The sequence below is a fragment of the Barbus barbus genome, assembly GCF_936440315.1.
Source record: "Barbus barbus genome assembly, chromosome: 28".
NCBI lineage: Eukaryota > Metazoa > Chordata > Actinopteri > Cypriniformes > Cyprinidae > Barbus > Barbus barbus.
Window position 1 is genome coordinate 17,453,649 of NC_136756.1, and position 58,489 is coordinate 17,512,137.

Here is a 58,489-nt window from a genome sequence, read left to right on the forward strand (position 1 = left end):
GCTTAAAACCATTGATGTGATGTATATCTTGGATCAAATATAAAAAATTGCAATCTGAATCAAATGTGAATGCAACAATGTGTAGAACCACAAAAATTACCTCATTTAAAATGTTTTTCAAAAAATCCCTGAACCATTAAAAAATGAGCGCAACACCGGATCTGTTCAGAACCGCAGACTGTACTCATGTCCTGGGCTCAGTTGGTGTGCTGCTGACTGCTGAGATCCACTGCTTCAGTCTCACAGGTGCTGGTATCTGTGGATTTTGAAGTTAGAATTCAAAGTGAGTGGGGAAAAAAGAGTCACATGTATTTCTGTGGTCCAAAACCACAAGAACAATGTTCAGTGTTAAAGGACTTTAATAGCAAGTGCAATCTTGTTTTATTCATGCCTGCATCTACGTTGACACTAAACATAGCGTTGCACAAAATTATTAATAAGACGCCTGTCTGCACAAGACTAAAAAGACAGTCTATTCTATACAGCCTTTATGGATGTAGGTTGTGAGATGAAAAGAGAGAAGTGAAAGAGTAAGAGCGCTAATGGTCTGATTTGTAATCCCCAAAAATCCAGCCTGCGGATTACAGGGGTGCACACTTCACAGAGTGCGCCTGGGGGCCCTTAACACACATGCACACACACATTCAGGTAAGCGGTCAGCTACAAGGCCGTAGCTATTCTATGAGTTACCATGGGAATGGTAAGAGTAGGGGGTACGTTCCATCAAAAAGAGGGGTTTGTGTTTGTGACTCACTACCGCTGTTGATGTGTAATTGCCCCCCCCCCCCCACACACCACACCACACAACCCTGCTGTCCTTTCTGCTCACCCCGCTAACCCCTCCCCTGTGGCCACAGCAGCAGGTGGCCTCGGCCCGGTGAGCATCTGTCACGGCTGGGCCTGAAAGGGCAGGCGGCAATAATACATATTCACAAGAGAGAGAGACTGGCAGATAATCGCACACATACTGTGATTTGTCTATATATGCCTTTTTTTTAAGCATTGCTGCTTGTACCAACAATGCATGAAGTGAGGTTTAAATAATGCACACTCACTTTGTACAATCACTTTTGTACATACCAACAGAGACAAATCTCAAGCATTCTCTTTCTCTGACACCTACACACACTTTAATCTGTCTCTCAAAATACTACCGCCTCCTCAAGACACAAACAGAGCCCTTGAGATACGACTGAAGGCATATGGTGTCAATTGGGTGGAGTGCTCAGAGATTGTTACCCCGCCGAATCTGTGCCTGGTGAGCGCGAATTAATTAAAATTATGTGCACATAAACTGAACCTGAATATTCAATGTGGCTTCCACACCCAGAATCCATAAAAGCGAGGCAAGTTTAGGACACGCCCCCACCCTCGGACCCGTTCCCGGTGTTCCGGTCGTCTCGCCGCTGTTGCCCGGGAGCATAGTGATGTCATTAGCAATTTTAGAGGATTATGGGATTATGAACACTGTATGTTCGTTATCTGCCGCATGGTTATTGGATTTCGACATGGAGCTCTCGTAATTTAACTTCTGAATGACTCTTAGAGCAAACCGCGCTCTATAGCTCACTCGTTAACATGGAATATGCGAAAAATTGGAATTAGTCCATCCGCGCCCACACGCGCGCGCATACGTACCCTTCAAAACGTGTTATCATCGCATTACTGAGGCATCACTCCCATTTCATAAACAAACACAGCAGTCTGCTCTTCGCTGTCTATTCCGAGAAAATGGTGAATCATAGCAAAGAAATATAGCAAAGCACTTTGAGCACACAAACACAGCTGGATGATAAAGACTAGTTATCACGGTAATCATAAGAGTAATGTGATGAATTTAATTATAATGATAAAGTAAAACATGTTTCTATGTTTTTGTAAATGTAAAAAGGGAAGGCCATAATGGAATAAAAGGAAAATATGGAATAAAAATGTATTTTATATTTATAAAATAGTTTAAATTAGTATAATTCTGACTAAAATATTTAAATTGTTAAATACTTTGAGCAAAATTGTATAAAATTACATTTTACAAAATATTCAAGTATTAAATAAAAAAAATTAACAGTATTGCAAACCTAAAACAGAAGAAATCACAAAAGAAAACATTTAGGCATAAACTGCTTTGTCACTTCACCTTGACTCAGTGACTGGTGGCTAATATATATTGACTTGCTGAGTTTTCAAATACAGCAAAATCAAATTTAAATTGATCTTAAATAATAAAGGTGTCTGCGGCAGTTGTGATTCTTTCAGGTTGTAAATACTCTGACATAAACATTTTAAAGCTACATCTTTTTAAGCACTTTTTGCACACTATACCAGACTGCACTGTGTCACTTGGAGAATCTAATCCTTTATACTGGAAGCTTAAGGCAAAACAGCATGGAAGAAATAAATAGTTATTGATATAAACACACAGAGGATAAGAGAGTGGTTTATAAAGCTCGTTTTAAAAGATCTAGTAAACAAATGATGCCAAATGATGTGAGAGATTTGTGTCGCTGAATGCTGGAGTGAGAGGAGAGAGTGATTGTGTGTATGTGTGTGAGCTAATGCTGCTGAAAGGGGGAAGGTTGTTTATAGGCCAGCTGTGAGTTGTCTCTTAGTCAGCCAGTGACCCAAATCAGCAAATAAAAAAATAGAGAGAATGCAAAAAAACAAACAAAAAAAACAACAAAACAAAACATATAAAGGGAATGAGAGGAAAAGAGAAAAAGAGAAAAAGGCAGGGGAGTGAACAAGTTAATAGTGAGAAGGTAAGAGGGAAATAGAGAGATAGACAGGGAGGGGTGACATTTTAAAAAATGCCAGAAAAATAGTTATTATAATCCAGCTATAAATATTTTTCTGCTCTTTTATCACCTTCCCCGGCATTCAAAGACAGCGCAGACACAGCAGATTCTATATGTAGATATACTGTATACACTATATATGAAATTGCACCTCCCATGCCAAACTACTGCAGAGAATCAAAATGGAAAAATACAGATGACTAAAAAATATGATAAACATGAAATATTTACACATAAAAAAAGAGAAGCACAAATCTACATTTTGCCTAATTCAAATAAAATGTCAAAAACACATTAATATTCCAAAAATATATAATTCATTATTAAGATATTAATATCGATATCATCAGCACTACATAAAACCATCAATAAGAGTATACATATATTAAAACATCTGAAAACTGAAAGAGAGCCTCTTACGCCAGCTCTTAAAAAGGGTGTAATTTAATGAAAAAGAACTGGCTATGTGCCTTTATTACCCTGAAGATTATGTCTTATTATATTAATGAGAACAAATCTTACTGGATCCTATTACATCTAAAGAGGAGGAGCACATTAATTTGTTCCAGCATGGGATATAAATGCCTTTATAGAGCAGCCATGTTTTAAACACGCTTCAGTCATAAGCATCTGAGCTCATCTGAGTCTTCCCCGATATGAACTATAGGCTAATCGTGTTTGAGTGTGAATAGAATGTTTGGACTGAATTCAGATCGACTGGAAGCTGCTCTAGTTGTGCTTGGAGTGAAAGTGAACTGGGATTAAAGAGGATTAGCATCAGATAAGAGAGGTATCTTGCGGTCTTATTCAGGATTTAGACCTGCTTAGACTTCAATCCAGCTAGTTTCTCACCAAGCTGCTGGATCTGAAGCCTGACGGACCCATGCCTATATAAGACAGACACACAGACACAGACACACACACACACACAGAGAGAGAGAGAGAGAGAGAATTACTGCATGATAATACATTTTGGTTAATACAGCCGTGGTCAGAATTTTTGGCACCCTTGGTAAATATGATCAAAGGCAGCTGTGAAAATTAATCTGCATTGTTAATCCTTTTGATGTTTAATTAAAAGAATTCACAAACATCTAACCTTTCATTGGATAATAATAATTTAAAATGGGGGAAATATCTTGAAATAAATGTTTTTCTCTAATACACATTGGCCACAATTAACGGCACCCTTTTATTCAGTACTTTTTGAAACCTCCATTTGCCAGGTTAACAGCTCTAGATTTTCTCCTATAATGCCTGATGAGGTTAGAGAACACCTGACAAGAGATCAGAGACCAATCCTTCATCCAGAATCTCTCCAGACCCTTCAGATTCACAGCTCCGTGACAGTGCTTCTTCTCTTCAGTTCACCTCACTCATTTTCTACAGGGTTCAGGTCACATGACTGGAATGGCCATAGCAGAAGCTTGTGCTCAGTGACACATTTTTGCATTGTTTTTGAGGTTTGTGTTTGGATTATTGTACAGTTGGAAGATCCAAACATGGCCCATTATACAATTTCTAACAGTCAGTAACTTGTTGATTTTATATCTGTTGGTATTTGATAGAATCCATGATGCCGTGTGTCTAAACAAGATGTCCAGGAACTCCATCAGAAATATAGGCCCACAACATCAAAAATACAGCAGTATATTTCATTGTACACATGGGGTACTTTTTATCCCTGTGATCACCAAACCCATCTTGAGTGTTTGCAGCTAAAAAGCTAATTTTTTAGTTTCATCTGACTATAGAAGCCAGTCTCATTTGAAGTTCCAGTCATGTCTGATAACTGAATATGCTGGAGTTTGTTTTTGGATGAGCTAGGAGAATTTTTCTTGAAACCCTCCCAAACATCATGTAGTGATGTAGGTGCTGTTTGACCATTTTTTAAAAAGGTTTTCTGACTCCAAGACTCAACTATTTTCTGCAATTCTCCAGCTGTGATCCTTGAAGAGTCTTTAGCCACTCAAACTCTCCTTCTCACCGTGCATTAGGACAATACAGACACACGTCCTCTTCCAGGCAATTTCGTAACATTTTCTGTTGATTGGAAATGCTTAATTATTGCCCTGATGCTGGAAATGGGAATTTTCACTGCTCTAGCTCTTTTCTTAAAGCCACTTCACTAATTTGTGAAGCTCAAATAACTTTTGCTGCACATCAGAAATATATTCTTTGGTTTTTCTCATTGTGATGGATGATTAAGGGAAGTTGGGCTTTGTTTCCCCTCCTATTTATATTTCTGTGAAACAGGATAATTTCATGTTCATAATCAACCTGGAGTGCTCAAAATATAGCATATACTTCAGAGATATTTTATATTTACTTAGTATATACAGTCCCCTCCATGAGTATTGGAACAGTAAAGACAAAATTGTTCTGTTGCCTGTGGAGTCAAGACATTTGCAAATATGATTAAAAGTTGAATATGAGACAAAACTGCATAATGTCTCATTTTATTATTAGCAATTTCAACACATACATGTTTCACTAAATAAAAAGAACAGCACTTTTAGAGTTCATCCCACTCATTGATGTGAGCATAAATATTGGGACAGTTGAACATAAGGCAGGTATAAAAGATTAAAAGCTATTATTTAGTTGCAGATCCCTTATGCACAATCACAGCAGTGAGTCTGTGACCCATAGACATCACCAGACTCTTGGTCTCATCCTTTGAAATGCTTTTCCCAGCCTTTAATGCAGCCAATTCCAATTGTTGCTTGTTTTGGGGAGTTTCTGCCTTTACTCTCCTCTTCATCTGGAGATTGACTTGGGCAATCTAAGACTTTCCATTTCTTTGCCCTTATAAATTCCTTGACTGAACTGGCAGAGTGTTTTGGGTCATTGTCCTGATGCTATATGAAGCACTTCCCAATGAATCTGGTGGCATTTTCTTGAATATTGGTAGATAAGATGGTTTTGTACCCTTCTAAATTCATTCTGCTACTGTCATCATACATTAAGTCATCAGTAAAGTTGAGAGGGCCTGTTCCAGAGACAGCCATGCATGCCCATGCCACGACATCACCTCCACCATGCTTTACAGATGAGGCTGTATGCTTGGGATCCATTGCAGTTCCCTTTTTTTCCTCCACATTTTTGCTTTCCCATCACATGGATAGAGCTTCATCTTTGTCTCATCGGTCCATAAACACAGTTCTAAAACTCTTCTGGCTCACCTTTGTGCTTTTTTGCAAACTCTAATCTTGCCTTTCTATTTTTGGTGCTGGTCAGAGGTTTGCATTTTGCTGTGTAGCATCTGTAATTCTGTGTCAAAGTCACCTGAGGACAGTAGATTGTCAGAGCATCACCCCAGCTTTCTGGAAGTTGTTGGTGATTTTACAGAAACGTCTTTTAGGGTTCATTTTCACAGCTTTTATGATTTGTCTGTCATCAACTACTGTTGTTTTCTCAGCCGATCAGGTCGTTGTTGGTTGCTGGTGTCACTTGTGGTTTCCAAACTCTTGATTTCTTCATGCCCTTTGTTTTTGCTAGAACTCTAACTGACTTCCTCTTTTCTTTTAGCATCCAAATTACTTGCTTTTCTCTCAAAGTCAGCTCCCTCATCTTCATCCTGGTTTGTGTGTGTCATCATCGATTGCTGGATTCAGAATGCAGAAGTAATGGATATAACTGATACAACACATTCCCTGCTTTTAATATCTGAAGAATTAATGCAACAGGACACAGCTGATCACTCAGAAAGACCTGTGAGGCAACTGTTACAATACTTATGCTCACATCAGATAGAGGGTGTAGGACAGGGGTTTTCAACCTTTTAGGACATGCGCCCCACAGTTTGAAAACCCCTGGTGTAGGATATCAGAGACTGAATCAGACAAATTCGATCAGAACATCGAAACAACCAAAAGAACACTTAATGATAATTCCAATTCAGGAAGGAGACTGTCAAATTTGGGGCAAGTAATCAAGACTGATGGTCACATGTAAACCTGTAATAGAAAATCACGAGCTACAGACTCTCTTGGGTAGGTCTCCCACACATACAAGACAAAGACTGGAATTCCATAGGAGACCTTTTAACCTCTCTCTGGTCGTCACAGAACATGCCTCTTGTTCTCCATAGAACTACACAGAGACTTTTCCATATGTACCTAAAATCACTTTAAAAGACTTTCATTTTCATTTTAATGAAACTAATCTATGCATAACTCTATATCATGTATGTAACCCACACAATTGACTATCATGTTAATCGCATATTATGAATGTCTTTTTAATCATTATTGAATAGCTGAAGGATTCATATGCGTGTTTGGTATGACTTTGAAAAATCATGCTTTAAATGTTTCTTCCAATCAATTCTTTGTCAAATGCATCATAGTCTTGTTATAGAAATCATGTTCAAAAGTATACTTTGCAAGAGCCTGTAAAGTTCGGACCTCTTACTGAACAGATATCATGTTGATTTATTGATTGGATGGAGGAACAGAGCAACAACCCAAGCAAGGACAGTATCTAATTGGTCAAGACGTCCAGATGGGACGGTCTGAAACCCGAGTTTAAAAACTCAGGACACCATCAAACTCTCTCTTAGCCCTTCTCCTCTTCTGCTCTTTTTTGCCACCGCGACCGCGTTTTGATGCTGCTCTTTGAGCGTGCTCTGGCCCACGTGCTAGCTGCTACCACAATGAGAAGAAAACCCACCTAGTCTCTTTACATCCCTTTATTCTTTTTACTTTAGTTCCTTTTCTTTCCGTGGAGTTTCGTGTTCTAATGTAAGTTTGCTGCAAAGTTCAGCTCCGACTGCACTCGCTTCAAACTTCAACTAGACCAACTCGGCATTTTCAGCCAACGCCCAAGACGTCACTTCAACGACTACTGAACATCCAACCAATCAGCAACTTCGGGGAACCCCGTCTGCAAGGATGACGACGACAAAAGGGAATCTCTTAGCAAAACAAGCAAGTAATACCTCCAGGTAACTGAATTTGTGCATTTAATGCTAATTTTAGCCTCATTGAGGAACTCAATGCGAGGGTTAATTAAGTGATTGATGGTTGTTCAGGTCTATGCAATCGCACATATTGCTGTGAACTTGCGATATCATATTTTCATTCTCTTAAACTCATCCTTTCCTCACTTTCTCTCTTTCTGCAACGTGTGAATGTGTGTTAAATTAGTTTACATGTCTTAGATTTATCAAATAAAGCCTTATTTATTTTGAAAAGAGAAGTATCTTGTGTTTTGTGCTTACAAGTTAGTCTTAATCTGACGATCTAGTTACTGTGCTATTTATTAGTGTTTTCACTATATTTTGGATTTTAATATCCAGTGCAGAATTTGTTATACGGCTCGTTCAGTGAATCGCTGTAACAGTGAGTCTATTCAAATTCCCTATAAAATCATAAATGATTCCCTTTGAGCTAAATTAAACAATTTCTTTAAATTACATATTAATATTACGTTTTATTACGTTACAAGGGATAAAACTCTAAAAGTGCTGAACTTCTTAGCTGGTAAAACATCTGTGTGTTGAATCACCCAATAATAAAATGTGACATTCTGTAGTTTTGTCTCATATTCATCTTTTAATCATATTTGTAAATGTCTTGACTCCACAGCCAACAGAGAAATTTTGTCTTTACTGTTCGAATACTTTTGGAGGGCACTGTATATAAGTATAATATACTTCAGAGATATTTTACTTATAAGAATTTCTAGGGGTACCAATAATTGTGTCCAACGTGTATTTAAGAAAAACATTTATTTCATAATGAGATTTTCCCCCATTTTCAGTTGTTTTAGTTCAATGAAAGGTTAGATTTTTGTGATTTTTTAAAATAAAAGATTAAAATGATTAATAATGCAGGTTTATTTTCAGAGCCTTCTTTCATTATATTTACCAAGGGTGCCAATAATTCTGACCACGATTGTGTGTAAGTATATATATATATGAATTTTTTGGTGGCTTTCAAAAACATTACAAAAAATCTATAAACTTTTGAATGCCCCAAACTTTTCAACGTAGCATGTAAAAAAAGAAACCAACAAAATATCTTTAAATTTTTTTTTAACATATGAATTAACCAGGCCTCAAACAAACAAATTACCATTAACAAACATATCATGGTGGTCAAAAGAACACCCGTTGTTTATTATTCACATAAATGTCAATCTTTTTTTTAATTTTGGGGGTCTTGTGAGGACAACACTCACATTTTAAGACTTGTTATCTCCAGAAGGCCAGGGAGATTGCCCTCTCTAAAGGAAGGTCTGTGAACAGACATTTCTAACTAAAAGTCAGGAAATGGTTAGTTGGTAATTCAAACCACTTTTTATCAGCAGAGGTACAGAAAAAGTGAGAGAGGAGGAAACAGAAAGAAAGAGGAAGCTTATACACTAGGTTCTTATCTGTTAACGCACAGATACACAAACCTGGATGGGTGTGAAATACACTACTGACGGTCCTATCATCTGTACTCCTGTTTCCTCAGCAGAACTTGCTCTCAGTCTAAAGCTCATTTTAAGCATCTTTGTTCACAACACTATGCCAAAGTAACACATTCAAAGTATGACACAGATTCAAAAAGCAGACAATTTTTCTACTACTATTTAAAAATAAGAAGCTTTTTTGATGGTTAAAGAAAGATCACATGAGGTTGTTCTGACACAGTTTTAAATGACAGATTTGTGCAGTCTCAAAGATCTCAACCCATCAAAAATGATATCAGCTCTACTCTAAATTTGTCAAACTATCAAAAGTTTCAGCTGTTAGATCTACATCAAACACGATGCCACAATCTCTAAGCTTCAGTTTGATAGAGGGAACCCAAAGGCTTTGAGATTTTTTTTCCAGCATGTTGTTGGGGCATACACAGACTCTGTCTTTCTCTCTCTCTCTCACACACACACACACACACACAGAGGACTTCACTTGGACCCACCAGAAGCTTGACAGACTCCAGTTTTGTTTAATTAGATGCTGCGGTGAGGCAGACTGTTCTGGCAACACTGCAGTCTCGGCTGATATTTGATAGGATTAAACAAGGAATATAAAAAATGAAGTGTGAAAATGGTGATGTAAATTATCACCTTTAGATTGCATTGTGTGCTAAGGCAATAATATCAAAAGCCACATAATAAGAGTAAAACATTTGCTATACAACACCTGCCAATATTATTATATATTAAAAGTATGTTTCTTGAGCACCAAGTCGGCATATTAGAATGATTTCTGAAGATCATGTGACACTGAAGACTGGAGTAATAATGCTGAAAATTCTGCTTTACCATCACATGGATAAATTATATTTTAGGAAAACAATTATATTAAATCGTTATAATATTAATGATCAAAAAAATCTAAAATAAATTCAGCCTTTAAAAAAAAAAAGTTCATACATTTTCCACTGAGGTAAAAGTCATTCTAAGATGCGAGTCTTTGATTTGACTCATTCCCATCAGCGTTCAGAGTATAATTCTTCTGGTACATTTACAGGAATGTTTTATTAATGTACAATGTCTCTGTCAGCTAAATAAATAAATAAATATAAAATAGAATTCAACATAAGACATGTTTTGAACACACGTCAGTCAACAGCTCAAGGGCACGAGTCGACTCACAACTAATCCTGTTCGAGTGTGAACAGAATGTTTGAACTGAATTCAGATTTCCTAGAAGCCTGTTAGTTGTGCTCAGACTGAAAATGAACGGGGATTACAGTGGATTAGCACCTCCTGATAAAATTATCGGCCAGCTGGCAAGATGCCCCCTTTTATTTACTCGACAACACCAATTTATACTTATATATGGAGCTTGGTGAGTGTTGCTTTTGTACCCTGAATAGGCTTGATATCAGACTTTCTAGCTAATACTGCAAAAGAAAATGATCGCTTGCTAGAGTGACCCTTACAGATATAATAAGAATCTGTCTCCATGTGTCATTTCCCAACACTCCAAACCACACCCACCTCACACTGTTATTACCTGTCTAGGGTTCCACGCCAGTCAACAGGAACAACATTCATCAATATCACTCTCCTCTATCATCTCCACACCTCCTCCACCCACCTTTTCTCCCTCACTCTCCTCCTATCCCTGGCAACTACAAAAATCATTCAATTCCCATGGGCACCTCTGACCTCATTCATTCATCTCGCTCTCACACACACCTCTTGAAAAGACAGCAGTTTGGCTTGTAGCGATTACACAGCATAGTCTCTTTCATCCTTTGAACTCCTTTCACGCACTAGTCTCCTTTTTTCTCTCTCTGCCTCTTCTCATCTCTCCTCCCTCTTTTGTCTTCAAGGTAGAGATGCCCGGCAGTGATGACTGACAGCCTAACCAGCCCTAAACCACATAAGAAGGAGAGAGAGTGAACGAGATTTAGCAGAAAGATACTGAGTTATGATTGCCCTCTAATGGCTGAATGCTGCTATTAGATTTTCTTAAACCTGTGCATTCTTAGCATGCAGACATCTGTGGTTACTACTGGACAGATTGGCTGGCAGTATTCTAGAGTTTAAACCAACAGTCACAGCACTGAAAACTGGAACCGTTTCTAGCAATGTGGCTGCTATTAATGTTCAATCCTGAAATTGAGCATGAGCATTACAAACTCAAGCTGCTTATTTAAAGTGATAGTTCACCCAAAAATTAAAATTCTGTCATTAATTAATCACCCTCATGTTGTTCCAAACCCACAAGACCTTCGTTCATATTTAGAACACAAATTAAGATATTTTTGAGGAAATCCGAGAGCTTTCTGATCCTGCAAAGACAGCAATGCAACTACCACGTTCAAAGTCCCACAAGGTAGTAAGGACATCGACAAAATTATTTGTGTCTTCTTTGCACACAAATGTATTCTCCTAGCTTCTTAAAATTAAGGTTGAACCACTGTTGTCACATGGACTATTTTAGTGATGCCCTTACTACCTTTCTGGACCTTGAACATGTCAGTTGCGTTGCCGTCTATGCAGAAAAGCTCAGATTTCATCAAAAATATCTTAATTTGTATTCTGAAGATGAACGAAGGTCTAATGGATTTAGATGAACATGAAGGTGAGTAATTAATGATAGAATTTTCGTTTGGAGACAGTATTTTGTTTTTTAAACAAGTTGTATTTAATTAAAAATACATTAAAATAGTAATATTGTGATATATTTTTACAAATTAAATGAACTTTATTTTAATATATTTTAAAATGCAATTTATTCCATGAATGCAAAGCTGAATTTCTTAAGTGTCATTCTTCAGAAATCATTCTAATATGCTGATTTTCTGATTGTCAAGAATCATTTATTATTATTATCAATGTGGCAAACAGCTGTGCAGCATATTTTTGTGGAAAGCTTAATCTTTTTTTTTAGGATTGTGATGAAAAGGAAGTTAAAATAAGAGCATTCATTTGAATTAGAACTATTCTGTAACTGGGGTCATAATTTAGGTACACCTGTAAGTGTAAAGGTGTACGAGTTCACATCTACAGAGAGAGAGATGTGCGGAGTCCGGGAGGGACAAAATGCATTCTGTAAGGCACTAAGAGCCCTAGAGGCAATTAGTGCATTAGAAGGTATAATACAGAGAGAATGTGAGACGCTAGAAGGGAGGTTCTAGTCATGAATCGCTCTAACAACTCTGAATTCCTACTATTACAGACAGGGGCATGCCCTGAGTTTTAGTGAATAGGTCAGATATGATGGTCAAAGTAAGTAGGGGGTGAAGTAGTGGAATAGTTAGGTGTTTTGGAAGGTTTTTTTCCGCTCAGTGCGAGTTCAAGTTTGAACAAAGCTTGAGAATATTTGTTTTTAAGTTTCTTGTTTTTAATTATTATTATTACCATTTGTTTCTCTTTTTTTCAACTCCTTATTTTTATTGCTGTGATCAGTATTATTTTTTATGACTATTTTACTTTCTTTCATGTAAAGCACTTTGAATTACCATTGTGTATGAAATGTGCTATAGAAATAAACTTGCCTTGCCACATTACAAATACCTTCACTATCACATTTGATCAATTGTGTCCTGCTGAATAATATTAAATTATTTCCAAAAAAAATCCTACTGATCCTAAACTTCATATATAAAAATGATCACATACAAGTAAAATGCCTTAAAATCTGTGTTTTTGTTTTTTGAATAAACATGACCGAAATGACAGAACTATTATTTTCTATACATCAATATTAGTTCATGCAATTGCTAAAATTAACAATGAACAACAGCATTTATTACATTTAGATGTTAATATCTAATAAACACCTATCCTATTAAACATTTTAAATTGTATAAATTAACATTACTTGATGTATTCTGAACACACATGAATAAATAAATAATATACTAGATTAATGAATGGGGGGGGGGGGGGGGTGAATAAATAAATAAGAGTTGTTCATGGTTGGTTACCTAATGAATTAACTGATGTTAACTAATTAACCCTCACTGTAAAGTCTCCTCATTAAAATAAATAAAAGATAGTCAAACATTTGGACACTTGAAAAACAACCAGTTCAGAGGTTGAGGCAGACACTCTTTTAATTATGAAGTCTCTGCGGGTTGCTGCTTTTTAAACACATTGAGGGAAATCACCACTAACAAAACTTTGAAGGGTGAGAATGTTACACAGTCACTCTAAATGTTTATTAACTCTCAAGGCTTTGAATACTGTGTGGCATATGGCACAGATCTGTGAAAACTCCAGACACAGTGAGAGTACCGACGCATCTGAAATGTATGGCACACGAGGAATCTCAGTACTACACCTGTACACTTGCAGTGGCATAAATAGTGAGGGACACTGAGGGAAACTTGAGAATTAAGACTTTACATTTGGTACAGATAAGACTATATTTATATTAAAGGAAGTAGCATCTCAGATCATGACATTTCAGGAATACAAAATGATCACCAACCATGCAGACACGATTCTTAATCAAAAAGAGTGGTGACAGATACTTTGTGTATGCATCTATCAGACTGTGAGAACAACTGTGCTGCACTGTAAATATGTTTTCAGCATTGAACAAATAGAGCTGGGCACTTACACCAATTAAACATTATTACATAGAATACATATTCATGCAGGAGGGCAAAATCTATGAATGTGGTGCAGGAGAATTCAATTCACTGTGAAAGAAAGCATATTCAGTTGACATTTTTAGGGGCAAATTTTCAGACTAAATATTATTTATTGGATGAAAGAGTGAAGAGCGACAGATTCATTGGGCTCTGCCTTGCCTTCTTTATGGCTATTAATGGTAAAACAGTCTTTTTTGAGGGCTAGAGGAATATAAGATGGTCAGGCAATTATGGCTATGAGGAAGGTATCTAAGGTGTAATAACTAAGAAAAACGGAAGAGTGCTGGCTGTTAAGGGAGAGAGTTTATGGCTGTTAGTGTATAATGTCTGCAGTGGAGATGCTATAGTTGGGGAATTGGGGGAAGGTTAAGGGAGTCCAGGGCACTGTGGTAAAGTTCTCTTAATGCTCTCAGCAACAATAACCGACAAAACATCTGATTAAAAAGATGAGGCAGCGGCTCCTAGAAAGAGAGAGAGAGAGAGAGAGAGAGAAGAAAGTTAATGGCCCTGAACTTGTTTAATCACATTAATCACTGTTAATGCTGATACACACAGAAATATGCAAAATACACATTAAATCATGTTAAATAAAATAAAAACCTTGTAATAAGCAGTTCTAAGGGTCTAACAGAATCTAAAATGTCCTTATATAAACAGATTCCTAACTTCATAAATTGATTCACAAACAACCACACAGGCCCATAATGTCTTACCCCAAGGACGTGAACTCTGTTGTAGTAGGAGCTAAAATCTTTACTGAGAGACACCAAGAATCTGCACACCTGACAGACAAAATACACACATTTCAGTTATGGATGGCTTTATTAATGAAACCAAGACAGCTGATAGAATAAGAGCTATGACTGGTTGAGATTAATAGGAAGAGCCTTAAAATCAACTCTGCAAGTCTATCTGAGAAACAAAACCTTTATATACAAAATTAAAAATAATAATAAAAATAAAGTACCTGTTCAGTCCTTAAATTCACTCTGGCTGTGCCGCCTTCATGCTCCAGGATCTGTCCCGATTGGTCCAGCAACTCAGAGAATGGAATGAGGTAATTGAAGAGAAGAAGCCACTCCCCCTAAAGATGAAATAGCAATATTATCACCATATAAACAACTTTCTATGCCACTAAACACAAAAACAGAGCTTATTTACATTTGGCATATATATTTATACATAGCAACTGAAGAATCCTTAAAATACTTGAATAAGGATGCAACAACTAAGACTATAAGCAAAAACATTATCATAAAGACATATTAGTTACATATTGCTTTACCTCCTCTTTTAGGGCAGAAAAGTCCAGCTCCGTGCCTCCAGGGATCTCCGGATAAAGACCTACATATTTTAAAGTAGACATGGATATTATTTCACAAATAGAAACAATATTACATTACTACTTAACATGCAGTTAATCAAAAGGCCCAATGGAGAAAGATGGGAATTGATTTCTCTACTTCAGCAAATTACAAAAACTGTACATTGCCTCAAACAAAATAACTATTCAGAATACCACACCTCTACTGCACAAACTATATAGGCTTTTGTTGTTAAAATCTATATATTTTCTGTACATTGTCACAGAGCACATATATTGTCAATCACTGCTTTTCGATTACTTTAGTTTAGAATAGAACTGGCAGTGAAAAAAAACTGCATTTTGCCGAACAAAGTGTAAATTTTAAACATGTATACAACAACAACTTGTTAAGGTTTGTGTGCAGTCACTGCATACGCTTTAAAAAACAACTTCTCCATGACTACTATCATAATAATATTACCTGGAACATGAATCAAAAGTCAAGAACACTATAGAGAGTGTGTGTGTGTGTGTGTGTGTGTGTGTGTGTGTTACCTTGCTCCACCCCTTTCTCGTAGCTGCTGAAAAGTGTGTGAAGACGAGCGCAGTTATACATGACAAAGACTCCTCCCCTGGGGCCCTTTGTGGACACACCACTGTCCCGCTGAACATCTAAGGTCACCTGAAAGACAGCTGTCAATCATCTCTAATGCAAGAAAATACATTTTTCACACACGCAAACACACTCACCGGACTTGTGTGCACTGTGGACAGCAGTTCAAACCTCACGGTGGCTGAGGTCATCACTCTAATGATGTCATCCCATGTCTGACCTAAAAAAAAGTGAATTGACGGCACACGCACAAATCAATTGACATCTGGTATTAACATGCATCACAACGATTCTGGGCTATTTCACTAAGACTACGAGCTGTAAAAGGAATTTTCCAAGAATGCACAGATAAACACACCTTCAACTTGGTCTCCGTACTTCATTTCTGAGGCCTCTTTCATCTGAGCTTTTCTTAACCTACAGCAATACACAGCCAACCATATAACACTGTAACAAGACTTATAGACTTGTAAGAATGATTATAAAGTTGATAAAGCATAACAAAGAGATTATAGAGAGTTGCTGTTCTAAACTTTTGCCTTACTGAAGATACTGAGCTGCATTCATCTGAATTCCAGGAGTTTTAACAGGACCACAAATCACCAATCTCTAATAGAGAGGAAGAAAACAATTATTCATTCATTCATTCATTTTCCAGCAAAGATTGTGTAAATGTAGTCAATGTCCAACTGTGCAGCATTTGAGCTGGAAATTGTGTATTCACCCATTTGGGAGCATTAAAATGGCTTGATATTGTCTTAAGATTTTTTGCAATTTATATGGGTTTAATTTATTGTCTTTTAGATTTTATGCCATCAATATGCTACTTAACACATAAAAATGAACAACAACAAAAAATCACTTTAAAACAGTTATACACGCTTTTACACAGATTTACAAACTTGCTCTTCCAGGATAAGACGGAGAAAAATTATTAATCAGATGTGCATGATTTTTGCCCAATTCCAGCTGCTACTATTTAGGAAGTAGAAAATCATGGTTAGTAGCTGTGATATAACTAAAAACTATTGGCTACAAACAAAAAATAAAGAAAAGAAAGGAAAAAAGAATGAGCCCTTTGATAGGTCCAACCGAAAACTTCCTGTTAAAGGACAGTAAACAAAACAGAAAGCAATTGTTTGATATGTAAAGCACGCTGGTACAGCTGATGGGCAAATGTGTCTGTGTGAAACCTGCACTGCCGTTGCACCCGCTGCTCTCCACAACATTGCTGTTTGCTGCTGACGAAACTCATCCTGACAGGAAGTGACATGCAGGGCTGTTGTCGTAGAGATCTACAGTAGAGAAATCCATTACAAGAATCCACGGTAACTATGGTACACAAGAAACTATGGTAACTCACTGTAATTTAAATCAGATAGCTATAATCCTGACAGACGGTCCATTTGACTCACAGGGAAATCTGTGGTAGCACTGTCCAGCTGGGCCAGATGACACAAAGCTTCTCTCTGCACTGAAAACAGAAAAATCACTGACTTATGCACAATACAGAGGAAAACTAAGGCTATCCAACAGTTTATCACAGAAACACTAGGAATAAAACATCTGGTTGACACGGTTCAGTTCATCTCATCTTAAAGGTATAGTTCACCCAAAAATTTACATTTTGTCATCATTTACTCACCCTCATGTCGTTCCAAACCTGTATAAGTTTCTTTCTTATGTTGAACACAAAAGAAGATATTTTGAAGAACTTTAAATGATCAAACAGTGGTTGGTCCCCACTGACTTACAAAGAAGGGGAAATAAATACTATGGAAGTCAATGGGGACCATCAACTGTTTGATTACCAGCATTTTTCAAGGTATCCTATTTTATGTTCAACATAAGAAAGAAACACCCACAGGTTTGGAACGACATGAAGGTGAGTAAATGATGACAAAATTTTCATTTCAGTTTTGACAATTTTCAATTTTGGGTGAACTATATCCCTTTATTGCTGCTTGTAATAAAGTTGATAATTATTTTCATGTTAAGGCCAATAACTGATTAATTGGCTGGAATTCTATACTACTTTGTCTATTAAATTAAAAATTAAATGTTATAAACTAAAATCAGTCATTTTAAATGCTAAACATGAATTTAGGCATCACAACATATAACTTTCAGTTTTGGAAAAATACATAAATTTACATAAATATATTCAACAGGGGGCATATTACAGAAAGATCCTAACTTTAAAATCTTATCTTATCTGTTTGGTAACCGAGGTAATTTCAGTTAGGACCACATTTAGGACAAAAGCTATTACAGAACAGCATTTCCTAAGTGTGTTATCTTATCTTAGCTATACATAGGAAAGGGGTATTACAGAAACCTCCTAACTTGATAAAAAACCCTAAAAACTGTCTTAACTTTAGGTCAACCCCACAGCTGTCCTAACTTCAAAATTATTTGAAAGCTAACGGAAAAAACGCTTACAACTGTGCTGTCCGACAATGGTATTACATTCATTAATAGTTGAAAATGAAGAACTAAGATGTTTAATGGTAGAAAGACTCTTGGAGGACCCTGAAGATGTGTTATATTTTGATGACAAAACACTTATAAGTAATTACAGACTGCCACACAACATATTACAGTTAGCACCAGCATTATAGAGACCAACAAAGGTGTCACGGAGCATTACTGCTTGTAGTGCAAGTGAATAATGCCTTATGTTTTTTTTCAAAAGGCGATTTTCAAAGTGAAGCAGCTTTTGTTTACCTCATCAGCAGTGTTGGTTGCTTGGTAACAGACCTGAGAGTAGATTGTCGAGCTTGATTATGCCATTTAAGATTTCCTAACTAGAGATAAGATACTATTTTGTAAGATAGGATAAGAATCCCAAATCAAGTTAAGATTTGCTTCTGTAATATGAATTTGCGAAAAATCCTAATTTAACATATCACATCTTAAGTTAAGACCTAAGATAAGAAACTTTCTGTAATACGGCCACAGGTTTTTTAAATCAACTTTATGCCAATATTAGATCATGGCAAAAGTCTAAAGGCAAAAAATGGAGGGAATAATAAAGCACAATTAAATTTCCAACGTCGACTTACGAGTGATAAATTCAATAAATAGACAATAACCAGTATGAAACCGATATATTTTGCATTACTAGTTCAATTTACAGTGTGATAATGTGGCTTATTACTTGTAAAATAATATTAAACAACAAATAAACAATAAAAATCTTAACATCAAACATTCTACTCATGCAACCCTAATAATGCCATTTACTGACAAAAACAGACACAAATCTTGTATATGAATAAACCCATGGGAAATTGAATGCGTCAGATCCCTAATGAACATATTACAACTCACCTGTGCAAGTGCCAAGACTGGGATCATATCCCTGAAGGTTCTCATCCTGTACCACTTGTTTAAGGTTTATTCTAACTTCCTCTTTTATCCCTCTTCTCTCTTCCTCTATTTCCTCGCCTCTGCTTCTCCTTTTTCCTCTCTCCATCTCTCTGTCTCTGTAGGTTGAGTTCTCTAAATCTTTTTTCATCTTCTCCGCCCTGTCCTCATTGGTCCAGCTGATAGGGACTGTCGGCCAATCAATGCCTAGTGTTTTCAGAAAGTTGACAATGTCACTGTCCTGTGGCAAAGCGGGACAAAAGGACACGGTGTACCTAAATGGAATAAAGAAAGAGTTGATTAATCTGTCCTTTTGGTGACAAAATTTACACCAGTGTCATAAAAGTCAAAGCACACACCCTTGTCTTCTGAGCTGTCCCCTGAGGTGGTCGGCAATGAGAACTGTCCGTAGCTGCCCCAGAGCTAGTGTATCGGGAGATGGCACGGTTTGTTTGGTGTGGAGGGCAGGGCAGTTGATGAGGACACAGCCCTGTCTCTGAGCAGCAGGTCTCAGATATGGCGTTATTCCACATAAAACACCTCTGAATGCTGCACAGCGATCCACACACACGCGCAGACCTTCTGGTGTCACCTCAGTGGCTCCTATCGGCAATACACCACTGCCACGAAGAGAGCGAATACCACTGAGAACATCAGAGGGAACCTGAAAACACACACAATCATGAAATATACAAGTGTATTCAGTGTAACAATTTTTATATTTAGTGTAGCTGCACGGGTACACTTTCTCATTCAATCAAAACGTTTGTTGAAAATGGTATAAAGTGATTTGAAACAATGCACAAAACCAACATGAATTGCATTTTTAAGTCACCGGGAAATCAAAATGGACAATTTTTTTTTTTGGAATATTGCAGTGTTTATTATAAATTATTATCTTTGCACATTACTCTTTTTTTAAACAATATATTTAATCCAAACCATTGATTCAATCAATTGACAAATGACAAAATTAAGACTACAATTTTTCTAGTTTGAGAAGCTGTTTCACTATATGTCAGAATAGGACGTTTTTATGCCAACTTTAAGTAGGCTATTTAAGGTGATTCGCAGTTGATCTGTGAAATTTTGTTAAAAGATCTGGTGCTTCGCATGAGGGTAAAAAAGTTAAGTTGGTCTATGTGTTAAAGTTGGTCTAACAAATTTGCTGTTTTGCCTTATTGCCAACAAAATTTCACAAAAAATGCTTTTTATATTCTATGAACACACGTCACTGACCTACCAACAGAATCAAGGCAGCATAAACAATAAACCGATTTTACTCTCACAAATATAGTATCATTTTTACATATTCATTTTTAATAATTTGACATTTTTACAATAACACATTTCAAATATATTCATTCTTTATAAATATAGAAGTCACAACAACCGTTTTCAAGCAACATTTCAGAAAACATTAGAAATTGCGCCACGCGAACTTTTGCGGTAACATAGCAACAGTTTGCCGCTCCAGCGGTTTTCGTTGAGATCCCTTCTCGGACATCGACAAAACAAAGGTATGTTTGTTAATACGTACTGTCATTATTTTTCGTTTCACAACACATTTATATATCGCAAAATTGTTTAAAATTTCATTTACACTTTTGTTTTCCAGGGGCGTGAAAATACAATTCAGTTAACTTAAGTTACCTTAAACAAAACAAAACAATGATATTTTGACCGTCTGAAAGTATAAAAAACAAGGCTACTCTGTTATTGGGGGAAAACAGTAATAAATCAGGCCGTGAAAAACAACATTTTGTTTTCGGTATTGGCACAACGTTAGTCTGACCTAGATCTAACAGGCAGTGAGGAGTTAAATCATTTCTGCCGCAGGGTTCAAATGTTTGGTCGATGCCACCAATGTCAACAGTTTAGCTGGCGCCCTGCGTGTCTGTGCAGAGCTCGGACTTATATTCTGACAACTCTGTGTCAGTGACTCTGTGATTCATAACCAGACGTCCGAGCAAAAGCTTGAAATATCCAACACGGAGCTTCAAGCCATGCGTAAAATCGCCATGCGGAGAAGCGCATCTGTCACTGGTGCAGGCCAGGAAGAGATCATAACACAGAAAATAAAAAACGCACATGTAAGCACATATTTCAGACTGACCTCTCCACCGGCGTACAGCGTCGTCAGAACCGTGTTGGGTGACAAGAAGTCACGATTTCTCAGGTTTTTGGCGCTGCTCTCCTTGAACCAGAGCTTCTCTCGCTCTCGGCTGATCTCGGCTTCATGCTCAGCATCTCTCCGCAACGCGCCGCTCAACGCTTTGACGGTGGACACGATGCTAAATGGCACGGCTTCCTCCATGATTAAGCTTAGTATGTTGACATTGTTATTACTGTACTGTACTGACTGTAGCAGCACTGCGGTGCTGTGCTCGGATTGATCACCAATCAAAACAGATGCATGGGAACCGGAACGTTAAGAAATGTGACTGGTCAGAGGGGGCATATTTTCATGTAACACCAGTTCCCGACTGCGACCTTTTGAAAGGCGCCATTTTGGGTGTGGCAAAATCAGTTCAGTCAATGACAAAACAGAAAGTAAAAGTGCTTTTCTGATAAAAATACGTTTTGTTCAGAAGCTGTAGCTTTATTTTAAAAGATATAGACTATTTTTAAAATAATATATGGATTACTTTCCTTCTTATGACTGATATTTCTCATATTAATGTATGTTATGTCATCTTTTTTCACTCTCTGCTTGTAAACCCACATAACATTTATAACTTATTAAATTATTTATTGTGCTATATTACAAAGTCGTTTGATAGCTTTGGGTGAGGAAAAGAGTATTTATCATCACTAAAGTATTCACTACAAATCTTACTTGACAGCTATATACTGTTTTCATTAATTTAATTTAAAACATAAGTAAATTATAAAATAATACTTTAGTTTTTGGGTGACTAAAGGTGAAAAATTATTTTAACTCAAGTTTTAGACTTTTCTCTAAATAAATTTATAAGCCAGCCTTTTATTCCATTTAATGTTTTAGACTGCATCATGAATATTGTTTCCAGCATAAACATGTTTAAAAAGCTCCAAGTTTTTAACGTTTGACTTCTGATAATACTAATATATTACCGTATGGAACAGTAATAAGGCACCATGCATTCATAAAAGGTTTTATAGGGATCTTTAGAAAAGTTTATAATTTGAGATCAAAAAGTTTCAAAATGAGATCTGGTCACACTTCATACTGAAGCATATTTGAATGCTGGTTGTTCAGTTGCTTATTTGAGCACTTCCGCTTTGTTTGTTGCAGGTAACAATTGTATGTAAGAGCTGAACTTGGGCCAGATTACATGTGACGTTGTGGTTTACAGTAAGATCTAGATCTCTTCCTAAAACAACTAAAACAGCAACTCTGGCTCACAGATTTCCCTTTACATCCTCTAGCCCGAATAAAATCTACAAAGCAAATCATCCAAAACCTGTTCCAGATCACTCGTCTATTGAAAACACAAACCTCTATCATTCCTCTCTATATCATCATGTAGATCTAAAAAGGAGTTTCTTTAGGAGTTTTGATGATAATGGCCCCAAAACAAAAAAAGTCAACAAGTGATGTATGACAAATATTCTTAATTTATTATTAAATTAAATATTACAGAAACAAAATTCAAATGTCTGACAAAGCATATTAGTAAGAGATTTTGTGATTTACTGAATACTGAAGATTTGGGATTGTTAGGAAGTGATGCCAATCTTGGCTGACACGGAGTTCCCGGTGGCGAAACATATTTCTGGCGATCCGGGAGAAAACGTGTCATTCCAGAGCAACATCAGAACTCATATATACACATACACATTTCTGACTCAGCTATAACGTTGTACATATATTCAAATACATTTGAAGTAATTCAGAAGTAAAATTCACATACAATATCATTTCTGAATGAGGCCAACACATACAATTTTCATCTTTAAGCTCCTGCAAGAAAGGAAGGACACAGAATCCATAGCCAGCTGTCAATCAACCAAACAGCTGCATTATGGGTTCCGTTACCATCCAAACTGCTGTGGCCATTTTTACTGACACTCGGTGAACAAACACATCCTTCGTTATTTAACATTTTTTTCGTATGGAAATTACATTTATCAAGTGTACTTTTATTAAATACGAAAAAAGAAATGACATTCAAACAGCTTTTAACACAAACAAGTTTGGTGCCTCTGCAAAAGAATCAAACTTGTTTATTTATCTCGCTTCATCTGTAGACTTGTGTCTTGAAAAACCTGTTCCCTATCAGAGAAGAGTGGGCAGAGAGAGGGAGGGAAAGAGAAGGAGAAGGGGGGTTATGCAAGGTAAATGAAGACAAAATGACAAGAGAGATTAAACAGGATATAAAATTGACTAAAGAAAGTCACATGAAGTAAAATGAAAGGAGGAACTACCCTGAAATGTGAAGCTTTCATTTTAGAATCAACAACCTTGATGGTATGGTAAAAACTTTAGAGAAGACTAGTTGAAGAGATCTCTTCTCTCACTGTCTTTCCTTCTTTTTTTTGAGAAGAGTTCCTCATATTTGCCAAACACAGTCAAATGAATGAGAAAAAGTTGAGCAGAATGAGACAAATGAATGAGAGACGGTTTATATCAAAGCATATTTCCATAATTATTTTTTACATTTCAGATCTACTTGCAAAAGAGAAGACAAGTTAACAAATGAAACAAAGGTGAAGAGAAATGAAAGAAAACTACTTGTCACTGTGATAAACGACATGAGAAGAGACACATTGAACGTGACAGATAAAAACTGCCAGGTATGAAAGAGATGAGATGAATAATTCTGTGTTACCTGCTCCTGTCATTCCTCCTCTTTCTTGCGCGCTCTCCCTCTCTCTGCTCCCTGGCTTGTGTGAGTTTGTCAAAAAGCGTACGCGTATTTATGCCTACTGACTTCCTCCTCAGAAATCTGAGGAACATTTTCACTTTCACTTCTTCACTAGACTGCCCACAACCTCCCCCTCCAAACATCTCAATGTCTTTCCCTTCTCTTTTTATGATTCCTGTCATCTTTCTTATGATTTATATTTCTTTGTCTGTTACATCAAAAAGTGCTTCAACTATTATGGTTGATTCACTCATGTGATTGTAGGTGCAATATGTTTTTTTTATTAATATATATATTTATATAGTATGATATTTGAGTTTTTTATTGCTAAATATTAGAATTATATAAGTATATATATATATATATATTTTATCAAAAACGTTCGTCTTCTCAAACTGCAGGAAAGATAATATTGCTGCACACATTAATATACATCTGTCAGTCATTTGCTGTGTATAAACGCGTTACGATATCTAGGCCCAGCTGGGCTGAGCTCACTAACGGGCCAATATCATATTTCATTTATGAGGAGCCACCTGGAGCTCTCAGCCCAACCTGTCCAGGTGCGGGTCCATTAGTAAGCATGTGTGAACGCTTGTTTGGAAAGTCCGGTAGTTTTGGAGGTGATGGCTGGTTCCCTTGAGATGCGCTTGCAAAATGAGGAATAACGTACCAATGTTAATGTTGAGCAGCCATCTACCCACACACCCACAGATTCAGGATTTGAAAACCAATTTATGATTAAAAAAACACATGTAAGTGAAAAATTTTGTAATTTACATGACACAGGCAGATTTTTACGAAGGTACTCACATGCACCTAACTTGAACTGCCAGTTCTCATTTTATAACAAACTTGACAGAAATCCCATTAAAATACAACACTTCCTGTTTCATACAGATCAACTGCACTCAATCAACCCGTTTACTTCTCCGGACAGAAAATGTTGACTGTTTATTACTTATAATGATGCATATGCAGGTATATTTTATTCAACAAGACAAGACAAATATCTGTGGCAAAAAAAAATTGTATTTTCCAACAAACGTTGTCAAATGATTACAATCCGTTTTGATTCACTTTTTTGACATGTAAGGCATCTGATACAAACAGCAGACGGCATGCCTTCCCACAACCACACAAACGCACACATTCACGCAAAACTGACATATGATCGCAGACATTCACACACAATTACTCTCCTCGCTAAGAGGAAAGGCGGCTGGGAAGACGAGAAAGAGGAAGCTGAGGTTCTCAGTGTGTTTGGGTGCCTGTATGTGCAAAAGCACGTGTGGAAGTCCATTAATGAGGGTTTACAGTGGGGCAAATAAGTATTTGATACACTGCCGATTTTTCAAGTTTTACTACTTACAAAGAATGGAGAGATCTGTCATTTTCATCGTAGGTACACCTTAACTCAGAGACAGAATATAAAAAAGAATCCAGAAAAAGAGAAGACCTGTATGGAGGAGTGGGTCAAAATCCCTGCTGCAGTGTGCAAACCTGGTCAAGAACTACAGGGAACGTCTGGCCTCTGTAATTGTAACCAAAGGTTTCTGTACCAAATATAAAGTTCTATTTTTCTATTGTATCAAATACTTATTTCATGCAATAAAATGAAAATTAATTATTCAAAAATCATACAATGTGATTTTCTGGATTTTATTTTTATATTCTGTCTCTCACAGTTAAGGTGTACCTACGATGAAAATTACAGATCTCTCCATTCTTTGTGAGTGGGAAAACTTGAAAAATCGGCAGTGTATCAAATACTTATTTGCCCCACTGTATGTGCGTTGCAAGTACTGGCATCTGTAGTGTCTTCTTTAAAACAGGCGCTTCTCATAGCTGAAAGAACAAAATAAAAGATCAGTTCATTTTTTTAAGTTCAAACTTGTACATTATTCCATTCAAAAGTGTTGTTTCAGAAACATTTTAAGATAATATTTACCAAAGATAAATATTACTACAATTTAAAATACATATTTTCTGTGTTAAAATATTTTATTTAAAATGTAATTTATTCCTGTGACGGCAAAACCGAATTTCCAGCAGTCTTTACTCCAGTCTTCAGTGTCACATAATCCTTCAGAAATCATTATAATGTGTTTTGGTGCTCAAGAAATATTTCTTATTATTATATCAACAATGTGCTGCTTCATATTTTTGTGGAAACCATGATACATTATTTTCTAGATTTTTTGATGAATATAAAGTTCAAAATAACAGCATTTATATGAAATGGGAATCTTTTTGTAACATTGTAAATGTCACTTTTGATACATTTTAATGCATTCTTGTTAAATGAAAGCATTGTTATTTTTTACTGACCCCAAACTTTTGAACGGTAGTGTACAATATCTTCAGACTAAGTTTACGAATGTTTAACTACCTGTGGAGACTGTGCACTCCACCCTCCATCTGAGCTGACATTGTCCTCTTTTCAAACCTCAGTTCACCAGAATACATCACTGCCCTGAGAAAGATGAAGAAAGAGGGGGGAAAAAACAGGAAAAAAGGAAAATGACAAACTGTCTCTCATTAACCTCAAACATGAATATTTGGGTTTGTCTGTTTTAGCAGTGGGTCATTATTGGGTTAAATGTACAGTGTATAATTTCAGTGCCACTAAATGAATCAAACAGAACTGCAAAAATAAAAAAAATGATTGTTTTGGAAACAATTATTCTTTTTACAATTTTGTTTGGCGACACTATTGGCACAGAAATGCTACACTGTGCCTTTTAATGCATTTAATTGCCAGTATGTGAGTAATTAGTCGATTGCATGTACCTCAACTGTGTGAGGCTCTTTGCACCGATGTCTTGGCAGGAATGCTGTATGCCAACGAGGAGATATGGAACAAACTTATGGATGGAGCCTTTATCCTGAACAGCCCCTGAAACTCCCTGAGCTACTTTAATCTCATCACTCTCACTGAAAAAGAGACAGAAAGAGATGACAGAGGGGTTGAGATAGTGAACATGGTTTCAATTTATATTCTCTACAACTTTCTCAGTCTAACATATTAGCTTTTAATAATGTTCCATTAAACTACTATTTCATCTATATATCCAATTATCATCAAGCATTAGTCTATATAAGCAGTTGTGAAATAGCTAGCATACAGCAAAGCGGTTTTAAAAAAACAAAACTAAACAAAAAACATGGGAACCTGAAATTAGTAGCAGGAACTAAGAGCAATAAGTGCACAGTATTTTATTTGGGAAAGGATTTATTTGTGTGCAACACCTGAAGTATCTGCTCTGTGAGCCCAAGTTCTTGTCCATGGCATCCAGTGAGCCCATCCCTCTGTACTTCTTCAGACGGATCCCATCCGAAAAGAAAAATTCACCAGGAGCTTCAGATGTGGCAGCGAGCAATGACCCCATCATCACTGAGAGAAATCAAAAGCAGAAGAGAATTTAGCTTCAATTATGACGCTAGTCTGCATCTCTGTGAATCTATATTGAGCCCATATCTCACCTGTAGATGCTCCCAATGCAAGTGCTTTAGCAACGTGACCAACTGTCTGAATCCCCCCATCAGCGATGACAGGCACGCCAAACCGGCGAGCATATTCTGATACCTTATACACAGCTGTTGCCTGTGGTCTCCCGCATGCTAGCACTGTGAGAATAATGAGAAACACAGACCCTTACTATCAACCTAAACTTGCATATTCTACAAATATTAATTGTGTAGATGAGGACAATCATATGCATTGATAAAAAATACTCTCCACTAACTGTTGTTCATACAAACATAGACATCCATACTCTCTCACACACACACGACTCATGACTATAAGTTCAGTCTTTACTCATGCAGTCATGTGACAATCAACCAAACAGTAAACGTTACAGAGACAGTATTGCATGTCAATTCAAAATGAGGCCAAACCAAAATGAATCAAAGACATCTAAATCATTGCACTACTTTGAACTTTACTAAGTTCAAAGACAAAAAGTTGGCGTTATATGAAATGTGGATTTATGAAAGTGGAATTTTAGATGTGAGATTTTCTATAAATGGTGAGGTAACATGATAGAAGAAGAGAAGCCCATCAGCAAACCCTCTACAAGTCTTGACAAACAAGGACAAGTGAGAAAGTTTCAAAATGATTTGAATCATTCTCTGAATTCACCTTAATCTTTTGCTCCACTGTCTGTTTGTGACCTTTCGCAAGACCATCACAATAAAGAGGAAAAACTCGCAGTGCTGAGCATGTGAAAGCGCACACACACACACCTGTCAAACCCACTTATTATCTTTTCCAAATGTTGACAGAGTGAGATCCAAAAGTCTGAAACTACTAGTGCAAATTATACTAATTTATTTATTCAGTCTAACTAATTAATCATTATATTAATTAGCATAACAAGTGAAAAGTTGCATGCAAGATGTATTCAGTATTCTGAAATCCATGCTGTCATGATTTTCCGAATTTTCATGTTTTAAGACAACGAATGAGAGTAGACAAGAAATGAAGACGGAGCAGCAGCATTAGGAAATGACAAGTGTCAGCCTTTTACCCCAAACCCCCTTCTGTAATTTCTAAAGTCACACCATCTACACTCTGCATACAGTAAATGGAAAAAAAAAAAAAGAAATGGTGCGAGTTAAATTAACACGAACTACACTGAACTGTAAAACAAAGACCTTTGCAGTGAGACCAATGGTTGTGAAACCCTCAGCTATTTCTGCTTTGTTAAAAAGTGCACTTCATACACTCCAGCGCTCTTACAGCAGCTCTAAAACCTATTTGGACACATAAGCCATATTTCTAGCATTTTCATTGTACAGATAAAATATCAAAGCAAATGATATATAGAAACAAAACAATGCTAGAGCTTTTATAATTTCACCTAATTTCACTTCACATTGACATTTAATCAGCGACTTAGCAAATGTATTAAGTTGTTTCCCATCAAGTTCATCGCATTAACTAAGATACATTAATGTTTGAAGAAAGTGACCAAATGTTCTCAACTGTCATTTTAACAGGGTTTTTTATTTTTTTATAAATGTCACGGTTTTTTTTTCATGATACAATGACATTAAGTGTGACTTGTGTCCAAATACCTCTCTGGCCACTGCACAAGCTAGTTTACATATGTTAGTGAGGGATTCTGGGTAACAGACTTAGATCAGAGGAAGTGCCAAACGCCATTACTAACAGGTTAGTCAGACAATGAAAAGCATCCAAAACCCCAAAAACCAGCAACTACTTCTAATGATGCAGAGCCATTAACCAGTCAATGCAGCAGGCAGAGTGAGATAGTGAGCCAATGGGATCTGTATGGGGATCAGGGGGAGGGACTTACTGGAGTATCCCGTAACAGTAGTTGGGGTTTTGGGGCTGTGGAGCTTTAAACCAGGAGGAATACTGAGAGGCGCTAGAGAAACACAATTATAGAAAGGGAAAGAGACTGAGAAAGAGCACACGGTAGCTCTGTTCTAAAACCTTGTCTTGCTGCCTACATAAGCAGCTTTCATCTAAGTATAACTAATTATGGAACTTCGTAAGGAATGGATTTGGAATGCAGTACAAAGGCTGCAACTGTGTGCAACACAGTTTGATGTTAGCATGTTGCTAAACTGCATGCTAACAGCATGATACTCTAATAAGCCTGAAAATGTTACACTCAAATACTTATCTATTTTACAGTAGAAAACATTATTCATTTGTGTTTATAATCATAAATTTATCATTTATTGCAATTTATAATCAAAGAGCCATCCTGGATTTATTTGCAATGCATTATGGAACTGTAATATTCATGAAGGACATAAACAATTTAAAATAACAGTTTCAAATATTTTAAAATGTAATACATTTCTAATTCTTCAATCTTTAGTGTCACATGATCCTTCAGAAATTATTCTAATATGCTGGTTCTTATTATGCTTTACCCTCACTTTTGATCAATTTAATGCTTCCTTGCTGAATAAAAATATTAATTTCTTTCAACAACAAAAAAAAAAACAGTAGAGTATCTCAGAAGGCAGTATAATTATGCCTACCTTCTGGAACGGTCTTTGCTAGGTTTTGGAATGGAGCGGATAAAAAAAAAAAGTGAACTGATGCAAGTAACAAAAACAACCGGTCGAAAGAAAGAAAATATGCCATAGAGACAGTCAAAGAAAGCACAAAAGAAGGGAAAACGAAGAGGAAAAAAAAAAAAAAAAAAAAAAAAAAAAAAAAAAGTGTAAAAAGACAGAAAACCAGTGACAGTAAAGAGAAAGGAAGAGCCTCCACTACCATCATTCAGTGACAGAGAAAGGCATTTGTCTCAGAGAACTATACAAACAAATAGACAGGCACTTATATGGACACATACATATTAATTCTTAGACAAAACCCACAGAATATGGAATAATACCAACACCACACAAACAAAAATATGAAAACGTTTCTCCACAGATTCTAAAACCCCAGAAATATGCTGGAAAAGAGGAAACAGCACAATGTAGATTTTCTGCCAATCAATCTGCACAATTACCTTGCAGACCAAAACTGCAGGGATATTTGGGAAATGACAGATACTTTGGACTGCTCTAACAATGTTAAAAGAAAACCAGAGGAGGCACTGGACATTAGCTGCTCTCTCTGGAATGACTGGATGTAGAAATACAGCCTGTGATTGGCTGAGGGGCAGGAAGTCAGGCGTGGAATTGGTGGACTGACCTTCTTGTGTGATGCAGATGGAGCCGCTGCCCATTCCCACTCTGAGAGCATCCGCTCCGGCATCAATCAAATTCTTCGCCTGAGCCGCAGTCACCACTGCAACAGACAGACAACCCATGTTAACTGAGTGTTTGCAGATATTATGTTCAAAAAGTTTTTCTATTTAAAACTAACCATTGCCGCCGATGACTTGTAGGTTAGGATATTTCTCTTTTATGTACTTAATCATATTAATCTGAAAGATGGAATTTCCTTGGGAAGAGTCCTAAAGTGAGCAGAGAGAAAATAGGCAACCAAAAAGGACAAAAAAATAAACCATCTTCAAGAACTGATTATCTGAAAGACATTAAGTCCAAAACAGGCCTTACCAGGACGACCACGTCTACGCCAGACTGCACTAGCAGGTCGAGTCTGTATTTGTCATCATTGTGTGTTCCGATGGCAGCGCCACAAAGCAGCTGTTTACGAGAATCCTTTGAGGCCAAAGGGAAATCTCGGTTCTTCTTCAGATCCGTCCGAGCGATAATGGCCACCAAACAGCCCTCCTCGTTTACTATAGGAAGCTTACCTAAAAGTAAAAAAAAAAAAAAAAACACTGAGTGTGAGAGTTCCACATGACTTCATTCCAAACTTGGAACTATCAGACTGATTCAAAATGATAACTCATGAATTTGGGAGTGTTTTTGAGAGATTCAACATTTTTGCTTATTTATTTGGTTGTTTTATACCATGTCAGCAGCTTTTTTATGGCTGAAATCACTTACATAAGCAAATAAACAAACTGATAAACCTTTAGAATGAGATATATATGGGATCAATTTTCCATATAAAGTATTGCAGTCACGGATAAAAAAAGAAAATTAGCATGAAACCAAAATTTAAATCCCAAGTAAAAATATATTGCACAAAATGTAAAAATCAAAGTTTTGAGAATAGCAAACAATGGTCACAGATCGAAAAATAATAAGCGCAGATAAAAAAATAAATAAAATAATAATAAGCATGAATCTAAACTTTAAACACACTTAAAATTATATTGCACAAAACCAAAATATCAATGCAAAATTATCCGACTTGCACAAAATGATCCGTGACCATTGTTTGCTATTCTGAAAACTTTGCTTTCATTTTAAAATTCTGTGCAATATATTTTTTAATTTTGGTTTCACTTTTTTTTGTCTGCAATACTTTTGGTGGAAAATTGATAGATATGGAATGGATATACAGAATAAATAAATTTACAAACAGATTAATAAAATATTAATATTTAAGAGACAGATCTGCACTTGAGCCAAAAAAAAAAAAAAAATCTAGAAGTTCCTATTGACACTTTACTAAATGCATTATTTCAAATAAATGCTGTTTTTGAACAGTAGTGCATACTGGATACAATCAGCAAAAACAAGATGCAAGATCACGGTCTTGAAGTTATTTTGTGGCATGCCACTGCTAAGAAGTGGTGCATGAAACACTGCTATATATGTTAATGAATAATTAACATTCATATAAATGTTTTATTTGGTTCAAGGATTAATCCAAAACTTTCAAAAGGGTAAAGAGATCTCATAAACACTTAAATTCTACCCCACCTTTTTTGCTCCTTTGGAGGATTTCATTGGCCTCTTTCAGTGTCACTCCTGCTGGAGCTACAACCAGGTCCTCCCTTTTAGTCATTACCTGAGAGAGAGAAAGTTAAGGTGAGCTGAGTTCAGTAAAAACTGCTTAGCTCTCATCCTCTGTTATGCCCCACCCACCTCATTGAGGGGCAGGTCATGCTCCGACTCTTTGAGGAAGTCGATATCTCGTGATGAAATGATGCCGACCAGACGTCCGCCCATCTGTCCGTTGTCAGTGATCGGAATCCCACAGAATCCATGACGAGCTTTTGCCTGAAATACGTCTCGTACCTGCTCGTTAGGACTCATCACCACCGGATCCGTAATGAAACCCTGTTTGTACCTCTAAACGGGGGTTGATCAAAAGCAGAGGGAAAGGGAGGGAGAAAAGTCGAGTGATGTTCTATTAGGCATTTCTACTTGGGAGTCACCTCAATACATATCACTTAATACAAAATGAGGTGTGGATTTCTCATTCACAAGGATGCTGTTGCAACTACAGGGTAAGGGTCAGAAGAAAAACAGATATTACGAATGAGAGAAGAAAACTGGTACAAACATAAAGAGACAAGAGTCAAAGACAGAGACGTGAAGAGACTCACCTTGACCTTGCGGACTTCATTAGCCTGGAACTCTGGTGTGCAGTTATGATGAATGAAGCCAATCCCACCAGTCAGCTGTGACAATACAATATCACATTAGACTTTAGAACAAAACAACAGGCATAGATGGACCATCTTTGTAAATTTAGGTTTAAAGACTCTGGTTTTGACAGGACAGGAGATTTGCAGAAAAAAAGCTAGACTTAGCTCCACTTACCTGGAAGAGGAAGATTGCAAATTTTAGATGTGCATGTCTGCTAAGATTTTCATTTTGTCAACTTTTAAAAGTATACTCGCAAAGACGGTCTAAAAGCTAATGGACATCTTCAAACTCCTATTTTGATTCATGGAGATTTGAATGACTTCATTGATATTAAAATGTGAGGTAGCATATTTGCAAATAAACGTTTCTTTTGTAAAATGCATACATACAGATAATTGTGCTTATTTAAATGCCTATAATAGTAAGAGCACTTTCTGTGGTGGAATCTCGTGTCAGTCATTCTCTTACCGCCATAGCAATGGCCATGGCAGACTCTGTAACTGTGTCCATAGGTGAGGAGACCAGTGGAGTTTTCATTGTGATTTGTTTGGTCAGTGCTGAGGTCAGGTCCTACAGAGAGAGCCAATCAAATTAAACCACTGATGATATACAAGAAACAACATCCATCCAACAGTTGAGAGTAAAAAATTTACTACTTTTGACTACTGCAAAAAAGTAGAGTGTTTCACTTACCACTTGGTCAGCTGTGAAGTCAATGTACCCAGGCAGAATCAAGAAATCACTGAAAGAGAATGGAGAAAAATGGGCAAAAATGGTGAGGGAGGGAGTGAGAATAATTAATTTACAGCTGCTGCAAGTGATTTTTAAACCCTTATCACTATTACTTGACAGATGGAACTGGACAAAAAGTGTCCTGAGAAATAATACTTGTCTCTGTGACAGCGCCAATCAGAAATTTCTATAGGTGGCTCTCGCCAATAGCAAGAGTGGAGTGGAGTAGAGTGTTTGGCAATATTTATGTATTTAGAAACATTAACAGTATACATTTAAAACAGTTCATTTTTGCAATTCTGCAGAAATCGCAATGAATCAGCGAGTTGTTGACGAGTACCTATTCGCCAACATTCAACTCTTTCAACTCTCTTATCTCGTACACACTGACACTAACATATACCACGTTCAATATGTTCCAAAGACAGTAATTTTATCTATTATATGTCACATATGTTGTTTACGAGTGTCATCAAGCAACGCCCCGTTTATGATAAAAACCGAGTACGTTAATGCTGCAGCCTCCAGTGTAAACAGTGAATTAGCGTACAACTCCAGTGTTAGACGGTAAACAGAAAGGCGTTCCCAGAAAAACTCACACCTGCCACGATAGGCTTTCACTCGGGGACATTACATGCTTTACATGGCACCAGATAATTTGTAAAGAGAAAACAACCACAACATACTTCACAAAGCTCACCCTATTTATAGCACATTTAGAGGGCCTGGCGTGAAAGACAGCGATTAGTTTTGGTACAATAAACGCTGCTTGGACTGTGGTAACTCTGCTTCTCTGTACTTGGTTTAATAGAGTGGAAGCAGATGATGAATCACCCATAGTTCATCATTCAATCCAAGATGTCCTTCCAACATGACTTAACCTTGTGAACCCACATGCGCCGTCCATAGTGATCCGTCTATGCAGTACTGACCCACGTGAGACCGAATTGCATAATAGATTAAAACAACAACAGTGTGCTGTCAGTCACATATATACCCATGCTGGATGTCAAACCAGACAAACGTGGACCAACAACGACACCTACATGCTGTTCAGCACATGTTAGCTGTTTTAAATGAAGCTGCATACTGTGTGAGCACATCTGCAGTGTTGACAAGCAAGAGTGTTTTATGCTGAACAAAGAGCAATATGGAGAATGCAATAAGACACAAGTTAAGGTATTTACTTATAGGTAAGGCCGTCTCCGCGGTTGAAGAGCTGCTGTCCGGTTAGACCGTCGTCAGGCACGTAGCCCGTCTGTCCGCTGATTAAATAGTCCGCCATAGCGCATGAAAAGTGTAAAAGTCCAAATTTCTCACAGGATGAGTGTTTTTCAAGACGGTGAGCCGGTGCGCACACAGTCCGGTGAGTGATGGTCTCCTCGGAGCCTCAATCTGACACAGTCTTTACGACACCAAATGACATTAACGTTAAGTGTCGCAAAAAGCTCAGGCTTCTGTGAAGAAACAGCTCTGACTCAAAGAAAACCCAACACGCTCTTGTTTCATAGTGCCCACACACGTGTCTGTCTGTAGGACGACCTCGGCTTCCGCAGATATAAATAAGGTGTCTTCGTACGTCACTTCCGTGTTGTAGCAGGGCGGTGTTTATTCGCTAAAACTGTTTTATTTAATATTCCTGAATATAGGAGACTGGGGGTTATCGCTTCACCCTGGGGTGCAGTGGAAGGGGGAGGTGTTTGTTTGTTGCGTCGATCTCGTTATCTCGCGCGCACATGTGCTCAGCACGAGGGGAACTTCTTCGATTTAAATTTATCTCGCTCTGCTGCCGACTTTATTTGGTTCGTATGAACTGACCTGAATTTGCAGGCCCGGGAGCGCGCGAGGACACCTCATGCCCTTCTAGTGCGCGCAACGACCATTTGAGGACTGTTTTTACTGCGAAACCATTTTCTTAATATTAGGGCCGCAATAAAAAATACACTAATAAAATTAGTGTTACATATTTAAGCCAAACAGTGAATCGTCGCTGTCTGTCAGTAAAAGCAATTATTTTGTATAAAGTTTTGACCTTTTTTTTGTCCTTGTATTTTAATATGAATATTTTTGTATTATAATAGATCAGAAATATTGACTTTATTGCATTTGATCTGTGTGCATTTGAATTTTGAAGACAAAAAAACTCAATCCTTTATGACACATCAAAAGGAAAAGTGGTTCACACGATACTGCTTGTGTTTATTAAGATCAAATGTTTTCTTTCATGGCTGTGGGTTGCCTATTGTAACCATAATTATCCTGATGTAAGAAAAGTGTAAGTTTTATGTTTGTGATACCTTGTGATTTAGCAAGGATGCATTCAACTGATCAAAAACATAAGACATTTAATGTTATAAAATATTTCCAATTTTAAATAAATGTTTAAGTGTTCTAACTTTGATTAAAAATCGTTTCCACACTACATTTAGCAGCACAAACATTTTAAATTGTGATAAGATTTTAAATACTAATAAAATAATAATCTTTACCTTGTCTTGAGCACCAAACCAGTTAGAAAGATTTATGAAGGATCATGTGACAAGGAAGACTAGTAATGGCTGCTGAAAATTCAGCTTTGCCTTCACAGGAATAAATTACATTTAAGATATATTAAAACAGAAAATGGACATTTTAAATATTTCACAGTATTACTCTTGTATTTATAAAAAAAAATGCTGCCGTGGTGAGCATAAGAGACTTCTTTCAAAAACCTACAAATATTACTGACTGCAAAATTTTGAGTGTAGTGCAATGCAAATAATTCTTTAATGTGTGCACAATAAAACACAAGTCTCTGTCTGGTTTAAAAACGTTCTCTCAGTAACTATTTCTGTATTAATGTACAACCGTTGAAAATTACAGCATCATTTGTTTTTCATCTTTTTTTCAGTTTTCAGTTTTTTTGTTTAAATGATCTATCAACAGCCATTTCCAAGGAAGAAAAAAAAAACGAGAAGAAAGCAAGAGTGAGAAGGAAAGAAGGCAAAAGTTATGGCAGGAGCAATGATGGAGGAAGAAAATAGTTAGACTGTTTCGATGGAGTGTTTTGTGTGTGTGTGTGTGTGTGCGCACATGTGTAATGTCAGCCGACGTGGGGATGTGAGAATGCAATATTTGTGTATGTGAATCCTTGAACATAATCATGCTATTCTCAAACCCTGCAGCAGAGTAAAGATTAGAAGGGAAAAAAGGGGCACTGATGAAGGAAAGAATGAACAAAAGGGGAAAAGTGCTTTCTATACATGTGAAAAACAAAGGAGATGGACAAAACATTATGAGATGCAGAGTAGAGTTTTGACAAAAAAGTGGAGGGGTATCTTTGGAGAGAAGAGACCAAGACAGTTGAGAGAAGAGTGAACTCGATGTGGATTTGATGGACGGATGTTCAGGTGTCATGGAAATCCTTCAGCAGTGTCTGTCTCTTCTGCTCAGCAATGTGCATCTGATTCTCCAGATCCTACAGAGAGAGAGAGAGCAAATTTTTTAAATTCCAGTGTTCATGTTCACAACTTCCTCTGGTTTTTATTCCATCTCTCACCCCTCTATCATTAGCACTCGGCTCTCCTCTCTCATAGGTGTCTGCTCTCTCCACTTTCCATGACAAGTTCTCGATCTCCGCCTCCAGCTGCGCTTGCTGATACTCAAACTACAGGGAATAAAAATGAGATTTCCCATTACCAAAGACTGATCTCAAAGAGATATTTGACCTTCAATGAAAGATTCACATATTTAATGCAATAGCTCACCAGTTTTTTGCGGGGTCCAGACTCCATGTAGTAGGCATAAGGATAAGTGTACTGCAGTGTGTAACGACACTATGGAGAGAGCAAACAGACAGCATAAGGGTCTGTGTTTCCACATGCTTATGCCTGAACATTTGTGCCTGCTGCATAGAGCTGCAATATGAATCAAAATAACCGGAACTGCATTATGTCTTATGTCAATTATCAAATCCCAAAGGCTACAATTTAATTCAATATATACTCTGTTTCAGAGTGAAACATGGCACTGCCATTTGACTTGTGAGCAGTGTTTTCAGTTTTTTTTTCACAGTATATGGATGATTATTTTGGGTTGATTAACATACATTTGGGAATGCAACGCACCAAACATCTTCCCAAACTTATGAGAAGTGCTTAAAACTGGCTGCCATAAAAAAAAAAAAAAAGCTTTAAATATTCCCCTACATTTTTCCACCAAAATAAAAGCTTGAGGGTTTAATGTCTGAAAATTAAAAAAAATAAGACAGCCATAAATATTAGTACTGAAAGCTTACATAATTTTACTGTAAAATAAAACTATTATTATTTTTATTAATTATTAATGTATTACTTTTCAATTTTAAAGCCATATTGATATATAAATGACAAATTTTGGGGCTAAATTGTGTAGCCCTACAAACAACCAACCCTCAGCAAACAGTTAAAAATTATTTAAACCGCAATTTATCAAAAAGAAATCCCCATTTTTCATAAATCATGCAGTCCTACTGTGGAGTACAGCTGGATTCAGCCTGTACCTTGGCCAGTAGCTTGGCAGCATTCTGCAGGTACTGCCAGTCAATCCAGGTGCCCAGGTTATTCATGACTCGCTCCTGAATCTTCTCCTGGATCCGCTGGTATGTCTGTGCCTCTAGCTGCAAGCTCTTATTGTGGTTCTCCCACTGGACACACACAGAATGTACAGATTATGTATTAAAGCAATTAAGTGACAATGCTGTGATTCACATGAAAACTGCAACTGCAAATTGGTATGTTATGTTTCATCAGGCTGTGAAGAAATATAGAACTGAGTATCATCAGCAAAACAATGAAAGCCAACACCATGTTTCCTGATATCTCCCAAGGGTAACATGTAAAGCGTGAAAAGTAACGCGGCCTTAGTACAGAGCCTTGTGTTACTCCATACTGCATTTGTGATCGATATGATAAATCTTCATTCACTGCTACGATAAGTATGATTTGAACCATGCCAATGCAATTCCACTAATGCCAACTCATAAATACAATGAGACCATAGCTCAGTTTTTCTAGTGAGCTGTATTTAGACAGTATCCTAACTGAAAAAGAACACTATATAGGCAGTGACTGGACAACCACCATACAAACAGAATTAGACATTTTTATTGATACTTCTCTGTAATGAGTTAACTATAATGTTACAGTCTACTTTTTGGAACAACCTACTTGTCAGGATCACTACTAAGCTCGCTCGGTTTATCTATTTTTTTTCAAAAGAGATTTATTTATTATTGATTAGTTATTTTTGTCTCACCCTCTCAAAGTAGAACAGGTATTTTTTGAGGGCCTCTCTGGCCTGGGCCTGCTGGCTCTGATTCACGATGTCAGGGTTCTCTTTGTAGCGACTGCACTCGTAGTACTCACTTCCATGGGTCTTCCAATCTCCCAGACACATCCAGCAGAAATCTACACACAGCCATAACAATGTCATTACAATTAAGACCACTCCACCACTCAAAGGATTTGATGTAATTTTTAGAAACTAAAAATCACTGGGAAAAAACATACCATGTTTACACTTTGAGCATTGCTGCAAAGAGAGAGAAAAAATATATATTCAGTAAAAACATGATTTTTTTTTTCTATAATTTTTTAACAAACACTAGTGTTCAACTTTTTTGAAGAAGAAGAAATTAATGCAGCAAACCCATCGTTTCATTACAATTTCACCATCCAGTTAGGCACATCAACCATAACTTAAAAACTACAAAAACAGCCAGAAACCTTGGAGTTATGATTGATGATCAGCTGACTTTCTCAGACCACATTGCTTAAACTGTCCGGTCCTGCAGATTTGCTTTATTCAACATCAAGAAGATCAGGCCCTTTCTATCAGAACATGCTTCAGAACTCCTTGTTCAAGCTCTTGCTCTGTCCAGGCTGGACTATTGTAATGCTCTCTTGGCAGGTCTTCCAGCCAGTTCTATCAAACCTTTACAATAATAAAGGCCCAACTCAATCCGAGCAGCTGAGTCCTTAGCCATCTTCAAGAATCGGCTAAAACCACATCTCTTCCATCTTTATTTAACCCTCTAACTCTAGCAATCTCTATTCTAATTCTATTCATTAAAAAAATACTAACGCTAGCTTTTCTAATCTTTTTGTATTCGATCTATCGGTTTTCTTTTTATTTATTATATAATAAAAAAAACTTGCTATGTGTACTGCGTATAGCTAACTGAGACTTGTTATAGCACTAACATATCATTGCTCTTTTGTTGATTTTGATTGCTTCCATTGTCCTCATTTGTAAGTCACTTTACTTTGGATAAACACGTCTGCTAAATGACTAAATGTAAATGTAAATTAATTCAACCAGTATGCATTAAATTGATCAAAAGTGAGAGTAAAGACATTTGTAATGGTACAAAAGATTTATATTTACAAATAATTTTTAAAACATTCTATTCATCAAAGAACACTGAAAAAATTTATGTTTGCATGCATGTATGCAAGTTTTCACAAAAATATTAAGAAGCTTAACTGTTTTCAAAATAAATGTTTCATAAACACAAATCAGCATCTTGGAATGATTTCTGAAGAATCATGTGACACTGAAGGCTGGAGTAATGGTGGGTGGCTGCTGAAAATTCACCGTTGCTAGCACAGGAATAAATTACATTTGAAAATAGACAACAGTTGTTTTAAATTGCAATAACATACTGGTGTTAAAATGCTGTTTTTACTGTATTTTCGACTAAAATTCAGCTTTGGTGGGCATACGAGACATCTTTCAAAAACTTAAAATCTTACAGGCTGAAAATCTTGTTGAAAAAGATTTGTTTTGATCTTATTTTGAGGATTAAAAACTATTTGAAGTTAACAAAACTATTTAAGTAGTACTCTCACTCTGACATGCTGGGTGTTATAGTAAGTGCACATAAAAGTGTGCAGATAATGAAAAAGAATGTGTATACTACTCACCATGTGGTTGCACCCTCCGTTCTTCTCAATGCAGATATTGCACTTAGGGCACTGTGGGTACAAAATCAAAACATAAGGATATTAATATATTTACTATCAAATTAAACATACACCAACTATATATATATACTTAATGTGACCATCTTCAATGTATCTGTGTGTGCTTCCTTACGTCTTTAGTGTGTGCACTGATGTAGTTGGCTGTCTCAGAGTCATCTGCACATTTGGTCAGCCATTTGCGGATGGTAGCACAGTCTGTGGGTGCGTGGTACATCTGTCTGCACTTAAAACTGAAGACAGACAGACAATCCAAACACACACATGCAATCACATGCATCACGCCATGAATTGAGTAGTGTGTGCAAGTGTAATTGTGTGCAATACCAGAAGACTTCTTTGCAGCGGCTGCATTGGACTCTACGAGCTCGAGGTTTCTGCACCTGTATAACTATCGGACAGTCAGCACCAGGACACAACTGCAGCTGGAAATGACTCTGCAGACACACAGAAACAAGAACAAGTTAAGAGCAAGCAACTAGTGAGAGGTGCCTGTTCTACAATGTGATAAGACTAGAGTTGTACTGAAATCAGAATTCTGATGTATACCAATTTTCAGGTAAGGGCCAAAAAACAATTAACTTTCAGCAGCCATTACTTCAATCTTCAGTGTCACATGATCCTTCAGAAATCATTCTAATATGCTGATTTATGCTCAATAATGAACAGTGATTTGTTATCAATAATGAAATTTCATATTTCTGATCAGATTTTTTGACAAATAGAAAGTTCAGAAAAGCATTAATTTAAAATAGATGTATTATGTAACAACTGTCACTATTTGAATAATTTAATTTAATCCTTGCTAAATAAAAGTACTAATTTCTTTAGCTCCAAACAATTGAACCAGTGTGCGTAATAATTCTGTAATACAATGTATAATAAAAGAATGTTTTTAAAAAGCGTTAGTCATCGACAAAGTAATATAAATATAATAAAAGATGAAATGAGCACTAATAGCTGTAATATTGGCAGGTAACTATATGATGAAGACATATTGTGCATCCCTAGATGGACACACACCTCCACATAGTCCCTGAAGAGGTAGCGTCTGTATTTGTCTTTCAGTTCCTCGCTGGACAGCAGAGGAAGAACTAAATCATCTGGCATGCGAAGAGAGCAGTCCTGCGCCATGCAGGAGATCTCTATAGACAAACACAATCCACAGAGGAGATCAGATAAGATCACTCTAATCAGCAATACATACTGTACTGCACACAGTCTTTATGCGCTCAATGTGTGTGTGCGTGTACACTCACCAACTCCCATGCCATCTTTGACAAGTACAGTGCAGTGCTGCTCCCAGCATGCCTTGCAGAAGGAGTGCTGACAGGGTAGAGAGAGGAGAGCGTCTCTCCGGACCAGCTGCAGACACACCCCACACTGCTGCGACGTCCCGGCCTGTAGACACACACGTCAAGAGAAGGAAGCGCAGTAATGATCGTTAACAGAATAACGATCACAGTTGTCCCAGGCAACCAGTTTTTTTCTCTTTTTCTGGTTTCTTGCCTTTCAAATCGCTATGTTCCACTTTGTCGCATAATAAAATAATTAAACTAGAATCAATATTTCATATCCTTCATTGATGTGGCAAATAGCTGTGTAAGATGCAGAATAAAGTACAATCAGCTTGTCATTATCATAAAATAACCCCTTTATTGCCATCTGCAATTTGTCAAAGAACATATTTCATGACGGGCACATTTTTAATTGCCTCAACATTGCATTTTAAAGCTAAGAATTCAATTTTAAGGGGGTTTTAATGAAATAAATAAATAAATAAAAATATATTTATAACTATGTAAAGGACTACATTAAGGAACATTAAAGGATTACAGGAACTCACAATGAGAGATCTGCAGATGCTTGTGGGTTGAGCATAGGCTTCACATAGCAACTGAGAGGAATTTGAATTATACCTTCAAATACAGAAAAAATATTAACAGATTAAGACAGAAGTAACATCAGGATTTTAGGTTAAACATATGAATGTAATGAATATATTAGGTGCTGTATTTAGTTGTAGGTTTTTTTTATTCTTTTAAACTTTTTGCAGTTCATGCACACTATTGTTCAAAAGTTTATTTTATTGTTTTGAAAGAAATCTCATATGCATTTATTTGATCAAAATACAGTAAAAACAGTAATACTGTGAAATATTATTACAATAAGAGTTAAATAAATGAACCATTTTCTCTTTTATTATATTTTAAGATGATTTATTCCTGTGATAGCAAAGCTGAATTTTCAGCAGCCATAACTTCAGTCTTCAGTGTCACATGATCCTTCAGAGATCATTCTAATATGCTGATTTGAGATGAAAACTTTTTTTTGAGCAAACTCTTTACTTTAAGTATTCTTTGATGAATAGAAAGCTGAAAAGAATAGAATTTCTTTGAAACAAATATTTGCGACCATATAAGAGTCTTTGCTGTCACTTTTGATCATCCTATGCGTCCTTGCTGAATGAAAGTATTATCTCTTTTAAAAAAAAACTCTTACTGACCCCAAACTTTTGAACAGTAGTCTTACACAAGAATTACAAAAACATTTGTATAAATAATTTTAGATACACACCACTGTAATTATTTCACTTTTCACGTTAACTACCCATAAAAGTGTACATATTTAATTACCTTTCGAGTATTTGTGACACTTGCCAGTGAAAATGTACAAGGACCAGTTTGGCTACAGCTGGTGACACCTGAAGGGAAAAAAAATTAAAATCTCTCTGTATTGACAGACTAAACTGCATGAACATTCTAAACAATTTATAGCTTGGAAAGATACATAAATACACAGCTAACAATAAATGTCAGCCAACAATAAATCTGCAAAACTCTGGTTCGTCCCTCACCTTTAGGGCACTGGCTACATTGTTGACTTCCTCAGTTAGTACCCTCTGGCTCTCCCTGTACGTCAAGCAATTGAACTGGTATTCTTCCGGGTCAAACGGTTCTTCTATTGCCACGTCATCATCAAGTCCATCATAATAATTAGCGATGTCGCCCTCTACGACGTCTTCATCATCTTCAAATTCCTCATTACTGTCTGAGGCTTGGCTACTCATATCCACAGACATAGCCCTCTGGGCCCCACCTTTCCCTGACTGACAGCTGCTCTCCACTAATCAGCAGCTACTGAGCTGCTCCTCTCCACCCCCAATTGGACCGAGAATCCCAGGGGGGCCTGTGGCATTTAGCAGCACCGAAAAAAGCAGAAGAAATCACACTCCCCGTCACTCATGAGGAACCGGAGCAAGGGATGAGCTCAAACAGAGAAAAAATACTGAAAGAGAGAAGAAAATCACATTATTTGATATCTGTCATTTATACGTGGTCAGACTGCATATTTCATGATTTTAAAAGATATTTAACCTAAAAACTTATGCTCAAAATTAGTTATGTTGATAAATATAAATTGTGTCTATAAATTTCTTTACAAAGCTACAATTCTTATTTTCTGTTTTTAAATAGATTTAAATTGCACCATCGTGAAGGAATTTATTTTGTGATGATGACCATCTGACTATCTTTCCCTACTTATTATACAGCTCCTTAATAAATATATGAATAGACATAAAATATTGATGCGAGTTGAAATGATTTCATTATGTGAGAAGAAAGAGACCGCAGAGTGCCCAGGAACACTGAACTCAATCTCCAACACAAGTCCTGATATTACGGGAATTTATTATCTTATTTTAATATTTTTAAAAGATATTAAACGTTTGTTTTAAAGTCTTCGTTAAAGAGATGTGTGGAAGCCCGATTCCACCACTAAATTAAAAAAATGTTGTTTCCTCACAATTGCGATGTATGCCTTTTTTCTCAGAATTGACATACAAAGTCGGAATTCTGAGAAATGAAGTCAGAATTGCGTGAAATAAGTGAGAGTTTATATCTTACAATTCTGAGAAAAAAAGGTAGAATTGTGAGATGTAAACCCGCAATTGCAAGAAAAAAAACTGAATTGTGAGAAAATTACCTTTTTTAATCAGTAGCAGAAATGGGCTTCCATAGTTATGAGCAATTAATCAAACCAACCAGCTACAAGGTAAATAACTGCACTGCAAACTTGTTGGACACAAAAAAAGTATTTAAAAAAATGGGACAGAAAGACAAAGGTGCAAGACTGTGTTCCTAATGGCTTTAATGAGGGAAAGAACTACAATTGAAACATCGCAAAAACAATCAAATTGAAAAAAAAAGATATGCATAAATATAATCATTTTTAAATCAATAGTTTTATATATATTGAAACAATATAATGCGTGTTAGCAGTAATAGTTAATAGTGTAAATGTTCTTTTGGAGCTTGTGGGGAGTCTCTGATTTGTGGAGATTCTGCAATCATAGAATTCCTGGTGAAGAATGACATGACCTATTGTTAAATATGATTTAAAAAAAAAAATCTTTAAATAATGTGGTCTAATGGCTTCAACAAAACCATATTCAATTGATTAACAACCTCAAGGCTCACTGTCTTTAAAGATTTCTTGTAGAAAAACTGAATGGGATTTTATTTCATGCCTGTTGCACTCTATAATAATGAGTGGGTAGTTGTGTACAAACTTTTTATGGGTAGTTTATTTCCAGACAGCACATACACGGTGAAAGCGGCCTTGCTAGCGTACTCAATGACACTCACTGAGCTTGACCCACTTGTCAAGCAGCTGCTCCAGTCCAGCATTTCCAGATCAACACACCTTGGAAACGCTCTGAAGGTTGTACTTATAGATGTTTCTCTCAGTATTACCAGCGGCCAAGCATCTCTTTGAGTGTAAGACAATCATAACCTCACATGCAGAGCGGCTTAGCGTTTCGTTTTAACAGATTACACGGTGTGCTGACAGTCCAACCGGACATCAGGAGCAGGGGAGGCCGCGTGACCGCGCGCCTGATGATCACAGAGATCACAACTCCTGCTGGTGTGATAACAGTCACCGATTCAATCGAATAAACAATCAGTGCACGTTAAGTTCAACGTGATCAACCGTCCCGTCCGGTTCTGACCCCACAGTCATGGGACGACCTAAAGGTCCAACGCGTCCAAGCATTCCAGCCAGGGCTATAAATAGAGCGCGACGCTGGGTGCCATGCATAATATCACGCTCAGCTAGGTTACGGATGATGGTTTAAGTGCTTAGGGGTTGAGCACGGACTGCAAAGTCACGGTACTGACAGTGCTGGCTCTGCTTTGTTTACTCCGTATGAATCAGGCCGCGCCAGCTGTTGCTCCTTTCTAGATCAGCACATATATAACGTTACAGCAGCGCGATCGATGCGCAGATCCCTCGGAATAGCTATTGTTTCACTACGCATTTCCCGCAGTTTAAAATGCACATAGTCCAATTAAACTTGTTTAAGTGAATGTACGGTTGGTTTGATGTCGCCTTAAGGGCTTTATTTGCAATCATCCGCCAGTGCGCACTCCAGCTCGGGGATTCGTATGTAAACAAGGCCGTTTTGGTTCGCTCGCCAAAGCCGCTGCTCTGATCGCTTAAAGCCCCCCGTCGTACCCAACATACTGACTACTCACCTGCCGGACCGCGTCGGGCCGCCACTCGACGCTGGCTGAAGAGAGATATTGGGACAGAGATCCGATCCGTTCGCTAGATGAGTCGCAGCAGAGCTGAAGATCGGAAGTACGGGGGGATTCTAGAGCGGCGTCACTTCCGTGTCCGAGCGCGAGGCTGTTTTCAACAGTAAACTGACTTATAGTAAGGAGGGGCCACGCAAACACACATATCCTCAACACTGACATACATACTTAGATTAAAACACGCGCGCACGCTCGTGCAAATGTAGGTCAACAAAACAAGAAGTCTGATTTACGGTGTGCAACGTAGGTGCAAACAGAGAAAAGCACCCTCATTACAAGTTTATACTCTAAAGACCTGCCTGCTTTGTTAATAAAGATAAAAAACGGAATATAAAGTATAAAATATCTTTGTTCAGTAGTTAAGAAAAAAAACTTTTCGCATATATGTGTTTAAAGTCAACGTGCCTATTGGATGTGTACTACATTCATATTTGGCGATTCTTTGCTATGCTTTTTAATATAGAAAAAAGGGATGCACCCTTTAATATGACCTGCTCCAAGACTGAATTCAAAACAGTACTCTTTCCTTAATATCTTTATGTCAGAAAAAGTAAAAGTAGCAGTAGCATGTCTGCTACAATGAATTTAGTCAAACTTCCTGTTTCAATAGGAAATGCCAATGCAGGAAATAAACTGCTTGGGTATTTAATGCTTTGCTAGCATTTTTAAAAACTTTTTTTTTTTCAGTTTTGTAAAATGCATGTTTTAGATCTTCTGTCAGGGATTCAAAATCCAATCAACAATTGCTGGATAGATCCCCAACCAACCCATTACACCCTGATGTGCATCACATTAACAGTATTCACTAAAGTTGTGCGAAACTTGAGACAATTTAAAAATCATAAATAATGTGCTGCTGTTTTCCAATTAATAGCCAACAGTACTTTTCTGTGAACTCCAGGTGGCACTTACAAAGAGTGAAAGACTTTTGGAACTCATACACAAAAAACTGCAACATACCAGTTGTTTATTTGCATGTTTTTGTATTCAATAGCATGTTCTTTAAAAATATGTATTCTGATACAAAAACAAATGTACATTCTGAAAAGGTAATGAGACATAAATGCTTGACAGTTTCAAAATCCCCTGCATATGCAGCTATTGCAGTTATGAAAGGTTGGGGATAGTGATGTAGAGCTCAGTTACAGATAATACATGCTTATAAATGCAGAAAAACATTTAAAAGGAGGATAAGGATAGTGAAATAAAGGGCCAATTTAATCAAACTTTTTCAAAAGGGAAGAGATGTTTCTCCTCTCCACGTTTCTCTCGTTTAGTTACACGCCTTACGATCTTTTCCTCTTGTTCCTCTTGCCTGTTCTGCGGCCATGAACTAGTCAGAGAGGGTGGAGCTGTTTGAGCCCCGCCCTCTTCCTCCTCATCTGAGGACAGTCCTTTTTCTTGCTTAAGCCCCGCCCCTGCTGCCAGCCCCTGCTGCCCATAGCGACGCTTGAGCCTCTCTTTTATCAACAGGCCTTTGACCAGTAGTGTCCAGTTAGCCACCACACGCTTCTCACGTTTCTGTTAAAAGATTCAACCAGAATATTTACTAAAACACAAATTGTTCATTCTAAAATCAAAAGTACTATTTTCCTTGACAAAATATTTCTTCAGTGTTAGGCAAAGTTGACATTTTTGTAACACTGGAGATGGTGATGCTGTTGTGAAAGACAACATTATTATTTACAAAGAAAGAACACAAAAAAAAAAAATCAACACACCTCTTGTTCTTTCTTTTGCTGGATGTCTTGCTCATTTTCCCAGGCTGCTTTCAGGATTTCTTGGTGTTCTTCACAGACAATATAGCCATCGTTACTGAAATATATTGAGCCAATTAAATTCCAGATTTTACAGAAAACACCATACATTTAGAAGCACATTATTTATGTACATTATACTCTTGTTTTTTTACCATGTATGAAATGAATGGAACAAGCACTGGCCATTTCTTACAGAGTGAGAAACACTGAATGTGAAACTGCCTTGGAACATGAGGGTCATGGCTGGACAAAATGTGTACGTGGAAAAAGATAGCTTTCATCGTATTCCACCAGGTTAGGACATGTTATTACAAACACATGAAGGCACTCAAACTTACACTGCATGTGCAAATCCACAATGGTAATCAAAACCAGTCACTGCTGTAGCACAGTCTAGGTTCAGTTTTCGAGCCACTCTGTGCAGATTTGGCAAACGCAGGTGAACACATCCTACTGGTAACATGCATGACTTAAACATGTACACGTTCCCGAACTCATTACGTGGTACCTGAAACACATGCATATAAATTCAGAAAACAACATATCAGTAGATCTTACACAGATATGTTTATTAACTTTAATTATTAAAATAATTTGAACTGACTTTGCCATCAACGGCAACCGGAGGCTGGTACTCTTCAGTTTGCCAGACTCCAAAGAGAGGCAGATCTTTGACATCTTTCTCCTTGGACATCATCCTGGCTTTACGAGAACGGTTGGAAAACCCAAGCACCATCTGACAGACATTAGCTTTAAAAAATTAGCTTTATAAAGAAGTCATGTCATTTATTGTAAAAAGGTCAAATACACATGAAAAAAAGGAAAAAACATGTTAAATCATGACCAGAACAGACCTTGTACGGCTCCTCTCCTAGTCGAACGGTTCTTGCTTCCTTCAGCCAGGTATCTCTAGAATGGAGCGTGTGCACACAGTCTCTGAAAATAAATGAACATCATAAACACAAATGGCCTGAATTTGCATTTGTTCTAACATCTCAGATTTGAGGGGGGGGTTATTGTATTGTAAAAAGTTGTTTTATGTAATTAAAAAATAAATAAATAAACAAATAAATAAATAAATAAACAAATAATATATATATATATATATATATATATATATATATATATATATATATATATATATATATATATATATATATATATATATATATATATATATATATATATTAGATTAAAACATTTTGAAAAACTAAAAATAATATTAGAATTTGCATTTTAAACTAACTGAAATTAAGTACTAAAATACCACTAAAACTGAAATAATATAAAGATGTATAGAAATATTAAAAATGACAACAAAAAAAAACAAAATCACTAAAACTTAAACTAAAATAAAAATGTAAATGAAACTCAAAATATAAAATGTTCAATAAAAATAAAAATTCAAAATATTGATAAATAATACGATAGTACATAAACAATACTAAAATAACATTGACCTAGTTAATCTTTAAAAACACTATAAAATAATATAATAACTGTTAAATGTAACCTTTAGCAAATCCCAAACTCAATATCCATTTTTATACATGCATTATAGCATTGTGATGCCTAAATTCACTTAAACCATTTCAAATGTTTTAGTTTTAGATTTGAATGTTTTATTTTTAGTTTATTTAGACAAAATAGAATAGAGTTTAATATCAGCCATTTATTGTTTTTTGATCGTAACATGAAAATGAGTGATTTTTCTGTAATAATATATTTTCTAATTCAAACAGTTTGTTCTTCTAAAGCAGATTTATACAGGAATATTCATCCATCCATGCTGTACATTATAATGTTGCGATGCCATATATTCATGTGTAGCATACAAACTATATAGTTTACCGTGAATAAACTGGCTCTCCTCTGCAGTACCCCAGGACAGCGGCTGTAGAGGGGTAGATGGCCTCATATTTTAGCAGGTGCCTCTTTAGTGCGTACAGCGGATGGTTCTTGTATTCTGAGATGGATGTCGGCAATGGCTTGTCCAATAACTTTGCCTGCATCTGTGTTTGAGGAGCACAGGTGAGTCTTAATGCACGTCACGTGTGATGTACCTTAGTGTCTACACTACCATTCAAAAGTTTAGGGTCAGCAAGATTTTTTGAAAGATGTCTCTTATGGTCACCAAGGCAGCATTTATTTGATTAGAAATAAATTTTTTGTGAAAAATACAGTAAAAATAGTAATATTGTGAAATATATTTACAATTTAAAATAAGTGTTTTCAATTTCAATATGTTTAAAAATTTTATTTATTCCTATGAGGGCAAAGCTGAATTTTTAGCAGCCATGAGTCTAGTCTTCAGTGCCACATGATCCTTCATCATTCTAATACACTGATTTGGTGCTCTAAACATTTCTTACTATTATCGATGCTAAAAACAGTCATGCTGATTTAAATTTTTTGTGATAACTTTGATATATTGTTTAAGATTCTTTGATGAATAAAAAGCTAAGAAAAAACATTTATTTTTGTGACACTGACAATGTCTTTTTTGTCACTTTGATCAGTTTGTGTCTTTACTGAATAAAAGTATTCATTTCTTCAAAAAAATCTTTCTGACTCCAAAACAGAACAGAAGTGTTAGTGTAAGTTCACACATACCTCCTGGTCCTCCTTCTGTCCTCTCTCAGTATATGGAGACTTGTAGAGCTCCATAGTCTCCTCCCACCATTCTGAGTCGACCCGTCGTCTGCGTGATGATGTCAGCCATGTGGGGTCATACCGGCTGCTAAGATCTTTCAGGTACCCTTCGTCATCAATGCCCACCACGTAAGTGATTGGTTGAGTGGCCTGATCGGAGCAGAGCTGCGGCTGGCCAACACCTTGATCCACATCAATACACACCCACTTCCCCGTACTTTCCAAATAAACCTCCAACCACTCATCTGCCCCTTTCCCCTCCTTTCTTTTACGTTGTTGTTTCTTCACCTGTTTCTCTTCCTCTTCCTCCTTGTCTTCCTCTTCGCTTTCCTCCTCCTGTTTGACCTCGGTCGACCTCCGAGGAGCCCGACCTTTTCCTTTCACCTTCGACTTTCTGCATACTTTCATGGCCCCGTCAAAGTCTTCACTGTCTTCCTCATTGGTTGGTTGAAACTCTTCCTCACTCTGCTCCTCCTCCTCCTCGCTGCTGACTTCTTTGTATGACACTTTTGAAGCTACACTTCTTCTTCTGCTGTTTTTGGGTTTCTGTCCCCCTGCTGCCTCTTTCTCTCTTCCTTCCTCTTTCTTTTTCTTTCTCTTTCCACCTCTTTCCTCTTTTACTGCAGCATTATGGGCTGATGGACGTTTGTTTCCAGGAGATAGCTTAGGCTCTGGGGAGGGTTTCTCAGACTGATCTTTTTTTGCAGAGCTCTTGGTAGGTGTGGTCTTGTTCTAAAAACAATAAATATGCTCAGTCCATCAAAAATACAAAAAAGGAATTGGTACACAAGAAAAAGTAATATAATAATATTCCAAAGTTACCTTGCTGGCAGGTGGTGGCTTCAGAGGAAGGGGTTGCAGTGACAGAACCAATCGACAGAAGAGTCGCAATGAGCGCAACACCAATAAGAACAGCTGTGACAAGAACAGAAGTGACATCACAGATCAGAACCAAACTTAGCTGAAAAACATTAAACTTCCATTCAAAAGTTTGGGGTCAGTAAGATTTTTATTGAAAGAAATTAATACTTTTATTCAGCAGTGGAGCATTAGATTGTTTAAAAATTGAGACAATTTTATATTGAATTTCTAATTGAAGTTTTTGAATTTTTGAAAGTTCTTTTGAACTTTCTATTAATGAAAGAGTCCTGAAAAACACTACATATTAAAATATATAAGTACTCAAAAGTTGAAGTGGATCAAAACTTTATCAAAGTTGTCCTAAAACCTATTTGATTTTTTTGATTAATTTAAATGTTGACTACTGTATATTAAAAAAGAAAACAGTTTTAAATTGTAAAACTATTTCACATTTTATATATATATATATATATATATATATATATATATATATATATATATATATATATATATATATATATATATATATATATATATATATATATATATATATATATATATATATATATGCATATATATGCAGCCTTTGCGGTCTGCTACTAGGTCAAAGTAAGTGAGATCTCCCTCACATAGGTCATCTCCTCATGGTCCTTTGCTGATAAACAGCCAATTCGCTTTTCCAGGACCGTGCTCAGCTCCACCACCTCCTCCTCAGGTAAGGCAGGGTTTAATGTGAATGTCATTTGGAACCTGGACAGGGTCACACCACAAAAAATAAATAAAAAAGATTAATTTACACACTATCAAGAGATTATCAATACACTATTTGCATATAGAACAGGAATAGTTGAACGAATAGTTGACTTTTGTTGAGACATATTTTGTGGTGTGCAAATTGTGAACCTCATGATACTCACCCTCATATGGTTCCAAAACTGTATGATGCTTTTTGAAGAGTATTGGAACACCGAAGCTCACTGACTTCCATTTTATTGACATATACGGAGGCATTTCTCATAATATCTCCTTTTATGTTCCAAAGTAGAAAAACATCATATACTTTTGGAACAACATGAGGATGAGTAAATATTGACAGAATTTTTATTTTTGGGTGGAAGATCTCTTTAACTGAACAAGTGGAATACATCTAAGATGACAAATCAGGCTTACCATTTGAGAAGCCCCTCCAGGAAGCTATTGTTTATGCGTTTTGTGGCAACTGTGGTAAAGTGAGCAGGCAGTATTGACAAAGCAACAGCCAACAAGTCAGGCTCACAGCACAGTCTGCTTCGGAACAAACCGCCGGCCAACAAGCAAAGAATGTGGACCTGTTTGACAGAGTAAATAAGAAATCAAACACCAGTGCAATACAAGCAATAAAACATAGCCAAGAAACTAAAATCAAAGACCAATACATATTATTGCAATAAACACAGAATATCGTTATACTATATTATTTAAATGTTTAGGACCAGTAAGACTTTTTTATAGAAATTAATACATTTCTACAGGAAAACTGTAAATGTAAAAAATTGGCAGTAAAGACTTAAGATAAAAAAAATCTATTTCAAATAAATTCTGTTCTTTTGAACTTTCTATTCATAAAAGAACCCAGAAAACGTATCCCAGTTTTCACAAAAATATCAACCAGCACAGCTGTTTTTTACATAATAATAAGGAACGCTTCTTGTGTCTCAAATCAGCATATTAGAATGATTTCTGAAGGATATGTGACACTGAAGACTGGAGTAATGACTGCTGGAAATTCAGCTTTGCCATCACAGGAGTAAATTACATTTTATAATTTGTAAAAAAAAAAGTGCTATTTGTGCGTGTATCTATATGAATGAAATGAAATGAAATTAATAAATGAAACCTTTGTGAGCATAAAAGATTTCTAAAAACTTTTACTGACCCCAAACCTTTGAATATTAGTATGTACACTGAACAAAATTATAAACACAATACTTTTGTTTTTGCCCCCATTTTTCAGGAGCTTAACTCAAAGATCTAAGACTTTTTCTATGTACACAAAAGGCCTATTTCTCTAAAATATTGTTCACAAATCTGTCTAAATCTGTGTTAGTGAGCACTTCTCCTTTGCTGAGATAATCCATTCACCTCACAGGTGTGTCATATCAAGATGCTGATTAGACAGCATAATTATTGCACAGGCGTGTGCCTTAGGCTGGCCACAATAAAGGCCACTCTAAAATGTGCATGTTTTATCACACAGCACAATGCCACAGATGTCGCAAGTTTTGAGGGAGCATGCAATTGGCATGCTGAAATGTCCACCAGAGCTGTTGCCTGTGAATTGAATGTTCATTTCTCTACCATAAGCCGTCTCCAAAGGCTTTTCAGAGAATTTGGCAGTACATCCAACCGGCCTCACAACCGCAGGCCACGTGTAACCACACCAGCCCAGGACCTCCACTTCCAAGATCGTCTGAGACCAGCCACCTGGACAGCTGCTGCAACAATGGTTTGCATAACTGAAGAATTTCTGCACAAACGGTCAGAAACAGTCTCAGGGAAGCTCATCTGCATGCTCGTCGTCCTCATCGGGGTCTCGACTTGACTGCAGTTCGTCATCGTAACTGACTTGAGTGGGCAAATGCTCACATTCAATGGCGTCTGGCACTTTGGAGGGGTGTTCTCTTCAAGGATGAATCCCGGTATTCACTGTACAGGGCAGATGGCAGACAGCGTGTATGGCGTCGTGTGGGTGAGCGGTTTGCTGATGTCAACGTTGTGGATCGAGTGGCCCATGGTGGCGGTGGGGTTATGGTATGGGCAGGCGTATGTTATGGACAACGAACACAGGTGCTTTTTATTGATGGCATTTTGAATGCACAGAGATCCTGAGGCCCATTGTTGTGCGGCTTGTGCCATTCATCCACGACCATCACCTCATGTTGCAGGATGATAATGCACGGCCCCATGTTGCAAGGATCTGTACACAATTCCTGGAAGCTGAAAAAATCCCATTTCTTGCATGGCCAGCATACTCACCGGACATGTCACCCATTGAGCATGTTTGAGATGCTCTGGATCGGCGTATACGACAGCGTGTTCCATTTCCTGCCAATATCCAGCAACTTCGCACAGCAATTGAAGAGAAGTGGACAACCTGATCAACTCTATGCGAAGGAGATGTGTTGCACTGCGTGACGAAAATGGTGGTCACACCAGATACTGACTGGTTTTCGGACTCCCCCAATACAATAAAACTGCACATTTCAAGAGTGGCCTTTTATTGTGGCCAGCCTAAGGCACACCAGTGCAATAATCATGCTGTCTAATCAGCGTCTTGATATGCCACACCTGTGAGGTGGATGGATTATCTCGGCAAAGGAGAAGTGCTCACTAACACAGATTTAGACAGATTTGTGAACAATATTTGAGAGAAATAGGCTTTTTGTGTACATAGAAAAAGTCTTAGATCTTTGAGTTCAGCTCATGAAAAATGAGGGCAAAAACAAAAGTGTTGCATTTATAATTTTGTTCAGTGTATATATTTAGTTGATTTAGCTGGAAATAAAAACTGCAACAGAAATACACACACACATACCTTGTGGGTATCCACCAGCAGTTCCTTATTAAATTGTTTCATCATTCGTCGAAGGCAAGTTTCAAACTCTGTCTGCCTTTTCTCCCTGGAAACAGTTGTCGTGGTGTTACGATTTTCCTTTTTATCTGTCTGACCATCATTGCTCCTCTCATGAATGTGACTGCAACTATCTTGTGGGCATTTACCACACTAAAGAATTTCATCACTTGGCAATCTGCCCCTCGTTAAACTCTCTGTCACAAACACTCACTTCCTCTGCCTCTTGCGAATCATGTCTGGAGTCTCGATCTCAATCTCCACAGCTTTTGACACAACAGCTAGTTCAGTCGAGTCCACGGGACCCAGAGGTTCTGCCATTTCTGAGAAAGAGCACAGTTCAAAACAGTCACACCATCAGTGTGAAAGACATGACATGAGTACAGTTACTCACATGTGATAAATGTATACAGTCTGATTACTAATGATTCACAAAAAACACTATACCTCCCACTTCCTCCCAGTCTTCCTCATCCTCACTCTCTTCCTCTTCTTCTTTGACTTGTTTTGATGGTGATGAGTGCTCACTGAGCATGGGGCTAATCTCCTCACTGTGGTCACTCATTTCCTCTGGCTCTTCGGTTTTCACTTCACTGTCCTGGAAGTACTTGCTTGTTCTCTCATCAGAGGAATCTCTGACCTTTCTGGACGCACGAGATGCCACCCTGGAGTTTTTGCGGTTGTTTTTGTCCACCATACTATTTTCTGAGACAAACAAACAGGTCATGGATCACAGCATAACAAAGATGTACTAGAGTGCAAACAGCAGATCATTCACGCTTTCATTATTAAAATTAACAACATATACATTTTTTTCAACAGTATGAAATAAATCTCTATATAGTTTTGTGGAAAATGAAAATCATCTGCCCATCTTTGCAATGTCAAGAATAATTTATACATGTGTTGCATCATGTGCTGGCACCTTTTGCTTGCAAATAATTAGCATAAACATTCCTTAACATCAGCACATATATGTTTATATAAAACATTAAATAAAAAAATATTAAAGTATTATATATGCATATATAATATTTATCTAATTTGTATCTGTGTTATAGTTAACTAAAACAAAACATTTACTTGAAATAATATAAACATTGACTGGAATAAAATATATAATATAAAATATAAGAATATAAATATATAAATGTATATACATGTAAATATTTTCAAACTATATACTGTATGTGTGTGTATTTATATATACATAATAAATAGCCACAGTACACACACACATTATGTAAACAAAAATTTTGGATGTGATTAATCGTTTGACAGCACTAATATACACACACACAAACACACTAATATATATATATATTTATCTCTCCTGGCTAATTGCAAGGCAATATTTCTCAGTTTAATTAAGTTTAACTTGCTGTACTAAAATAACTAAAACTGGCACTAAAATAAAAACTTAATAAAAACTACATACATTTTTGTTTAAAACTACTAGCCACTACAGCTACTTAAAAAGACACAACAAAATTCATAAATTAGATAAAAGAATGTATCTAAAATGAAAATGGACGTTTAAAATTAAATACTGATTCAAAATATTAAGAAAAACTGTCATAGTATCTCATGGTACTAAAGTAACACTGCTATACAATGTATATGACATAAAATATGTAATCTTTTTATTTTCTTTGGCTTTAGATTTATATATATGACAAAAATATATATAACCTATATTTCAGGAAAGGGTCTGTCACAATAGCAACATCATTTTGGAGGGGTCGTTCATTAAAAAGCCTTTAGACCTCTGGGTCAGAGTACTCAAATCAGGACCGGCGCCAAGGGGGGGCACTCGCGGGCCGTGCCCCCCCCCCAAGCGAGAGTCTCTGCACACTGCAGCTGTCTGCATCAACTGTGCGCTACATTCTAACTATTACAGTTCATTCATTCAACTGTTTAACTGCAAAGCTGCATTTTAACTCAGCGACAGGCTTTGATTCTAGGTTTGAGCATCAGCCAGACAAAGTAACGTTACATTTTTATGCAGCATAGATACCTTTGGTTTTTCGTGTTTTGGATGCTGGTTTGTTCTTTGCAATCTGCTTCGGTTTCTTTGTGCCGATTTTCTGCTGTGTCTCTTTTTTCTTTGCCATTCTGCTGCTGCTGAGAGATCGCGGATAGTTTCAGGATAAATGAACTCTGGTGTATTCAGAGAAACGAAGAGACCTGCATTACACGTCAACTTATGTAATGTAACCTGAAGACCACTGTTACCCAACACAATCACTTCCCACCTTTCATAACACTGAAACGCGTGCTCTTTACCTGCAGGAGCTCTGAACATACGTCATATCCGCCTGTACTATTGAGTTGGCTGGGTAATGTGATGATTTAAACGCTAGGAGGCGATGTCGCGCAAGCTTATTTTGCTGTTAGCAAGGTGATAATCATCATATATTATATTATATTATTAAGTTGATAACGATAATATATAGTTCTGACTACCCCAATAATTCAGTTAAATATGATAATTTAAGATTTGCTTTAACTAATATTTGGGTAATAGTAATTATTATTTATATTTAAACACGAAGGTGTGTATGTGAATAATAATTACTGTCATGCAAAACAACTCTATCATGTACTGTAATGTGAAAAATAATAGTTGCTCATATAGCCTACCTACCTTTATTCTATGCTCATTTCAATAGAAAGGTTGTTGCAGTACAGTAATACGAATATATCATTTTTGAGAATGGAAATTACAAGTAAAATTTGAAGTAAAGCATCTAGACATATTACAGAAGATATTTTGTGGGAAAATGTGCCTGGTGAAATAATTTCAAAAACTCTTAATGGTCCTTAAAATTTCACTTTCTTAATTTATTTTTAAAAAAATATTTTCTTTCTTTTCTTCTGAAAGCTTTTTCATTATTTTAAACATTTCATATATGATAAAGTGTTGTTGTTTTTTTTACACAAACCCATTTTATGTTCCATGGATCAATAAATGAACACACACACAGACAACTGTACAGTTATTATTTTATTATTTAAAGGTCTCCCGTTAAGTTTGTTTAGATTTGAGCCATGATGAACACAAGAGGGGACACAGATAACCAGTGTGCTGTTTCAAATATATGCATGACCATATTAATGATTTGTTGTGATAGCCTACTTGTAATCTATAGGACAGACATGAAGTGATAATATAAAAGTGTGAGTTTCTTTATATTCAAAGCTGATGCAGTTTTTAATATAGGACATTAACCTCATTCAGTCAAGTTCATTAACATTTGGGCCTGACTTTGTGTGTGTGTGAGTGTACCTGGTGGTGCTGATGCAAATGAACAGCTGTTTTAGCGTCACT

The 58,489-nt window shown here is 36.8% G+C and overlaps 4 protein-coding genes across 7 annotated transcripts; all 4 read right to left on the reverse strand.

The window, feature by feature from the left end:
* Positions 1–13,282: 13,282 nt before the first annotated feature.
* On the reverse strand, positions 13,283–21,583 carry dalrd3 (DALR anticodon binding domain containing 3). The gene is made up of 13 exons (XM_079383103.1): positions 21,254–21,583; positions 19,497–19,801; positions 19,102–19,412; positions 17,184–17,242; positions 16,962–17,063; positions 16,313–16,377; positions 16,127–16,185; positions 15,906–15,988; positions 15,711–15,837; positions 15,135–15,193; positions 14,817–14,933; positions 14,563–14,631; positions 13,283–14,310 (listed from the first exon to the last, which is right to left on the reverse strand). Exons 1-13 carry the CDS (start codon positions 21,452–21,454, stop codon positions 14,191–14,193), a joined length of 1,677 nt encoding a protein of 558 aa, XP_079239229.1. The 5' UTR covers positions 21,455–21,583; the 3' UTR covers positions 13,283–14,190.
* A 3,121-nt stretch (positions 21,584–24,704) lies between these two features.
* Positions 24,705–35,303, reverse strand: LOC306848679 (inosine-5'-monophosphate dehydrogenase 2-like). Of its 2 annotated transcripts, none has more exons than XR_013782270.1 (15): positions 34,859–35,303; positions 33,633–33,681; positions 33,408–33,509; positions 32,897–32,971; positions 32,433–32,639; positions 32,268–32,355; positions 31,047–31,246; positions 30,853–30,943; positions 30,679–30,774; positions 27,474–27,617; positions 27,240–27,384; positions 26,781–26,924; positions 26,380–26,463; positions 25,734–25,835; positions 24,705–25,374 (listed from the first exon to the last, which is right to left on the reverse strand). XR_013782270.1 is itself a non-coding variant. In XM_079383368.1 (15 exons), exons 1-14 carry the CDS (start codon positions 34,954–34,956, stop codon positions 25,814–25,816), a joined length of 1,545 nt encoding a protein of 514 aa, XP_079239494.1. In that variant the 5' UTR covers positions 34,957–35,231; the 3' UTR covers positions 24,706–25,330; positions 25,774–25,813. The 2 variants fall into 2 exon arrangements, 1 of the variants encoding a protein (XP_079239494.1); XM_079383368.1 differs by having other exon boundaries at positions 24,706–25,330; positions 25,774–25,835; positions 34,859–35,231.
* Positions 35,304–36,468: 1,165 nt separating this feature from the next.
* On the reverse strand, positions 36,469–46,450 carry LOC306848680 (E3 ubiquitin-protein ligase ARIH2-like). The gene is made up of 15 exons (XM_079383369.1): positions 46,213–46,450; positions 43,530–43,960; positions 43,309–43,376; positions 42,519–42,591; positions 41,932–42,073; positions 41,696–41,817; positions 41,000–41,109; positions 40,788–40,905; positions 40,616–40,666; positions 39,200–39,221; positions 38,946–39,097; positions 38,191–38,334; positions 37,418–37,486; positions 37,210–37,317; positions 36,469–37,128 (listed from the first exon to the last, which is right to left on the reverse strand). Exons 2-15 carry the CDS (start codon positions 43,752–43,754, stop codon positions 37,057–37,059), a joined length of 1,476 nt encoding a protein of 491 aa, XP_079239495.1. The 5' UTR covers positions 43,755–43,960; positions 46,213–46,450; the 3' UTR covers positions 36,469–37,056.
* Positions 46,451–47,212: 762 nt separating this feature from the next.
* Positions 47,213–57,480, reverse strand: xpc (xeroderma pigmentosum, complementation group C). 3 transcript variants are annotated; one of them, XM_079383231.1, is made up of 15 exons: positions 57,414–57,474; positions 57,176–57,318; positions 55,606–55,863; positions 55,373–55,481; positions 55,123–55,207; positions 52,719–52,876; positions 52,178–52,298; positions 51,510–51,602; positions 50,649–51,419; positions 49,887–50,047; positions 48,890–48,971; positions 48,640–48,771; positions 48,374–48,543; positions 47,997–48,090; positions 47,213–47,796 (listed from the first exon to the last, which is right to left on the reverse strand). In XM_079383231.1, the coding sequence occupies exons 2-15, from the start codon at positions 57,270–57,272 to the stop codon at positions 47,497–47,499; spliced, it is 2,631 nt and encodes an 876-aa protein (XP_079239357.1). In that variant the 5' UTR covers positions 57,273–57,318; positions 57,414–57,474; the 3' UTR covers positions 47,213–47,496. The 3 variants fall into 3 exon arrangements, with proteins under 3 accessions (XP_079239357.1, XP_079239356.1, XP_079239358.1); XM_079383232.1 differs by having other exon boundaries at positions 47,223–47,796; positions 57,445–57,473; XM_079383230.1 differs by having other exon boundaries at positions 47,217–47,796; positions 57,176–57,480.
* Between the last annotated feature and the right edge of the window lie 1,009 nt (positions 57,481–58,489).

Bases quoted from the DNA above. Each gene is read 5' to 3' on its own strand.
- dalrd3 (XM_079383103.1), bottom strand. From the start codon at position 21,454: ATGGAGGAAGCCGTGCCATTTAGCATCGTGTCCACCGTCAAAGCGTTG. The intron at 15,838-15,905 runs GTGAGTGTGTTT...GCTGTCTTTCAG, and splicing joins CCACAGTGCACACAAGTCCG to GTGACCTTAGATGTTCAGCG. The intron at 14,934-15,134 runs GTAAAGCAATAT...TTTCATCTTTAG, and splicing joins TTTCTGCCCTAAAAGAGGAG to GGGGAGTGGCTTCTTCTCTT.
- LOC306848679 (XM_079383368.1), bottom strand. From the start codon at position 34,956: ATGGCGGACTATTTAATCAGCGGACAGACGGGCTACGTGCCTGACGAC. The intron at 31,247-32,267 runs GTGGGGTAGAAT...TTTTACTTTTAG, and splicing joins CCTCCAAAGGAGCAAAAAAG to GTAAGCTTCCTATAGTAAAC. The intron at 30,775-30,852 runs GTTAGTTTTAAA...TGTCTGTTGCAG, and splicing joins ACAAGTCATCGGCGGCAATG to TGGTGACTGCGGCTCAGGCG.
- LOC306848680 (XM_079383369.1), bottom strand. From the start codon at position 43,754: ATGTCTGTGGATATGAGTAGCCAAGCCTCAGACAGTAATGAGGAATTT. The intron at 40,667-40,787 runs GTAAGGAAGCAC...TTGTACCCACAG, and splicing joins TCAGTGCACACACTAAAGAC to TGCCCTAAGTGCAATATCTG. The intron at 39,098-39,199 runs GTATGTTTTTTC...GGCTGTGTGTAG, and splicing joins ATGCTCAAAGTGTAAACATG to ATTTCTGCTGGATGTGTCTG.
- xpc (XM_079383231.1), bottom strand. From the start codon at position 57,272: ATGGCAAAGAAAAAAGAGACACAGCAGAAAATCGGCACAAAGAAACCG. The intron at 52,299-52,718 runs GTAAGCCTGATT...GACCCTGTCCAG, and splicing joins CTGGAGGGGCTTCTCAAATG to GTTCCAAATGACATTCACAT. The intron at 47,797-47,996 runs GTGTGTTGATTT...ATCTTTTAACAG, and splicing joins AGCAAAAGAAAGAACAAGAG to AAACGTGAGAAGCGTGTGGT.